Consider the following 66,429-nt stretch of genomic DNA (forward strand, 5'->3'; position numbering starts at 1 on the left):
ATTTTTTCAAACTTTTTCCCACTCTTAATATTCGAAATCACAATGAACCACAAGATAACTTGATATAATTTGGATTCGTTTTAGGTCTACATTTTTCTCTGAAAATATAATTATTAGGCAGCGCATCCTATTGATCCTTAATTGGGCTTCTTTCTAGCAGCTTGCTGGGCGTGCAGTTGTTCTCGTGCGCTGTATTGCCTACCTCATTATTTTTGCATTTTTTTCACTCTCTTTATTTTTACATAGCCTACCTTGCAAATCTGTCTGCTCCAAAGGAAGAGAGCAATCAAGCTAAACTGATTTTTTCATATTTGTATCTCAACTGTTCTTTTGCCGCCAATTCCTTTAGTTGTAAAAACGAGAGAACTGTCGAGTTTACAGAATAATTTGACCCCACTGAAACGAACAACCTGACTTTTCGTGATCGCTGCAAAACGTTTGAATCGTTCATAAAACGCTTTCTTAAAGTTACTTCACAAAGGTGGTTGTTGTTGTATCTATTACGCATTCGCTGCTGGAGACCAGGAATAATACATTGCTTTACGTTTCCTTTAAGTTGATTCAACATAAAATAGTTGACATCAGCGTTTTCAAACGTCCATAAAAGTCTGTCATTTGAACCAATGTAAAGAGCATAGCCCTTGTTAGTTAAAACTTTCATCTCATCTTTTTTCTTCTCATTTTTGGAATACTTCAATTCTGATTCTGTTATGGACTTTTCTTTTAATTGTTATAAAAGTAACAGCCGAAAGTAACAGATAAGTTTTAAAGTGATAGTTACCGTAATATATATTCAATCGCCATCTCCGCTTGCAGCAGATTGCGCATCAACACGGGTTATCTGTTGCTGTAATAGCAGATATTCAAAGTTGACAAATTGGTAAACAAACGTATTTCCATAGCGCCGGCCAATTTTTAGTTGTGTTTGTGGAGCTGCTTTGTATCTTGTAGTGCAATGAGTGGTTTTGAGCCAAAGATCAGACTTGGACAACTAGAATTTTTGTAGTCTTTCGAAATTAGATTAGAATTAGAGTAATTTAAGCTTTTACAAATTAGACTAGGATTAAAATGAGAGCCACCCAAGTTTTCACAAATTAGAGTAGAATTTTAACTAGATTAGAATTAGTTGGACGCAGTTGTCACATATCTTTTTTTAGTTCGATAAAAGCGCCAATGTGGCAACTCGGGATCAAAGTGTCATTCCACCATCACAGCGACAAAACCCCTTACATCTTAACGCAGGGGCGGATCTACCGGGTAGGCTTGATTGGTACAGGCCCACCCAGATTGACAGTAGGCCCATGCAAAATCAGATTCATGAAAAAAACATATTAATGCTTAACACTAGAACAACCAAATGGCACTGAATTGTCCGTGGCGTCACTATTTCACAGCATTTGTAAGAGATAATCGGTAACACTAAATTTTTGTATGCTGGCCGCCGTGGTATTATTGGTGAAGGCCCACCAAGATATTTCCTAGGCCCACCCATAAATTACGTTCTGAATCCGCCACTGTCTTAACGTCAGTGAATTGATAAACTAATTGAATTTTTTATGACTTTTGCTGCTCAAGGGATGGAATGACACTTTGATCTTGATCGTTTTATTGCATTTTCTTTGTATAACATTGATAAGAGCGCAGTATCCTTCCATTTGCCAAAAAATACTGTTGGACAAAGTAAAATTTTTAGCAAAACCGGAGATTGGATAAGAACCACAATTAAAGCAAACAAGTTTTTACCGAATTAGATTAGAATTAGAATTTCCGACATTTCGCTCTAATTTATCGAATTAAAGAACTAGAATTATCTAGTTGTCCAAGTCTGGCAGTAGCTTTAGTTCTTTAGTAGCTTTAGTTCAAGACTGGCAGTAATTCTTTAGTCATTCCGTTCAGTGTTCGGTGACTTTGGCTATCAAAGATGACGTCACAAAACATCATACTGTGATTTTTTAACAAAATATTAACGATAAATGATGCAATTCTTTCATATGAAATTTCTTTGCGATTGTTAATTCCAACCAGTTTGCATCAGCTCTTACGCTTACGTCATCGTGACGTGTATCGCTTTTTTTACGAAAATTTTTGCCGGATTTTGGGCTTTGCCATGAGCTTGTAAACTCATGTGAGACTAGGGGCGGCTCGCTAGTGTGTGCTGCGGTGCCACAGCACTAGTGTGTGCTGCGGTGCCACGGTGCCACAGAAAGTTTTCACAAGAAGTTTCTCAAATATCTTAGCATTTCTTCTGCCCAAAATGTATTTTATGTTCTCTGTTCACAGAATTGCTGACTGTTATAAGTATAAATTATATTTGGAAACTCTGCGTGCTGTGAAATATTTTGCGCAAGGTTACAGCTAAAGAGACACTCGACTGTGACGTCGTAGAGCCGCGTGTTTTCTTGAATTGCCTGTACAAGGGAATAGGAAAGTGATGTGCTGTGTTTAAAACAGCACATCGGCATAAAGGCGAACGTTGAGGAAAAAGGCAATCTGGCGTCGTGGTAACGTCAAAAGCAGGTTACGGCACAATAATAGCGACACCAGTTTGAATCCGCCTTCACGTTGTGAAATTACGCATTGTTAAAGTGTTACGCAATATACCAATCAGTAGTTTACATTTTCGCTGATTAGGGTTATGTTAGTTACAGACAGGGCCGGATTTAGCTGATGGGGGGCCCGGGGCACTTTTAGATTGGGGGGCCCCGGTGCAAAAACCATCTCTTCGTCTACAGTAGCATCAGTCCAGTACTGCACAGCATTTTGCAGAAACTTTAAAGGCCAAAAGGAAAAAAATCACATTTTTTCCACATAGGGGGGCCCTTTAAAAGTCGGGGGGCCCGGGGCAACTGCCCCCTCTGCCCCCCCTAAATCCGGGCCTGCGGTTGGTTCAGTGGTTTCATCCTCTGCCTAGTGTTCATGAGAACGAGGGTTCAACGCCGGTCGAAGTCAAACTTTTTTTTTCTTTAAATTAATTTTTGCAGTGCACAAGAGCTTTTCAAAAAAAGTAGGGTTTGGGAAATGGGAAAGCTTATATTTTATTATCATTGCAGAATTTCATTGGCAAATAGTTATTTCGCAATCTGAATCAACCAATTTCTCAAAACACTTTTAGAAAATCTTACTTTTAGAGTGACTAGAATCAATGAGACAGAAATCTCGTGGGAAAAAATTTTGCGCTCCGAGCGGCATGTCTGGGGGCGGCACTTTCAGACAGAACGTTGTTTTTTTGTTGATAATGCATAAGTAGCCTACAAGAAAAATAAAAGCAAACAGAATGGCAACGTTCAAAACATAGAATAATTCCACGTTAATGAAAATGAAATTGAAATTATATATCGGCCGTGCATTTTCGTTACAGCTGTAGTAGAGGGAAAACACTTGCAACAAAATATTAGAGCCGAAGGGATATGTAGACTTACAGAAGAACGCAAATAGAGAGGCACTAGAAAAACTGATACTTTTTAAGATAGGTCTACTTCCTATCTTTGGAAAAAAACTGCTTAAATTTAATATGTCATGCAATAAGCAACGTACTGTATTTACATCCAAAATGTAAAGTGACATAGGCCACGGGAGTCCGCAGCACCCCTATTTCTAGGACTCACCTGCCGCCACTGTGCGAGACCACTTCAAATAGCAGATCTTATACTTCAAACTCTTCTTTAATCAGCCTCGTAAATCAGCCTCTTCTTTATAAATTCAACGTATTTAGGCCTTGAATCAATGTGAAAAGGCTCATTAAATAGCCAGTTTGAACAGACTTTTCTCAAAACTGCATGTGAACAAACCTGCTTTTCCCTGAGAAAGCAGCACCATCCATAGCACCATGATTTATTGAAGCTACAATAAACCGTCGGTCTGGAAAACTTGCAGAACAAACCAGCAACATACTTTCCACTTCCCAAATACAAAGTCTCAAGCAGACTTGGACAACTAGATAATTCTAGTTGTCAACAAAAATGACTATTACAAGTGGTGTTTCAAAGATAAAATACTTCGCGAAAGAGATTTAGCTCATTTAAACGGACTTAAAGAATGCCGAAAGCAAAACAGCCTAAGTTGCTCTTGCCCGCAAAACAGCAGCTGAACGCATGGCTTTCTCTGGAACGTGAATTACTACTGAGAAGGGGTCCCACGAATTACCCATAAGGACCATAAGTACCCATAAAGACCCATAAGCACCATAAGTCGCGTCAAATTACCCATAAGTCACGGTTGAATTACCCATAAGCCCCATAAGTTGCATCGAATTACCCATAAGCCAAGTCGCGTCGAATTACCCATAAGTCACGTCGAATTACCCATAAACAACGTCGAATTATCCATAAGCCTGCACCTATAGCCAGTGGCGCGGGAACTATTTTTCTCTAGGGGGCGCCGAAGCTTCCGTAGTGTTGTCAGCTTCTGGGGGGCTTCGCCCCCCAGACCCCCCCTATGCAGGTGAACTTTAAGAGCGGGTTGTAAGAGTTCGGTCCCTTCCTGTGCAAAAAACAACGCCAAATCACACACTTTGTTATTGTAACAAATGAAGAACGGTAACAACAAAGCAGCTGTTCAGGAAATCAATATGAAATACGCTTCCGAAGAGTGTTTTTCGCTCAAGTGTTTTTTCTATAAACTGTGTCATGAGTTCTTTGACATCGACAGTGTTTTAGTGGACATAATCATGTTTTTATTTGCGCCCATTGCGATAACATACAGTACACTGCGATCACAGATGCGATACGACAGGAAGCAGCGAAGTGACATATAGTTTTCGAGTCAGCTGCTCTCCTTATTTTGGCTTGCCTTTAAGTGTCTTTCGCCGAGACACAGACGCGTGCTCTGGAGCGGTGTCGAACCCACGTCCTTTCGAACGGCTACGCAGCCGACGAATGCCGACGACTACGCAGCCGGACATGCATCAACGCAAGATGAGTAAGTCTTTTTTGTGTCATTGAGCTTCTCAAGCATGTTTTCAGGCGTTTAGAGCAGAAAAAGAACGTTCTGATGATGCAGCTGAAATCGGGAGGCAAAGACAGAGCTCCACGAATTTCCGCGTTTCTTTGAAAAGATCTAGTGCTTGGAGGTTTAGTTGCTATAGTATCTCAGCAACCTTTTTAACGGAGTTTGCGACTTTTCCACTTACAACATCGCAACATCGCATCACTTACCTACAGCAAGGTAAGTTGAGTTTTTAGGAGATTATTCTGATGGCATCGGGTAAGCTGATCTCAGTATCAGACCTTTCGTCACCGTTTGCACAGCTCAGAAGGGCCTTCTCTCTGTTGGCTGCTGTAAGCAGATCCGCCTGGTTGAATCTTCGATCAAGCTCAGCTTGAACCAAATTAAGGGCTTTAGTGTATTGCCGTTTCCACGCTCCTTCTCCCGCAGACGACAAAGCATCTGATTCCTCTGTGTTTCGAAATCTTACTGGAGTTTTGCTCACTCTGAGATCTTTTGGCGTCTTTAGGTTATTAGCAGACGTAAAGACGTTCGCTGCTTCCATAGGCTTGTAAACGGATTGATATTTTCTGAGATTTTTTATCCGTTTGTGGAGAATGGTGATGGATTCTAAAGCTGTAGAAGCAGAGATCTTCTTGTTTTGGAGCTACCTTGCAACGGCTTCTGCAGCTTGAAAAACTTTACCGCTGCAGGTAATCGCAAAATAAGGTCGCATCGTGCGTGCTTGTTTTACCAAGCCGAATATCTTTGTACGTGCGTCTCCTCTCATTGCACTATCTTCTGTCATGTCTATCAGACATTGCATCAGGGTAGGGTAGCACTTAACAACACGAGCGAGGGCAGAAGCACGAACGCACCAACGAGTAGGACACAAACCCAGCAAATTGCAGGCAACTTCATCGGAACCAAAAAGCGACATGAATAAATATTTACGTTTAGACGATTCACGAATTACAACTGCAACTGTTTAAACGAAGTGGGCATCGGCAACAAGCCTCACCTCCTTTACAACGTTATGTACCTTAAATTGTCAGAATTTTCTAGGGGGGCTGAAGCAATTATCGAAAATTCCAGGGGGGGCTAAATTAGCTCTAGGGGGGGCTGCAGCCCCTTGAGCACCCATACTTCCCGCGCCCTTGCCTATAGCCGTCTAGTAGCCTAGTAGTCGGCTGCATAGCCGAGTGGTGAGAGCACTGGCTTGGGGTTTGAAAAAATAGTTCGACACCGCTCAAGAGCCTGTGTATTTGGCAGGACACTTGAAGGCATGTCTGAAGGTGGACATGACACGAAGATTGGCTTCTTTGCCTTCCCGTCCACGTATATGTAATCTGCAGGTCGCTGCAGCAGATGGAGTGTTTTGGCAGATAAAACACTTTAACATAGGACAATTTTCCCTACAAACCAGGTGACTGCAGCATTGTAACTCTTCTAGCACTCAGCCAGAGAGTTAATTCTTGCTTTGAACTTGATAAATAAATAATGAAGAAGAAAAAGAATACAGGTAACGATGGGAATCGAACCCATGTCATGTACATAAATACCTCTTGTCCAAACCACTACGCTACGCAAGCGTTCACCAAACTTTCTCTAAATTTAGTTTATATTGGAAATGTTCTTTTTGTTTGTTTTTATTTCTAACCATCACAACGAAAAAACAACTTAGGCTATGACTAACATAGCAGAGGTCTAGAAAAAGGTTGAAGCGACAAAACACGGACGTTATAACGTGCATGATAGGCTACCAAAGCAAGACAATCAGTTTAAAATATAGCACGGTCGCAATACACCTCACAATATTACGTGACACTCCATCTGCTGCAGCGTCTTACAGATTACAAATATGAGAACAGGATGGCATAAGTAATTCCACGTTGCTTATGGGTAATTCGACGTGACTTATGGTGCTTATGGGTGATTCGACGCGACTTAAGGAACTTATGGGTAATTCGACGCGACTTATGGGGCTTATGGGTAATTTCACGCAACTTATGGATACTTATGGTGATTATGGGTAATTTGTGGGACCACTAAGAAGCGCACGCTTAGTCACACACTGCTGATCTTCCCGCGCGTGAAGAGCAACTTCAAAGTCAAAACGTGTGGTAGCGACAGTGTTGTACGTTGACGCTGAGGCTAGCGCCGTCAATTTATTTTTTAGTTGACGGAAGTGATAGCGCCGTCAACTATTTTGCCGATTTTAAGCGTCAAGCGCTAAGCGTCATTTTTTGTTTTCATGGAAAATCTCGTTTCACAATGAGAGTTTCACAATGTCTTCTGGCCAACGCGACTCATCCGAATTACCGGCTTTTGCGTTGGTTGGAATGGCTCCCTGGAATACATGCGAAAGAAGTTCGCCAAATGGTGATCACCCATGTATTGGGAACGAGGGATCAGAGACAGAAAGTGAAAAATCCATGAATGGCATCGCGGACGTTGAATATACTTTATTTCAAGAGCTCTATGCCCCTGAAAAGAGCGATGTTGGTGCAGTGGACCTCGTTAAAAGATTTATACATGCTAAACTATCACAGCACGCTTGGAACAGTGATACCTTTCCGACTCAACGTTTTCAACTTGTTTTTGAAATACAACACACCAATACCAACCAGCGCTGCTGTGGAACGCATGTTTTCACTTGGAAAGGACAATATGCGCAGGGGCGCCGGAAGCGGGGGGGGGGAGCAGGAGGAGCGGATGCGGGTGCAACCTAGTTCGTACCCTGAACAGTTCGTACCCTCAGTTCGTACCCTGAAAAGATTGAGAGAAAAAATTAAAAAAGCCGAAGTCGCTGATCGCAGTTTAATAGCACAAAGCCGAACTCGCTGATCGGAGTTCGGAGCTTCCGCAAACAAACTCGAGGGTCAGGGTTAGCGGAAACTGCGGAAAAATGAAACAGCGGAAAAATATTTGCGGAAACTGCGATCAGCGAGGGTTAGAGCATAGATTACTCTATGGTTAGGGTAAAGGCTACCGAGAACTGCAGTTAACGGAAACTGCAAAACTACGAAAAAATGTTTGCGGAAACTGCGATCAGCGAGGGTTAGGGTTAGAGCATAGATTACTCTATGGTTAAGGTAAAGGTTAGCGGAAACTGCAGTTAGCGGAAATTGCGAAACAATGTTTGCGGAAACTTAATTCGATCAGCGAGGATTAGAGTTAGAGCATAGATTACTGTATGGTTAGAGACTTAGAGTTAGGGTTAGGATTAGCGGAAACTACGGAAAAATGTTTGCGGAAACTGCAATCAGCAAAGGTTAGGGTTAGAACATAGATTAGTCTATGGTTAGGGTTAGCAGAAACTGCGGAAAAATGTTTGCGGAAACTGCGATGAGCGAGGGTTAGCGTTAGGATAGGGTTACGGTTAGGGTTAGCGGAAACTGCGATCAGCGACTTCGGCTTTGTGCTATCTTTCCCTCGATCTTTTCAGGTGGAAAATTTTAAAATGTTTCCGGAAACTGCGATCAGCGACTTCCGCTTTTTTAATGTTTTCTCTCGATCTTTTCAGGGTACGAACTGAGGGTACGAACAGTTCAGGGTACGAACTAGGTTGCATCCAGCGGATGCCCCCCTGCCCTTAAATTTCTGTGGATGGGGAGGGAAGAGGGGGCCATGGTGCCCTTTTAAGGTCATGTAAGCTACTGCACACTTTGCAATATAACAATTTATGCTATTCGCTTTTAGCCTAATTATAATGTTCTATTTTTGCCTCAAAATAATATTCACGACACAACATTCTCCATCACAGTAAGTTATATTACATCATTATAAAATAGCATGATGCCCTTCCGTGCCATTGTTCTTTGTATAGCGGACACTTGTATCATTACTCGATAATGAGCTGATAGATGAGCATTATCGCTATATCTTATCTTAAAACTTAAAAAAACATTGGCCTTTTAGCAACAAAAGTGCCCTTTTTTCATACTCCTGCCCCTCCAGTCAAAAATCGCTCCGGCGCCCCTGAATATGCGTCCCAAACGCAGCAGATTGTCAGACAAACGTTTTGAAATGCTTGTTTTTCTGCAAGGAAATAACTAATAGGCTGAGCACTGAGCAGCTACTGTAATTACAATACAGTCTCAAAACATAATACCTGCTCTTTATTTATAGCTATTGTTAGCCTGAACTTGGTTGCATTATTTCCGTTTTATGAGACGCTGGCAAAAAATAGTGCTAGAAATTAGCGCTGACGCTGACGCCGTCAAATTATTTCAATGACGCGTACAACACTGGGTAGCGACAAAGCGAATGCGAGGTTAAATAATTATTCTCATTTCACAAGTTATCCAAACGTCCTTTAGATTTTTTGTGACTTCAAACTAATATTCATATTCACATAGTTACGTAACTATTCACGGCAATAATAAGTAAACCAGCTAAATTAGACGCGCTATTTTCAATGAGGTCTTCCCCCAGTGAGATCAATTATGATTCAACAGAACGCTTTGTTTTGTTTGCAATGTGTGAAAAGAAATCGAAAACCGATAAAAGAAAAGATGTTTAATGGTCTTGGTCGCAGATATTGCTTGCATTAATGACGTCTCTTACCGCTATTATCACCAAGCCAACCTGACATCATTGTTTTATGAGGCCGCTAAGGTTGGACATCGACTTCAACGATCATGGAATGTTATTTAATAGGAACGATTATACCGTATCCTAGCTTAGACGCAAAAATAAAAAAATTGATCTCTTAAAACAGCTCTTTCTGCTGTTTTGTCTTGTAAGCTTTGCATATTGCTCAACAAGTGCATAAAGTTTAGAATTGACAAGAAATCATTAAGTTTGAATCACTGCAAATAAACGTATTTAAGATTTTTACTTTGGCCATTTCACACTCCGTAATCTACGTGGGCAATGATTTAGCCGCAGCAAAGGTGCGTTCATTTTGAAAACTGACGAGCTGGAGACAACAACTTGTCCCGTATACAGGTGGAACCTGTCTTCTTGAGGCGAATATTACTTGCGAACATCTCGACCTATACTCGAGTATATATGGTATTCGATAAAAGACTTCCGATAAAAAAACAGAAGAGAAAACACTTCACCGTTGTTAACGCTTTCAAGGAAAGTAATTAGCAAAACGAGGTTAATAAAACGGGTAGCGGGTTTTCACTCTACTTGAGAGCATGATTTTTTGCGTTTTATTTCGATAACTTCACTGTCTTGATGGTTGTTATTCACTCGTACGAAAAGGAAATGAATCGGCTTGTTTTTCAACTGTTTCGATTATGAGCTAACAATATCAAAATTTTTACGACAAAGGCGTACTGCATGCGTAAAACTAATCGTTTCAAGCAGCGGTTCTAATAAATTCGGTTTGCAACCTAGGTGCCAATATGAACAAGACAGTAGGCTAAGCTTAATCAAAGACTATTTTAATTGAGTAAAATAGCGTTATAGTTATGACGTCATCACCTTTCTCGCCCCCCAAAGTTTTTTGAAAAGTCGGCGCCTATGAGTGGGGCAGAGACTTGTACTTGCACACCAGCTTCCAGGATTATATGATATGGTATAGAGCTAGGCTATATTCTTTTACTTTTTTATATATGTTTTCTTTTGCACAGCTCAGATTGTCAGTTATTTTTAAATTTAGATATTTTTATATTCCTGTGAGAACACAGCGATGTGTTGGAAACGTTTGAAATTTTTTACTTGTTTATGTGCACATTTGTTGTGTACTGTAAGTAAAAATGTGTTAAAAATAAAAATCATGGACTTATAATAAGTTTGTATGTCTGTGGTGCTGCTACAACAAAGTGAACTTTCTAACTAAGCTCTAGGGTTAACATTTTGCTTTTGCAATTTGAAACAAAGGACCTGTATCTTTTTCCATCTTTTTGCTTAAAAGTAAACATTGTCAGATAACAAATGCATTTTAAATATTATTTAGCTAGCTTTCTGTTGTGTGAGAAAAAAATTGTTTAAAGTTTAGGTACTAAATTTGAAGTACCGGTACCAGAAATGGAAGCTGTGTTGGGCGAAAGAATAGACCCTGCTCTGTTGATGCAATTTGAACAAAAGTATAGACAAGAAGAAGCCATGGGGAAGGTGACGGATACCACTAAGTTTGAGTATGCCTGGTGCTTAGTGAGGTCTCCGTACTCTAATGACTGGAAGAGTGGCTTCCAATACTTGGAGCAATTGTATGGAAATGGCGATGATCTAGCAAAGCGAGACTACTTGTACTACATGGCAGTTGCCCAGTTTAAGTTAAACAATTATGACAAAGCTTTACATTTTTGTGACGTGATATTGCAAGTACAGCCTCAAAACCATCAAGTCAGCCAACTAAAGAAGCACATTGAACAAAAAGTTCGGAATAAAGGAATTGCTGGAATGGCAATTGTAGGGACAGCTGGTCTTGCCATCGGAGTTGGAGTTGCTGTGTTGGCTGCATTTGCCACATCAAGAAAATAATATAATATTATTTTAGTTTTCCTGGTAGTGTGGGAGACAGGGTTCAGTTGAAATTTAATTTTCTCTTAAAAATTGTTACTTTTTGCAATGAACGAAACAATGTTAGTTGAACATCAGTACGGTACCGGTAGTTTATTACTATCCTCAGGTTTTACAAACATTTCAATTCTTGGTTTTGAACCTTCATGCTCAGACTGAGAAAGCCTCGATTGTGTTCATCTTGGCAGTGCTGCGTACTTGTTGTCGAAATGGCCCGTTTCGGCGAGTCCGATTCGGCTAATCCGATTCGGCTAGTCCAATTCGGCGAATTCCCTATTCGGCGAGTGCCCTATTCGGCGAGTTTTTGAAATTTTTGAAAGGGAATTATCGGGTACCGTAGCCTAACTGTTATTACATCATTTTAACGTCGCTAAACGTTGAAAACGTGCAGAAAGGAATAAAAATAAAATGTTTGAACTATTAAATTAAAATTCGTCATGTCAGTTCAGTTGTTTTTATTTCTGACCATCACATCAAAAACAATACACGTCAACATAGCAAACGTAGAAGCGACAAAACGCAAACGCTAAAACGTGCTTGAATTCGTCATGTCCGTTCAGTTGTTTTTGAGGTAGAAGCAACAAAACGCGAACGTTAAAACGTGCTTGTGACCGAAGTAAGTATATAATTGAGTTGAAAGAAATTTGACACAGTCGCAACACCTTCAGAAAAATTAAATGTTACAAAAAAAAAATCATGTTTATGTAGACCTATAAGTTAGTACTTTTGAATAGTTAAAATGATTGGTTTGGATCAACAAATGTGTGGCCTACAGCTTAGATTGAAAGGAAATTATCGGGTACCGTAGCCTAGTTATCCGTTTCGCAAATATTTGTTCCAAGAACCCAGTTAGCCTAACAGTTGTTTTTACATTGTAGTAGCAGAATGAAAAGGCTAACCAAATGTGTGGCCTATCGTGTTAACGTCGCTAAACGTTGAAATCGTGTAGAAAAGAGAACTTTGCTGACTAGGATACGTTGAAACTGAGAAACATTCACAGAAGCCCTTCGATACGTTACATTTTTAAGATTATGCATTTTTAAGATAATGTATTCAGACGTTGAATCAATGTACAAATTAACTGTTAGGCTAAATGGGTTTTTGGAACAAATCGAAGGGCTTCTGTGAATGTTTCCCAGTTTCAACGTATCCTAGTCAGCAAAGTTCTCTTTTCTACACGATTTCAACGTTTAGCGACGTTAAAATGATGTAAAAACGGCAATTTCTGCTGGTCGGGATAACTAGGCTACGGTATCCGATAATTTCTTTTCAATCCAAGCTGTACAGGCCACACATTTGGTTAGCCTTTTCATTCTGTTACTACAATGTAAAAATGAACTGTTAGGCTAACTTGGTTTTTGGAACAAATCGAAAGGCTTAGTGTGAATGTTTCTCAGTTTCAACGTATCCTAGTCAGCAAAGTTCTCTTTTCTACACGATTTCAACGTTTAGCGACGTTAAAACGATGTAAAAACGGCAATTTCTGCTGGTCGGGATAACTAGGCTACGGTACCCGATAATTTCCTTTCAATCCAAGCTGTAGGCCACACATTTGTTGATCCAAACTAATCATTTTACCTATTCAGAAGTACTAACTTATAGACATAAACATGATATTTTTTTGTAACATTTTCTTTTTTTTATTTTCCCTTCATATCTTAAATTTTTCTGAAGGTGTTGCAACTGTGCCAAATTTCTTTCAACTCAATAACTTACTTTGGTCACAAGCATGTTTTAACGTTCGCGTTTTGTCGCTTCTACCTTTGCTATGTTGACGTGTATTGTTTTTGATATCATGATCAGAAATAAAAACAACTGAACTGACAAATTCAAGCACGTTTTAACGTTCGCGTTCTGTCGCTTCTACCTTTGCTATGTTGACGTGTATTGTTTTTCATATGATGGTCAGAAATAAAAACAACTGAACTGACATAACGAATTTTAATTTAATAGTTCAAACATTTTATTTTTATTCCTTTCTGCACGATTTCAACGTTTAGCGATGTTAAAACGATGTAAAAACGGCAATTATAATTAGGCTACGGTACCCGACAATTTCCTTATAAAAATTTCAAAAACTCGCCGAATAGGGCACTTGCCGAAAAAGGCTCTCGCCGAATCGGATTAGCCGAATTGGACTCGCCGAATAGTAACAGACCCACTTGTGGAATGCTTTGAACCACTGACGCATGCCTGGTTACCGAGATTAACAGAGTAGGATGTCTGATTGTTGAAGTGTTGTTGTCTGTAAATTATTCTCCATTAGGTGTCGCTGTAAGAAGAGCATTTGTTGAAATGTGTTGCTTATGCACACACCCTGACAGACGAATCAGTGCCACTTGATCTTAAAGTTTCTTTATCCACTACGCCAGACGCTTAACAAACTGAGTTACGGCGGCGGACTTCTTTATTGTTGGAAAACTGTTGTCTATATTTTGTTATTTTTTGTGTTTGAAAATGCTTAATATGTTACTTGCAATATTCCATGGTAATGCATCAAATAATTGTCAGAATGCCTTCAATTTTCAATGTTTTTTTTATTACCTTTGTGTCATATTATGAAAATATCAAAGTAGATTTATCGGCATGGAAATAGTTGCAAACTTTTGGGATTATCATGCGACTTCTTACAGGCCACTACCAACTTTGCAGGCTCGGAAGTCAAGAGTGGAAAAGCAGTAACTATTTCACCATTTGATAATCCCCAAGAAGGTTATCTATTTTGATAGGTATTAATGCCCAAAATGCATTGACGAGTAAAAATATTTCATATTGATATTTTAAAAACACACTGCCTAGTGCCTATGTCATATATATACTGGTATTTCCAACCCTGTAATTTGGTTGTAAAACTTAACTTCATTGGCATCATCATTCTGGAGGTGTCAAAACGATTCCAAAATGTATAGATTTGATTTAAACCAATGTCTGCAAAGAAATTCGAAATTTTTTGAATGAAGTTCTTAGTGCCGGTACTTTTGGTAATGGTACAGATTATTTGAGCATTTCATGATGTTGGTTTTCAACGCTGTTCCTTATTTATGTATTATATGAGTCAACTGTGATTTATATATTGATCAAGTGTCTGTTTTTCAAGTTGTTTTGTGATCCAACTTGCTTGCCCAAGACCTTACGTTACGAATGAACGGCCTCTTTGCCCAGTAGCTAAATCAGCAAAGTGTTTTGTGATAAATCACTATATTTTAAAATTTCCTCTTGATCATGGTATGATTGGGAGAACCCTATGATCACGGACAATCATTTACTCTGCAAATTAACTTTTTATGTGAAGTTTGATAGGCTATAAAACTGCCCCCAGTGACTGCCTTGTCTATGAGTGGTTGGCATCTTTCTAACATTGCTAAATATCCCCCACAACTAACCTCACTACCTCTCGGGAGCAGTGAAGCAAAGTTGGAGACTATTGAAACCCCTGAACTAAATTAGCTTTTTGTCTTACGATCTTCTTTGTGCTTTGAATTAAAAATTTATGATGTTAATATTTTGTCAACAAAATGGTTTGGTTTTAAATCTTTATTCTCGGACTGGCAAAGCCTGGATAGGTTATTCCTGGTAGTTTCGCGTACTTGTTGAGTGTTGAGGCTTTTGATGCGGGACCGGTTACAGAGATTTACAGAGTGAAGTTATTCGATTGTTGAAGTGTTGTTGCCGGTACTCCATCCACTAGGTGCCGCTGAATGGAGAGCAGTCCTTAGAATGCGTTGTTCAAGCACACCCCCTGAGAGTCGAACAAGCACCGCTTGATCTTGAAGTTTTGTTTACGAAGTCACGCGCAGTAGTGGCCTTTGGGGTGGGCAAACTGGGCGTCGGCCCAGGGCCCGCAAATTTATTGGGCCCGCGATTATCCAAAATATGCACAAATATAATTTACATTAAGCGCTACCAGAAAGCAGTAGGCTAATATACTTCTACAGTATCTGCATGTATCAAAACAAACTGAATGTTGTGTACCCTAACTTGTGTTTGTTGGGCCTACTAAGACCATTTCTTACTGTGCCAGTAACTGTAGCTTCAGGGGAAAGATCATTTTCTAAAGTTGATAAAAAATTACCTTTGCTCAATTTCTCTACCATGAGCCAAGAACACTTGATTGGACTAGCTGTTGTTTCAATTGAGCACAACGGGGGCAAAACATTAGACAATGCTTCTCTTATTAAAGAGTTTGCTGCAATAAAAGCTAGAAAGGTGCATTTTGTGTAAGTGCTGCAGACTGGTGATGTAGGACTCGCAGGTAACTGGGTGTGGTGGTGCAACATAGCATCAGAGTGACGTGAAGATATCACAGTATGAAATACACCTTTCTCATTTACCATCCCTGTTTGTTGTTGTATCCAGGCCTGGATTTAGGGGGAAGAAGGTGCAGGTGTCCTGGGCCCCCCCTTTTGAAGGGCCCCCGATGTGGAAAAAATGTGATTTTGTGTTTTTTTTGTTTCAGCCTTTGAAGTTTATGCAAAATGCAGTGCAGTGCTGGATTAGTGCTACTGTAAACATAGAAGTGGTTTTTCGCGCCGTCAACACAAAAAAAATTTTGCACCGGGCCCCCTGATCTAAAAGTACCCCGGGACCCCATCAGCTAAATCCGCCCCTGGTTGTATCATGTTAATTCCTTTTTGTGTTATTGTGATTTATGGTTATTTGAATTTGCGTACTTTAATTTGTCGATACTGGGTTGTAGGAGCCCTCATATTACTTCTTGCCCAGGCCCACAAAACCTTAAGGCCACCACTGGTTCACGCGCTAACCGACTGAGCTATCGGAGCGAACAAAACTCATCTAATCATGTATTTTTGTCAGTACATTTTACTCAGAAGAAGTCACCTGACCTTGTAATAGATGATCTTTTTAGGTTGTTTATTGCACTGGTGGTGCAACTTTTTGTTGATTAGACAGGCTGGTTGAGGCAATCAACGTTGTATACGAGACTTACACAAGGAATCGGTTGTTTGTGTTTCACGTCTTCATTTTTTCTTTCGCGCTTTTGCCCCTTTACTTTGATGTAATCTAACGCTTCACGGTATTGTGTTGTTTTATCAGTGAGACATGCCTAGGTTGTTGGCCATGAAGGTTTTAGTTCATTCTGGTTTAATCCTGTCACTGGTTGTCATGGCCACCAGGCCGGCCACTGGTGATCCAATGGTAAGATTTGTTTTGTGCTACGAGATATTTTTTAATATAAACAAAATTCTTGTATTTGTGTTGTTATATTGCACGAGTTGGTAAGGAGACATGCCTCCAAACATAGTCATCTTCTATATACGCAGACCTTGCCAACGTGCGCACTGATTATATTTATTGGATGCTGATGCAATTTTGATTTTAAACTCTTGCCTAAATTTGCTTCATATCTCTTTAAAAATAATAGTTTTGAAAACCCGAATTGCCAAAGTGTGATCACTGAAGGTCACTGCAAAACTCCTACTTTTCTTAATTCTGGTTTCAGGTAAAAAAAAAAAAAAAACATTGTTGCATTGTTACCATTGTTGCCAAACGCTCTTTGGATTTCCAGCACGAATGACAATTTTGTCATTTACTAGATTTTAATCTAGTCCATTATTTGTATGGTCAACACAGCACAGAAGTAGCTTAAAATATACACAGAGAAGATGTTCATCAACTTTTATTAGTGACTTGACTGCTATCAAGGGTTGCAGATCGGCCTCTAGTCAAACTTGCACATTGGTATGATGACCTGTGCAATGTGCATATAAATCACCATGTCTCCAACCATTCATAAGTGGTTTGGTTGCCATGCCTCCAAGGCTCCAACCATTCATAGGTGGTTTGGTTGCCATGGCTCCAACCATTCATAAGTGGTTTGGTTGCCATGGTTTCATTGCATCCACTTCACGCTTGGTGGTTGGAGGTTTGGTTCAAATGAACAGAACTCAAGGAAATCTTTGTGTTCGCCTTTAAGCAAAAAGCCCCATTTGACGTCATGGGCGAATGGCTGTTGTCGCTTATTTCATCAGAACATCATCAGTCTGTGATCATCTGAAGATTTGCTGCTGACTCTGGAAATCTTTTGAGTCATGATGAACTATTAGAAATTAACAAAACATTATTGCCAGCTTGTTCGTTCCCAACATTGTCGGTCACTTTGCAGGTAACTGACGTTAATGTCTGTGCGCTGGATTCGTGCTCCAGTCTGCAGCCGAGGAACAGTTCGTTAGAGCGGTCGTGTGTTGTGTCGAAAGGGCTGTCCATGAGAGGGCGCTGTTGTGTCCAATTGACCGATAATGACAAGATTGTGGGGTGCGAAGTTTTTACATCATTCAGTTGCATCATGTTTGTTTGTTCATAAACCGTAACAGTAGCAATCCATCTTGCATGATGGCACAAAGTGATCGTATTGCGTTTATCTCAATCCTGTCAAAATGACAGCGAATAACTGTATTTTGCTGCTCTGTGTTGTACTGCAACCCACTGCATGTCGTCATAGACACTTTTCATTCAAGTGAAACTTACATCTCCAGAGTCGACCTTTCCTTCTGCAACGTCACATCTCTTGGAAAGCTGCTTCCATTGCAAGCCCCCTACGTGGAGAGACTGTGAGTGTCTTAGGAGATCATCGGAGGTTTTTAAACTTTTATCAAAACCATTGTTGCAGATTGACAAGCAGAACATACCTGCTCGTCATAGTAGCCGCCTGCTTTGACGCAACAATGCGCATTGTTCCATGACGTTGTTACTGTGTGAGGTGTTTGTTAATCAACGCAAGATGACAGCTAGTGTTGCCATATCAGCGACTAGCTGGTTTATAATGAAGTTGTTTTACAGGAACTTGACCAACAACCCACTGCTGGAAGTTAACGATGAAACATTCAGAGGACTCAGGAACCTCAAGACCTTGTGAGTACTTGGCAACACTGCGTATTACTTCAAACGATTTTTAGGCTTCTCATCCTATGGTGGGCTCTTTTGGAAGTAGACTTTTGCCAAGTTCGGTAAATGAGAGAACAAGGAGTTCTAATTCCTATCGAGTATCTTTGAGCGCAAACAAAGTACAATTACCTGACCTCGTCGAAACGCCGCAAACGTGTCAGCTTGTGGCCCACGTGACAGGAATAATAGATTGTGATTTCGGAACATGGCCCTTTGTGGCAACCCCTGCCTTCTACCACGTTGTGGCAATGTTCAATACGCGTCAGTTGTTGACGTCATATCGAACAACTACAGTGTAATCATCGGCCAGAGCATGGCATTGTGACGTCATCTGACTGTTTCGTTTCAACGTCACAGTTACGACTCATGACGTAATGAAGCGTCACAGCAGATTAACCGATTCCTTCTCTCCAGGAGCTTGCCCGCGTCCGTCGGTTGTCCTGGTAACCGCACGTGGTTCAACAGAACCTTACCGGCGTGGAACAGAACTGAGGCCCACAAACGGATGGTCGTCTGTCTCAACCAGACCGACACCTGTGCGACGCTCAAGACCTTCAACTGTAAGTCACATCACATCCTTTGTTTCGTAATAAACCTGCTGTGTTTGCGAGCATGAAACTGAATGCACTGGGTTGAGTTTCGCTTTTAGCATCGCTGTTCACTTCAGGTCGTTTCTATATTTGTGCAAGATCCGAGCCTTGAACAAGAACTAACCATCTTGCAGCAGAAGCTTCAGTGCAGACAGGCCTCATCAGTCATCACACCTACCAATCAAATACCAAAGCTTGGCTCAGTCTCGTTGCCCATCTTCGAAAACAAAGAGCGAACAGCATCTTATTTGCGAACATGAAACTAAACGCCAACATTTGTACTCGAGTGGCTTCACAATCTTCCATTCTGACCGATGTAGAGCTTTATGTTTACGAATAACCCGTGACAACGACCAAGTTCGATGAATCGGACCCCTCTGCTGTGATGTTCATGGTAGATGCAAATTTTCAATTGCTTCTTGTCGACTTGATCTGTAATCGAACCCGCTTCTTTCAGACACGTGTCCGGAACATGCCCAATGCGAGAACGACGGACCGGGAACGTTCAAGTGTTCCTGTCAGGAAGGTTGGACCGGGTACAAGTGCATCCGTCTGGACCATGGCCGCCCCAACGTGGCCATCCTCTGCGGCAGTTTCGGTTCCGCTTTGTTATTTTCCGTCATCTTCTGGTTTTCCGAACGAAGATTTGTGATTGCGTGACAATTCCATTAACGTTCACTTATTTTTGTTGTTGCAATTTTAGATTTAAATAATTTGGATTATTGCGTAACCTTTGTGTCACGTACTCCCGGAAGCAACTTTCCAAAAGGTACCATTAAAAAATCCCCTATGAACTTTGTTTGGCAATTACAGAAGAAAAAAGAGCAACAGCAGTGGTGGGAATCAAACCCACGTCAATGCAATGACTACCATCGCCCTAACCCTCTGCGCCAAGTCAGCCGATGGCAAAGCGATGATTTAATCTAGCTAGGATTTACGTTTTCCTTTGTTGCTCAAAGGGGATTTTTTAATGGTGCCTTTTGGAAAGTTGCCTCCCGGGAATGTTTCACGAGATGAAGCGTTGGAGCCTTCATTGACATGCTGCATCACCTTCCTCGGGAAGACTGGTTCAATTTGTTCCGTCGCTCAATAAGGAACGAACAGCATTGGGAGGTGCTTCGTAATTTTGTCCTCGACATCACCTGCCTCCTATTTTATATATGCACAACGCGATGTCGCGATAGAAGTGCAATACATTGTGTGTTTTGATGTTAGTGACGTAAACTGTTTTTACAATTTTATGGGGACATCCCCAAACTGTGTCCAAGTTCGCATCTGGGAAGCGATAGTAGCCCAGTCGCTTTCTGGCAATGATCATAAATGATGTGCAGCTTCAATCCCACGAAGCTTATTCGTCGCGCGACAGAGAGCTTCTGCCGCGAACTTGGAACAAATGCTTCGAATTTTATGCAAGTTCTTTTTAAATCTATTGAACTGCACGTTCAGTAATATAAAATATCCGCGCGGAATTGTGTTGTGATCTCAACTGACTTTTCCATCTACAGAACCACACGAACGAAGCATTCAGGCGTGACGGGTCTATTCAAAGATTGTTACAAACAGCGATAACATTCAAATAGCTGGAAAAGTTTTTGAGCCCAACAATTTCGAGCATCAACCAAGCAAACATACAAATGTTGTTGGGCAGACAACACCTAAATCAACATTTGATTCGTTCGGAACATAAACAAACGCGGCAGTAGGTACGTCACAGTCAAATAAACACACAATATGACGTAACTATTGCATTAGACAGTGAAGACAAACATACACCAGTTATGACGTCACGCAAGGACAGGTACAAAAAGAGTGCACAAAAACATTTTGAATAAAACAAAACCCCTGTAGACAAATGCAACAATGATTAGGGGGGGGGGGGGGGGCGTGAAAGGGTTTACAAGGTCAGTCAGAGCAACAAGCCTCAGTTTGATCATGTGGCTGCAGCGACACCATTCCCTCCTTGCAACCTGACGTCACCATGCTTTGTGACACGTCACAATGACGAATTGAAAGTTCACTTCCTTTCGGTCAATCAATCAATGTGATGAAAATTCTAATGTCCACTAAGTGGTCTTGCTGAGAGGGACGACGTAGACCCGGAAAAACTTGGTACCGACCGGAACTCCGAACCTGTTATTAGCCTTCCTGACCTGGCAGTAGTCCCGGTGGATGTACCGTGCCAACGTCCAGTTCTTGTGCTCTGGAGAGAAAATTGTTGAGATACCGTAACTGAAGCTACTTTTCAACAGATTTTTTTATTTCTTGTTTACGCGAAACGTATATTTGACAATGCACTTAAATTGAACTTCTAATTGTCCCTTTCTTGTTTTATATTTGAATTGGTGGTACCCTGACCTTTGTGGTACAGAACTTGAAAATAGCGAACAGAAGAGCTGCTCATAGCTTGAAGAAAAACTGCAACTATGGAGGTGGATCCGGCCACTCTCGGTAACGGGGCATCACCGGATCAAAACGACCACTACACCTACTATGGGCGAATTTCTATTCGCTATTTTTTGATACTGCACATTCTGATGAGGCCACAACGATGTGTTGAAAATGTTGGAAAGTTTTTTTCCTTGCTTATTTATGTTATCTCTACATACTTTTCGCGTAAACAAAAAAGTGGGGAGATTGGTTAAACCTCATGACATGAGGAAGGTTCATGCGTCTGTGGTTCAAAGGATGCCACTCGAGCAGTCGATGTTAAAACCAGACGTTTGACACCACTCTACAATGATCAGAGTCATGTCGGATGTACCAAAACGCTTTATATAATATATCAATCTTTGAAGGAATAAAGGACATCTCACTGAGGAACAAAGCTCCCACTAGGAGAAGAACAACGCAATAAGCATCCAAAGATAACTTGGCATTGAGGCCAAGTTATTGAAAGAACAAAAAAGTAAGAAACAAAGCCCCACTACATGAAGAATTGAAGATATGAGCTCAGCATCCAAGCACTGATGCCACCCACCTGATGATCCGGTCTTCAACTTGTGCTGGTGGCTCGCATCCACGTGGACGAAGTGGAGAGTGTGACTCACAGTGAAGACGATGTGGTGATTGTACTTCTCTTCGTACACCACCAGGACTATGTCATCGCGCTGGAAGCTGCAACGTCATAACATGTGGAAATTACGTAACAGTATTCATCAACACAATCAGTCTGTCTACATTGTAATTGATCTAATATCTGCAAACGTTGAATCAATACAAAGAGCATTGGCGAGAATACGATGTGCAATCCCACAATGCATCAGCGCACGAGGAGATGTGGAAGTAAGTCAGCAACGCTACCCAGTGGTCCATTCAGAGATCGCTTATAAACGCGCATCATTGAAGAGGAGACTTGATAATTGGGGATATCCTGCTTGGAGGTTTAATGGAGCTCATTACTTGTTGACGTCACTCACTTTGTAATCGCCACTTTGTCTCGGAGTCGTGTCGGCGATGACGTCATCGACTGGGTGACGTCGGAAGCAGACAAGATGGACGACGATGACATCATGGTCTCAGCGTTGGAAAGTTGTTCTTTGAGTCGTTGGATCTCCACATCCTTGGCAATGGTGAGATGTTGGATGGCGGAGTTAAACATCACCTGGAGGAGGATGCAAAGTAAATGACGAATCTTGTCTGGAAGCATCGTCTCGCATCAGGTCAAACGTCGCTTCAATCCAAAGTAGAACCAATCCTCCTCATCCTAGCAATCAGCTCACCTGTCTCCGCTTAGTGGCAGACTCTTCCTTCCGCTTAAACGAGGTTTTAAGAGCTTCCTTTTCTTTCTCCAACTCTTCTTTAAATGACGTCGTCATCACGTCGTCGCCTTGCGGCTTCCCGTCTAGTTCTTCGTCGTTTGATGACGTCACCATGGGCTCCTCACACGAGGATGTTGTTAAGTTCAATTGAGGAGGAGATTGCGAGGCTTCTTCCAATTCCTTCTTCAACCTGAAAACCAACAACATTCATCACATTAACGTTAGGCAACATCAAAGTGACGTTAATCAGGCGATTACGTTCGTTTAACGTCTCATTACCATCATGCAACCCACCTGTCCACCTCGCCACTGTGCATCGCCATCAGATCGTCTAGAATCTTCCTGTGGTCATCTGCAACGAAGAATAACGATCAACCAACGTCGATTCACAACAAACAACAACAAGCGCGCCACTGACCATTCAGACGATCGATGCTCGCTTCCATTTCACCGCGTTCCTTCTGTGACGTCACCAGGGCGTGGATGTGGTCGGCCTGCATCTCATCCATAGCGCATCTGATGAGGAGGAAGAAGATATTACAGACACGCACGGAAGACGTGGAATCATTGGAGGGAAATTTGATCCTCCTACTCGATGTAACAGATCCCATTGAGATTAACTTTGATGGAGGAATTGTTCATCAATATAATCCGCCAAATCCTTCCTCATCAACCACATTGCCCAGCCAGCAAATCAGTCATTTTCAAACTGATGAAGTGGTAACACAGTGAAGTTATATTTAACCTTAAACGCATTGACATCTAATTCCCCGGCTTTAAACACACTCCCTCCCAGCAGGATAGCACATGCAGACTGTGTGCGGAGAAGTACATAAATAATTTTTAAAGTAAGATTTTACAAATTTAAATGACCGCCCAGGCCAAAAAAGCCATTAATCCCGGATCACCTGTGCAATCTTTTGAGTTCCTCCACTTCGGTTTCGTGCGCATCGTTTAGTCTTCCCAACTCCAGTTTGTGTTCCTCAGCGATCTCGTTCATTCTCCTCTTGTTGGCATCAAACATTTTATTCAATCTCTCATCTGATTCGTTCTTCGCTTCTAGCATCGCTTGCTCGTGTGCGGAGGTCAGTTGGGAGATGGTGTCATTGAGAAGCTGGTCCTTGTTGGTGAGAGTGGCTCTAAACTCCGTTTCTGCCTCCTTCAACTCGGACAGCTCAGCTTCCTGCTGCGTCTTGCAGCTCTCGGCAAGCTGTAAGCTCTTCTTCAGTTCCTCAATGTTGTTCTTTTGACTCTCCAGTTCATTCTGCTGATGTTTGCACAACTTCTCCCTTTCCTCTGCGTTCTCAAGCTGCATCTCGTAGCCGGCCAGCATTGCTTTCAAGCTCTCCGCACGCTCTTCGCATTTCCTCAACTGGAGGTCAGAATCATTGGCGCGATCAACCGCATCTTCCACTTCCATCTTAGCGGATCGGAGCTGCAAACCCAATCCCTCCACTTCCTCCTAGAAGACAAATTATTTTGATCAATTCGTTGACATCTACCTCAACCGCGACGGCAATTCTTGAGATATAAACCAATCGCAAGTATCGACTACTTTAGAATATTAACCACCGGAAAAACTAGGTTGAAATCAACCAACAGAAATAATTTAAGTTTCGTCATTTCCTTTCAGGAACGGAATTACTTGTTTGCTACCTGGAGGACGGATATCCGGCCCTTGCAATCCTCCGCCTCCTGTTTTTCCGTGATAACCTCTCTCTCCGCTTGCGACAATTCACTCTCCAGCTCCTGGATGCGCTCTTCTGCCGACATGACGTCATCGTGACGTTCCTCCAATTGTTTCGTCATCCGTTCGCTCTCTGTCGCCATCTCCTGGCGCTCGATGTCAAACTGCCGCTTCACTTCCCACAGTTCCCGCTCGGACTTCTCGGAAGCGCTCGCCATCTCAATCTCGAAGCCGCTCCGTTGTTTCTCAGCATCCGACTTCATCTCCGAGATGATCTCATTCTTGGCGAGGATCTCTGACCTCAAAGATGAATTCTCCTCCAGAAGAAAACTGGATTTCTGCTCCAGTTCCTGCAAGCGAGGTGATATTACTAGGTCAGCATCGGAAGGTCAGAGGTTCGACACCGGTCGAGAGAGCGAGGGGAGGATTAAAAAAATGAAAACTTTGCCAGATGTTCATGCGAAACTTTACTTAGTCAGAAGGTGGGAACTTGGAAAAAACTTAAATTCATCTCCAAAAAAAATTTAAGCTCGTTTCTACTCACCACACAACTCAGTGCGTTGAGATATTTACTCGTCTGCAGGAAGAAGATGGTTTCACCCCAACACCTCCTACCTTGCGTTGTTGCGCAATAGAAGTCTCCTTCTCCCAGGCTTGTTTTTTCTCCTGTCGCTCACTTTCCAACTGACCAATCACAGCGCTTAATTCCGATTTAGACTCCGCCCATCGACGATCGAAATCCGCGACAATTTCGTCGCGACTTTGTTGGAGACTGGAAACATCTTCCTCGTATTTTCTGAAATGTCAAAGGTCACTGTGATTGACAAACACGGTCACGACGAAACGCGATGGAAGAAATGATCCAACGCGGTTCCCGGTTGTTTCAACGTCACAGGAAAGCTTGGAAATCAATTTCCAGATTTACAAAAACCGATCTGAGAACTATCAACCTAAGAAGCTTCCTCAGTCGTTGCAAGCGCTCACTGGTCTGCACGCGATGATTGCAATATGACGGTGGCCTATGACCTATGACCAATGACCATCTTATTCCACAAGTTGATGAGATTGTTCTCATGCGATGACAGTCACACAATAAAATAAGACTAAAATTATGCGGAAAAATGTAACAAACCAACTTTTTCATTCTTTCCAATTCCTCATCCTTTTGCTTCCTCTCTAGCTCCACTTCACGAACGCGGATGGCGAGCTGAAAACAAATAAACGTTAAGTGGCGCTAATGATCTATGTGTGAAATGTGGTGCTTGCTTGCTTGTGGTCTATGCTTGAAATGTGGTGTTTCCGTAGAATGCAACGCATTTCATGGCTGGCAAAGAAAACAAATAAAGAAATTCTACACCAAGTGAACCAAACCAGAACTCTGTTAAAAAGTATGAAAACCAGACAATATAAATTTCTCGGCCATGTAATAAGAAAGCAAAAACTGGAGCATCTCTCTTTAACTGGTAAAATTTTTGGAAAGCGGGCACCTGGCAGACAAAGACAAACACATCTGGAACAATTTAACGACAAAACAGAAACAATTATCCATGCAACATATAATAGGAACATTTGGTCTAATTATTCATCTGAGGCCGTCGATGCCTGGTTCAGGCAAGGCAATTGAAGAAGAAGAAGAATGATCTATCACTTATGTTTCAAATTCGAATATTTTCAGCAACAAATGCAACTGGTTTTAAAATGAGGCCAATGAAAAGTTTCAATTTTTAAAGTGATTTCGTGTTCTATTTGAATAAGCTGAAGATGCTGTTACAGAAAAATTGATTCTTAATAAATTGTGATAAGAGATTAGATTCTTGTGCAAATGTCTGTATTCGATGAATGCGAATTAGCAGCGCTGAGACCAACAAAGATACGCTTTCCAGGTTACTAATGGTCACTTTTCGCGTGACTGAACATCAGGTCACGGTTTGCCGAGCAAGAAAGGTTACTATCGGTCACCTGAATGTTGTCAGTTTTGTCCTTGTTCAGGTCGCTGTGGAATGAATGGAACATCTCGTCATCGCTGGTGCTGCTCATCGCTGTGAAGAATAGTTACATCAGAAGACGTTGTTTCATCGTTGAAGACTTCATTAAAACATATTTAGTTGATCACAACCAACCAACACAACCAACTGATGCTTACTCTGTGATTGTGACGTACTACGATGGCACGCGATGTCCTTGCACAAGGTTACAACCGGGCTGTCCTCCTCTGTCGTCGCCATGTCGGCGTCCGGATCACTCTGGGGGGGAGGGATGGTTATGAATGATTGCAGTTTGGGGGAAGAGTCACTAAAGGGCGCCATACTGAAGAATTCTCCCGAGTCCGGACTCCCAAACTGCAAGTCACCGCCAGAGGGCAGTGCAGGAGGAGATGTCGCCGTGACGTCACCGGATTGATGGATGGATGACGTCACAAACCCGCCGAGCAAGCGATCGTTGGATTCCGTAGTCACGTTGCCAAGGAAACCGTCACTCGGGCTGCCAACGCTCGCCTCGATGTGGGTCGTCACAGAGTTGATTGATGACGTCACCGAGCGATTGTTGATCGCGTCGGGGCCGGTCTGCAGGGTGAGCATCGTCTTGGTTGAGGTAGAGTAGGTCAGTTGCCACGGGAAGTGGCCGGGGAGAGCGCTGGCTTCCACCTGTGTGAGGAAACAATGACCACATTCAATAGATTTTCCCGCCAACGCAACCTACCTGACAGTCATTGCGGGTTCGATTCCACGACGAGCAGTGGCCTACCAGCACGACTGTGCCAATGGAACAAACATAGTACAATTGGCAACGTGTGGTTAGAAAAAATATGGGGCTCAGATTTCCCGCGGGGTCCGTCTCATGTTATTGTTGTTTCAGTATTTCAGGTAAAACATTCAAATTAGCATCGAGTCAAGAAACATGAAAGCACGTGAACGGGTTGGGTTGGGCAATACTGAATAAAAAATGAAGCGCGGAATTAACAAATCCTCTCAAACCTCGTCAGGTGAAAACTGGGGAAAGTCCCCGGCGATAGCTTTTACGTCATCGTCGGAGATGGCGGGAAGTTCTGTATCGAATCTACGCAACGGTCGCTTAGCAACGGACGGTGGTTTGTCAGAAAAGCCAGGAAAGAGTTTCTGCAAAAAGTTAAATAAAATCATCAGAAACCGCTTACAAGACACGCACCTGCTGCGCACAATGATAGTGCGCAAGTCGAGATAACATGCGATACAAGGTCGAGGGCGACTTAGGAGAAAGTTATTGCAGCATTCAATTTTATTATTTGATGTCTGTCTAGGTTCTATGCGTGTTATGTTGACCCTAGCAGTAAGGGCTGCCATGGTCAACATAACACACATTGAAAGTACACAAACATCAAATAATAAATAAGAAAATTAAACGAAAACATTGATGCCAACATGCTCATTGCTCAGTGGCAAAGTCAGGTGTGGGTAGACTTCCCTCTAAGAGAAACAAAGAAATAAAACACTGGAGCTAACTCCACATCTCATGGCAGCACCAACCCACCAGGATGAAGTGGCTCCCGATCTTCGCCTTGAAGTTCTTCCTCTTCACAATCTCGCGATCCCTTGCGACTCTTGACGTGGCCAGCATCCCGTCCGTCCACTGTTACGTCACAACAAATAATTAACTCAGGTTCGATTACGGGTCGGGTCAAGAACACAAAGTTGAAACAATCGACACCAGGATGGAGGGATGGTAGTTCCCTGAATCTTACAACAAAATGACCGCGATGAGCCACTGCAGAAACATGATACCGACTTTGCTGTCGCTACCAGCACACGACGTTTGAGGAGATTTCTTAGACGACCTTTCCATGCCACGCGATGACGTCACTGACCTGAGTGAACCCCTGAGCGAAGGTTCTCCTGCGCGCGCACTCCCGAAGCAGCGAGAAGTACAACTCTGGTGCACTCTTGACCCGTGTCAGGAAGTCGACTTTGTGCCGGAACTCAATCAGCCGGTCCTGGAACAGAGTAATCTCCTTGTCCCGGTCCGCTATATTCCGTTCCACCATGTAGAGCCACCTGTACCGGACACAATCGAGAATTAGATCGAACAGAACATGATACAGAAATTGAATTTAACATCAGCACAAAGGAAGAAGTTGAAGCTCTTCACTCAAATTTGTTATTTTGGAGAATAGCTACAAAGATGTAATCAAATCTGCCACAAAGCAACCAGCAGATCCCAAAGCGGAAAATACCGTATGTCTATATTTAAAAAAGTTTGTGTGCAGAAAATTGGAGAAAAATTAAATTGTTGTTAAGACTACTGGTTGCCTAGCAACCGCCGCATCACCTAATCCTCGTGTGGAAGCTCTTCTCCATCGCATTCTTCCTCGCGCGGCACTCCCGACACCCAACATCTATCTTGGCGGCGATATCGCTCATCTTGTGGAGTTGTGCGACATGGCTCTCACACAACGTGTACATCGCATCGTGGCTTAATGATCCCTTATGCAAGCCACGAGCCGTTTCCTGGTTCTTCACGAAGCTCTACAAGAAGATAGGTTACAGGTCAACACGTCCCTTATACTTTGTAACTGAATATGAGGAAACGAAGGAATCGCTGCAGACATTCCGGGGACTCTGATGTTTTGGGATGAAAACCCAGAAAGCAAAATCAGTCAAATCACATCCGCAGACGTTGGGTCAATGTAAAAATGAAGCAAAACGGAGAAAGATTGAACAAAACTTTTATGAAAGTTTGAAAATTTTAACGAAAGCAGACGTCACAAAGTTGAAAGCTCTATTGATGACATTTCGAGCTGTAGACACTGGATCAAGAATCTCACACGTGGCCCGCGATGCATTTTTGAACTTAGAAGTAATTAACAATAATAATAATAATAATGTTAGTTTTTATATAGCGCTGTATCCATCGCAGAATGCGTTGCTCCTCACCGCTTTACAAAGCAGACAGTGTCAATGTAGCTGTATAGAGATGCAACTTAGTACATTATTACCCGCATCCATTCCGTTGCTCAGTGCCAAGCAGGAATTAGATTCAGTACCATTTTTAAAAAGTTTTTGGTATGACCCGACAAGGTATCGAACCCATGCCTACCGATTAAGAGGCGAGCGCACTAACCACTAAGCTACCGAGGCCGGTGGCTTAGTGGTTACAGGAAATATTTTTTCTATGGATTTAGAAAGATACGATGCCCATAAAACTTCACACGACTATTTAGCACTACAGTCGAGCCAATTTATTGCGTGAAAGAACCTCGTATTGTTACATCACAATCACATTGCCTATTCACTTGTTGTATCGTTATCATTAGCAACCTTGGTATTTGCTGAAGTCACTTCTTCAAAGGTTTAGTTTTTCTGCGCTTTTTGAAAGATTTAGGCTTGCAGGTTTTGATTTTAATTTTATGTAACCATCTATTTAGAATAGAATTTTATTTTATGCATGTTGATAACATCGGAGTTTGCTTTATTTGTTCGTTTTACGTATTTTCTTTTTTACATGTGCTAGCTGAAGATGCTGTTACTATAGCGAAATCGATTCTTAACTTAATAAATTACACTAAGAGGTTAGATTGTTGTGCAAATGCCAGCATTTGATGAATGCAAAATAGCAGTACCATCTTTTTGAAAGTTGATTGCAAGGTTTTTACTCTCCAGGTCCGTCTTTGCGTTCGTGCAGTGTTTTTCCATCTCTTTGTTCTTATTACTTTTTCTTGTGATCTAACATTTTTATTGCGTTTTAACTGTGATGCTTTGTTTGTTGACTTCTTATTATGTATTGCGGCCTACGGGTTAATTTACAAGTTTTCATTTGGCCCTCAGAGCAACTTAAGTTTGAGACCCTTGCATTAGATAGCATCCGAAATCATGGCCCGATACTTGTTCGCGCTGAATAAACAATCGAAGACACGTCACAAACGAGGTCGCACCCACGTCACATTAGTGAGGCGTGGGTGGGATTCGAACTCGGGAAGAGTCGATCCAAGATTCCAATAAATGTTAACAGATTGTGCCAAGTTATTCTTGATTATAAACTTCTTTTGGAAGCTGATCTTCCAGAAACAACTGATCATTGCACAAACGCTCTCGGTGAGGCGTTTCAGGATTTTCATTTCGAAGATTTCAAACTGTCTGGGAAAATATGAGCTCTATTCTAACACTCAACCGGTGCCAGACCAAACTACCCACCTGGGCCAGACCCTTCTGGTCGTTGACGTGTTGGTTGGCGGCTTCAATGAATTTCTCCTGGGCGTTGAGTCGATCATTGACCCTGGTGCAGTCTCTCATCTGGGTATTCTTGGCTTGCTCCGACACCACGTGACAATCCTCCATCAAGGAATTGAATTTCTCTGCGGAACAAACCATGGCCATGTGACGTGACGTGACTAAGACCTACTATACGTCATAACTAGAAGAAGCTTTCCAAGTGGAACTTTGTTCATAGTTGAACGTATGATACGAGAATAGAACGTCAACAGATGTTTAAAAATTAGATAAATTTATCAAAGACGTGGAGTAGATGCATTGGATCGATATTAGCAGAAAAGAAAATAATTGTGAGGGAGACCGCTCATATCCCAACGAGGGACACAAGTCAAAGCAAACAGAATGGCGTGTTGGTGACGTAATGCATGACGTAACAAACCGAATTTCACGGCGAGGGATTGTTGCTGGGATTCTGCGAGGAGGGTTTCCAGCTTGGTGCCTTTACACTTCGACTCAATCCAGTCCCGCAAGGTCAAGCCAGTGGACGAGGGGGAGATGGCCTCTAACAGGGCGGTGGGGAGGGGGATGCGCCCTAGTATGTCGATAATTTCTTCAAACCTGAAACACAAGGTTGAAATTCACTTTATTACGATGATACATTTCAATGATACAAGTCAATGCTCTTACGATGTTACTATGACATATGATTGTAATGAGAGTTGGTTGCTATGACACATAGTTGAAATGAGATTTGGTTGTGAGCCAGCAAGATTCAATGTCGATTGTTACGGCATGACATGAGAAAACTTGCAGCCATTTGTAACAAAGTTCGAAACTTAAAACAGTGTTCAACTGAAAGCAGCTTTTAGCATATGATCAGTTGAATTCGGCAGATCTACAATGACACTCTGGAATGGCCAATGACATTTCCTTTATACAAATTGCGCAACGATCGTACGTGTTCGTGTGACTCACTGTCACGTCATAATGGTAAACATTGCAAAGCGTTTCATTGAAGGTTCATCCAATCACAAGCTCACCCATTCAATGTCTGGTCACTACCGCGCGCTTCATCGAGCAAACCTCTGCACCGATTGTTGATGGCTGCCACTCGCCTATCGAACCCCTTCAACACTTCGTTCAGGTTCCAAACAGCCGCTTTCCACCCCTGAAACGTCACCAGAAATTAAACACCTGAACATCGGCTGCGATGATTCTGGAGGCAGCAATAATGAACAACATCCGGACCTGACGCAGATACTCCAATGGGTTTTGGAGCTGGAAATTCCACAGAAAATAAAATCAGATGAAAGTTGCATGTTATGACGTTCAAAAGCAACCGAAACGTTGGGAATCAAAAAGTAACTGAGCTGTTAATAACTTTGCTTTGGACTGAAGAACGTCACCTCAAACATGAGTCGTTGTGAGTGTACCATGGACCTGAGGGTGGCCACTTGGTGGCGCGTCGACTCATTGATGCGGATAGCAAGTTTGGTGCGGGCCACCACCGTGTCGTACGATGGCTCCATGTGGACAGCATCTCTGATCTCCTCCGACCAATCTGAAACAGGGAAGAGGACATAGATGATGCAGTGATGTCGCTAAACATATTTTAAACGTAGAATCGTAGATCAATGAAATAAAGACATCCGCGATGATCTAGCACGTCAATGGATAGGAAAGACTTGACCAAACACGCTGAGTTTGGGGGTTCCTTGTGGGATACGTCACAACTTCTGGTCGGCTCGGTGCTGCCAACTCACCTCACCACAATTTTCATCCCTTGAAACTGTTTGATACATTGATATTACTTTACTAAAAAGCTCAAACTGACTTAACACAAAATGTTTAGAAAACAAAAAGCAGGGACTAAGCCTCGAAATAACAATGAAAAAGAAATATCACCAACAGAAAGGGAAACCTGGCGATAGGTTGGCTATCAAACCACTGGTAGGCACATACTTTGCCTAGACTGCCTACCAGTGGTTTGGTACACGTACACGTTGCAACAGTCGGCCAGCAGCTGCAACGAACGTTGCATGCAGCGTAATTACTTCAGGAATACTGCATCCTCGGTGGACAGTACCATCACGAAACATTTTCTCAAAGGCAATAAACAATGTTTCTCGGCGCAGCAAAAATAGCCCGTCTATGACGTCACAAAGTTTGGCATACAAACTGGCTTCAAACCTTCTGTGAGACAGAAGTGTTTGCAGCGGACAATCAGATACCCATGTCCCACAATAGCTTCCGAAGCCACAGCTTAATAGACTCACCGTCGTCGTTGTGGGGGAAAGGAGATGAATGGAATGTTTCCGTTTCTATCTTGGACATATCGAATACGTAGATGGGATTGCTCTCGGTACCAGCGCTGTAGGAACAAACCTTGTTCCCATCCGCCAGTGCCTGACCTTCCCTCATCAGCATAACCTGAAGAAATGAACAGAAGATTACTTACTCTGACGACTGCGGCCGCAATTTACCCACATGTCAATGCAGTGGAAGACAATAACCAAATTGCCATCGGTCCTTCTTGTGTTTCCAGCACATTACGTTGCTGTTTCAAGGTTGCAACATTTATGGGTCTCAGTGGAAGATATATTATGGAACTCAATGAAGAATTAACAGCTTTGCTTTAAAACCTCCTCACAAAGTCAGTGATTGCGCCACGGCAGCAAGTTCATACGGAATGGATCTCTTGCACCAGACCATGAATAAATACTGGACTTTGTTGACAGAACAAACACATTCGAAACAAACAGAAGTAGAACAGTCAACAAAAACATGAGATCGTCTCATTCGAGGAAGCAACCAGGTGGGATTTCTCCTCGATCACGTCATGGCCCAGAGGACACCTGACAGTCAAGGAAATGCTGCTTAAACCAGCAATGTAGTTGATTTGTGCCTTGAAGCAAAACAAGGACTTCAGGATCATGAAATGAATAATTCGTAGGTCAATCCCTGATCATGGTCATTCGGACCATGAGGTGCCTACTTACACCTGCATAGTCTGCCACAACGCCAAACTACCAAGACAATCCTTAGCCATCCTCTACTCACCTGTTTCCTTGGCTCTATCCCGGATGACACCTTCACTGCAACTTTGAGGTCAATGACCCTAAAGCAAGAAAATATAATGTGCCCGTCAAAGTCATAACAAGTTTTTTTTTGAAAATAATATTCTCCAAAACAAAACGACTCCTGGTGGTTACTTTGACCGCGTGATTATCCGATCAGCTATATATATATATATATTAAATAATTAGCGGCAGTGGGCTTCTTTAATTGCTGCCGTCATAAAGATCGTCAATTACAAATATTACTGTACCAGATTATTTTTTACTATAGAAATGTAAATTTCATACAATTTGTAACATAAAAATAAAGAATTAATATAAGTGGTTTCAGAGCACCAATTAAATCCACAAACTAGTTCTTTTAAACTTTACAAAACAGTTAGCAACAATTTTATCAACTTACTTCTTCATAGCCAAGGCTACGTCAAAGGTCATCATTTGACCCCGGTTGACCCCAAACACATGCAGCATTTCGACAATTATCTTCCACGAGTGTGGAGGCAGCTTAGTTGAAAGTTAAACCATCGTCATTAAGCGATTGCCTGCTTAGGTAAGTTAAGATAAACACTGAAACACAAAGCAAAGAAAGATGAATCGATTGCAACCAAGATGTTCAATATAAGACTCAGAAGATTTCTTCAGAAATATCAAAATCGTTTGAATTGCTACTAAAACGCAGGCAGTTTTATAATATTTTATTGACCTTTTTCCGATATCTTGGCAATAAAAACCTGTTGTCTTTACTTACAGCTGACATACAAATTAGGATGACAGCAAGTTACAACAACAATCAATGGCCTGTTGCCCTGTTCGTTCACAATTGTGTTGCAAAACAAACTGGAATCTACACACACAATGCTTTTGTTTGCACAGCAACATGGCCTTAAACAATAAAGTATTTAATCTTCAATAAAACGCAACGACAACTTCCTTCATTAAACTTTGCCTGCGCTGCTTTGTTCACCTTCAGGGTTGCGATGTTGACAGTGGCAGAGGTCCAACCGAGTTTAATGCGCAAACTAAAATATCATTTGAAAGCAAACATGTTGAAATGCATTCACACATGTATGACCTCTCAATCTCATGTATTACACAGCCTGAGTATTGGTAATACATTTATATTAAGAATAATGGAGACAAGGTGAGTAAGAATGAAAGAAGCATTTACATCATTGCCATCAACATTTCACATGAAATGACCACAATGCTAAACAGGAAACCTTTTAAAAAATGATTTTTTCCATTAAATCAGCCTACTAGCTATCTGTATTATAGTAAGATTTATCTTTGTGGCATTATCATAATACCACCTCGCAGTAAATTCCACATTGTTTACCATACGCGTTGCTAACAAAGATTGCTATAGCCAGGAAATGTGACAAACTATGATGTCATAGTTCGATTCACTTTATCATTAGTTATGTAACAATAACAAGTGATTGCTTTCATGCTTTACCAAGAAAATACCTAATAACCACAACAACTCTAAATTATATAATCAATCACAGTTCTATCGCCTTATGATGCTGAATGCCTGATTCTCAACAACAATACCAATGAATGGAAACAGCCATCCTGTTGAGCGGTTGCAATATTGAGTGAATGTGCATTCAAATACCAAAAATGCACAATGCCTTCTAATCACAATGAGTGGCAGGTGAAAGATACAACCAGCTGCAGTGCAGCCTGGCCTCTCCCAATAGAGAAAAAATAATAGAGCAGATGGCCATCAGGCTTGCAATAAAAAAATAAAAAAAACATCGAGCACAATCAATCAGCTTTGCTTCTGAAAATTTTCTGTGGTTTTTATTCTTTACCAACAATAATTTTAGTGTCAGCACAATACTGTAACAGCTATTGAAATTATGCAAAATTTCCTCATGATTTTCTGAAGTAAATTTCTTCTATTGATCAGATTGAAAGACTTGAGAACTACTTGTTTCTCATCACAACTGACTCAGCTGCATAACCTAACTATGCTGCCAAACAAAGTGCATTTGTTTGAATCACATCATGTTTACATAAACTGTCCAAACGTGTCATCATGATTTGGATACATCAGTGGTCACAACTACAGTGTATATGACCCGTTACAAGGCAGCAATTGTTAAATACAGTAGTAGCCTAGTATCTTCAAATGTATCAATTGTTTTGTAAATGTATCTCTAACAAAAGCGATGGCTTGAAAGTTAAATTAACAAAATTCCACATGGAAAAACTTTCCCAAAAGTAGTCAAATGCATAACTTCACAACATGCTCATCATAAGTTTATATATATATTGCAGAAAATTTCTGCTTATTATCCAGTTAACTGGTTTGCTAAAGCGAAAACATTCAAACACAAGCAGAATTGATGTTAGCAATAAACTTAATTTCAGCTTATAAAAACAAAAAAATATAAATATGACTCCAACAATCCAAAGTTAATCAACACTCAATAGTTTATCACTTCCACGTCATCTGGTGCATGAAGTTTAAGCAATGGTTTATTGTAGTGGTTTCTAACTTATATGTTGCGACCCAAAGATGAGTCTCCAGAAAATTTTTCTGGGTCACTTGTTTTTTTATTCAAACAAGAAACCTGTTTAGAATAAAGTAGCTATTTGTATAATATATATATTGCAATAAAGAATAGACACTATGTAGTGTAATAATAGCCTCAATAGTGTTGCCAAATAAGGAATTCTGCCTTAATTGGAGAAAAGTTTAAAGCTGTTGAAAACAAAAACTTGTATTTTGAAATTTTTTTTTAGTCCTGGGAAAATGAAAACCCTAATCTTATTCTAAACTCTAACCCTTCCTAACTTTAATCCTAACTCTGGCAACACCTGATTGTGGAAAAATAGCCACTGCTTTCAAGGGACGACATCGGCATGAGACGACTTTGAGGGGATGACATCGGTGGCATCCGTCTCCATCCCCTTCATATAATACCTGGCTCGTCATTAGTGTTGGGTGATACATCGGATTTTCGATACGATATATATATTTGCAATATCGATAGTTATTTCAGTATCGTTCGATATTTTAACTATTACAGCCCTAACTCGTAACTGCAAACCCCTACAAAAACGTTGCCGAGGCCAAACGGCAAAAGTAGAAATTGCCTCGGCATCGGCAATTGCCATGAACGTTTATTATGAAAAAAATTGTACCAAAACATGTAAAACGAGAAGCGAAAAATATACTAGAGTAGTCCATCAAGACCGCTCTGTTTGATTTGTTGTGATGTAATAATACCACAAGTAGCGATAAAGCGAACAACGCGATACGCACGCTGTTACGGTAATTCACGTTGAATAACTCACGGGGAGGAAAAGTAAGTCAATTTTGGGTTCATTCAACGTTCGAGTCAGCACAAATCGATTTAATTTTCCCGGCGGGTTATATTGCATAACAACAATGCCCAATAAGAAATTTATGTTTGTTTTGCATTAATTCGACATCTAGCGACGTTGAATTATCATAAAATAACGTTAATTGCTCAACCAGGTACCAGTAACAAATTAATAGCTCCCTCCAAGAAGATTGCCTCGATTTACGTATGCACTAACATAATTTCGATACAATTCAGATACTGCGAGCAACACAAAGTCGGACACATCACGAGGCTCATCGCTTGGCTGTAAATCTACACTGTCTTTGCCGTTTGCAATGAAGCGTCCACGTTTTGCCGCTTTCGTGCTTTGATACCCATCCACACGCCTCTTTCTCAGAGCTCCATCAGGGTGTTGACTAAGGAGCACATCTATGGCTGTGGCATAACGACTGGGAGGAATGTCTAACCCTAACCTTACGCTCGTGTGGCCTCGGCATTTTTATTGCAGACGCTAATGCGCCATTCATGCATCTGTGTCGGTAATCACCTCGGAAATTGCTGACACTAATTTTGAAGACTGAGAAACTCTTTTCTTAATTATAACAAAAATATCGAAAAGTATCAAAATATTGAGTATTTTTTCAAATACCGGTATCGTATCGTTTTGTTTTTTTCAACATTACCCAACAGTCCAACACTACTCATCATTTCAAAAGCATGTTGCAGCTTAAGTTTTATATTTACAGACTAAGCTCAACGAATATATTCAAATGCTTTTATGTTGTAACAATAGTAAATTACTGTACAGGTACAGTATATTACTATTGTATGCATATACCTATAAGCAGGGTTGCCATACCATCCTTATTTCTGAGATTTGTCCTTATTTTAAAGGGCAACATCTAAGAAAAATTATTTGTCCTTATTTCTAAGAAATGTCCTTGTTTTTGCCTTGAGTCCTTATTTTTTCTTATTTTTAACAATTACAAATCTATCTTTTTTTGGGAATATATCAATGAGTGCGGTATCAATTTGAGAAGCATCCAACATTCCCACACACATCAACTGGACCCTGTTGAGATCAAACAATTGAGTATGAGAAAGTTAAGGGATTAGCGAAACAAATTGATCCGCCAATGGCAATGAAGCATGAGTTTTTCGATGAGGTCTCAGCTGTCATTGCTCTGCTTAAGAAGATTCCAGATGTTGTGTTCCGTAAGGATGAACCTAAGGACAAGTGGATGAAGATCTTTAATAGAGTTTCCATTGCTCTACAAGCAGGTTAACGTCATCGTTTCCCTTCTGGTCAGCAGTGCGTTTGTGGAGCAGGTGTTCTCTCTTGTTTTGGCTCAGTGAACCAAAAAAAGAAACAGACTTATTAAAATCTCTGCTACAAGTAAAGGATAACCTAGACTAGAGCTGTCATGAGATGCAGGAAGTATTTTCTACGAACAAGGAATTGCTGGAACAGATTGTTTCTGGCAAAAACTATGGCATGTTTGTTTGTTTGTTTTTCATATCTCTATCCTGCATTACGGGAAAGCGGACTTGAGCGCAATGCATCGGTGTACGCTAGGGTGATTCATAAATTGATTTTTTATTTAATTCAATGGGGCACCCTCTTGTATCGTGCAATACCTGAAAAAATAATCCTGTCAAATTTTTAGAGCAATCGAAAGCATTTTTAAGGTTGCTACCAACTTTGAAAGCTGTACATAATACACACATGGGTCATTCCCTGTCAACTCAACAGGGTGTGCAAGCTCGACCTTCTTAGATTTTCTTGAAATTTACACTAAATTTTCATATTGGTGTATAATGAGCACAAAACAAATTTCAGCTCATTATCTCAAGACGTTTAGAAATTACAGCCCTTCAAAGTCACCAAGGTCCCTCAAAATGCGTTTGCATGTAAATTTTCCTCCATGTTTGGGTCTTCATAACATTTAATCTAAAGCATTTACAAAGCTGAAATTTGGTATTCTGATCAAGAAGCAGCCCTAGTTTTCATATCTACCACCAAGATTGCTAATTTAAAATTAGTTTTAGATATAGAACCTTTCAAAAATTAAAATTTTTTGCATTTAAATTTTTTTCATCAATTTTTGATGTCCGCTATCTCTCAAACCAATAGTCACAGAACTACCATTTTGCATATCGTTAATCTATACTAGTTGATAATTAACCCCCATGAGACTGACATCAAACAAATGTGAAATTATTGAAGTTTGGAGAGTGTAAAGATGGTTCGGGCTTCATCTTTGCACCCTCCAAACTTCAATAATTTCACATTTGTTTGGTGTCAGTCTCATGGGGTTAATTATCAACTAGTATAGATTAATGATATGCAAAACGGTAGTTTTGTGACGATTGGTTTGGGAGATAGCGGACATCAAAAATTGATAATTTTTTTTCAAATATAAAAAATTTCAATTTTTGATAATTTTGATAAATTGATAAATAATTTTGATAAATAATTTTGATATTTTTGATAAATTGATAATTTTTTTTCAAATATAAAAAATTTCAATTTTTGAAAGGTTCTATATCATCATCTTCCTGTTTTACGTCTCATTTCCTAGAATCAGGGTAGGACGGGGTCTGGCAAGGCACATCCTCAGTCTCCATTCATCACGATCTAGGGGGCTAGTGTTGGTCATCTGCCACTGCTTCCTGTCATCGTTTACGGTGTCACTCCATGTCTTCCTGGGACGTCCAGGCTTCTTTGTACTAGCTACTGGCACATCTCGGCATTGATTTATCCATCCGCTGCTCCTTTCAACATGTCCAAACCAGCGGAGACGGTTGAATCGGAGGTCATCTTCAATCTTTCGCAAGCCCAGCCTGGCGAGTAGAGTGTCTGAGCTGGTGTACTAGTTCTCTTGCGGTCTGATGTTGCAGATCCACCGTATCATTGCGTTGTCATTTCGTTTAATTCTTCCCAGTACCTCTTTTGTCACTGCCCAGCATTCACTTGAAAACAACATCACGCTCCTGACACAGCTGTTGTAGACCCTGCCGTTACTGGAAAGGGGGATATCTTTGTTGGTGAGTATGGGCAGTAGCTGTTTGAATTTAGCCCAGGCTGTCTTCACTCTGGTAGTGGAGCTGAGGACGGTACCTCCACCGGCACTGAGCATGTCACCTAAGTAACAGAAAGCGTCTACCACTTCTAACTTTCCATCATCTATTTGGATGTCAGTGATAGTTCTACCTTCTATGGGACGAGCTTCTCCTGCACATCTTTTACACTTGAAGGATGGGTCGGGTTTCAGACCTCCTCTTAGGCCACTGCACTTTTTGTGAACCCAGAGGAGGCAAGTGTTGCATTGGATGGAGTTTGTGCCCACACCGCCCTACACCTGCCCTACACACAGCACAAGGGTAGCGTCCTGAGTCTTTAAGTCGATGCAGCTCCTTTCCAGTGATCATGATCTTGGCCATGTTGACCTTTAGACCTTTGGTCGTCAGCATAGAGGAGTTCCCAAGGACAACCCGTGCGGAAGTCACATGACAGTGCCTCGAGTACTATAATGAATAGTATAGTTCTATATCTAAAACTAATTTGAAATTAGCAATCTTGGTGGTAGATATGAAAACTAGGGCTGCTTCTTAATCAGAATACCAAATTTCAGCTTTGTAAATGCTTTAGATTAAAAGTTATGAAGACCCAAACATGGAGGAAAATGTACATGCGAACGCATTTTGAGGCACCTTGGTGACTTTGAAGGGCTGTAATTTCTAAACGTCTTGAGATAATGAGCTGAATTTTTTTTTGTGTTTATTATACATCAATATGAAACTTTAGTGTGAATTTCAAGAAAATCTAAGAGGATCGAGCTTGCACACCCTGTTGAGTTGACAGGGAATGACCCATGTGTGTATTATGTGCAACTTTCAAAGTTGGTAACAACCTTAAAATGCTTTCGATTGCTCTAAAAATTTGACAGGATTATTTTTTCAGGTATTGACACGATACAAGAGGGTGCCCCATTAAATTTAAAAAATTTCAATTTATGAATCACCCTAGACTGTACGCCTTCTGACGTACACCTGACCCACGCTGCAGCCGACGGCAATGTCTGTTTCCGGTTGTCTACTCTACTTACGACTTAAATTTGGTACTACCCATTACTCGAAATCGATCACTGGGTAGAGGCAATTATCGTAAAGTTTCTTGCCCAGAGAAACAACAGCAAGTGTGGGTGGCTGTCGAGCTAATATGCAGGCGGGTGCAACCTAATTCGTACCGTCAGTTTGTACCTTGAAAAGATCGAGAAAAAAACTTAAAAAAAGCCAAAGTTGCTGACTGAAGTTTCCGCAAGGTTAGGGTATTAGCGGTAGTTAGGGTTAGGGTATCGGAGTATCGGTATCCGCAAACAAACAAATTGAAAAGATCGAGAGAAAAAATAGAATATTGCTGATCTAGGGACCGCAGTTTCCGTTTTTCCGCAAACATTTTAAAATTTCTGGTACCGTAATGATTGTAAGAGTTTGCGGAAGTCGCTGATCGCAGTTTCCGCATACATTTTAAAAGGGTTAGAGTGTTTCTGCAAACAGACAAACTGAAAAGATCGAGAGAAAAAAATAGAACAAAGCCTAAGTCGCTGATCGCAGTTTCGGTTTTTCCGCAGTTTCCGCAAACATTTTATCTATTTTAAAATTTCCGGTAATGATCCTAAGAGTTTGCCGAAGTCGCTGTCTCGTTGATCGCAGATTCAGCAAACATTTTAAAAGGATTAGGGTAGGGATGGGCAATTCAGAATAATTCACTATTCCAGAATTATTCTGGAATACTAAACCGAATCCAGAATCGAATCCAGAATACCAAATCCTATTAACTTCTAGTTCTAGGCTCCAGCAATGCAAAAAGTAAAAAATTTCATGCAATGTTTATTTGCAAATTTAGACACAAAAGCAACAACCACGTGCGCGCACAACCACGTGCAAAACGTTTTTGAAAGTGCGAATGGTGTCAGTGCAAAGAAAAAAGAGAGTAAACCACACTTTTTTCAGTTCACTGTCTCAAGCTGACAGCTTGAACAAGACTTATGCATATCTTTAAAACCGAATCTTATTACCCGGTTTTATTGCCATTTTGGATTCGGATAGTTTAGGATCCGAATCCTTCTGGATTCAGTATTCTGAATTGCCCATCCCTAGATTAGGGTTGATCGGAGTTTCCGCAAACATTTTAATAAGGTTAGGGTTGATCGGAGTTTCCGCAAACATATTAAAATTTCTGGTAATGATCCTAAGAGTTTTTGTTTGTTTGCGGAAACTGCATTCAGCGACTATGGCTTTTTTTAATTTTTTCTCTCGATCTTTGCAAGCTACGAACTGACGGTACGAATAGTACATGATACGAATTAGGTTGCATCCCATGCAGGCTCTCTTCTGGCATGTGATATATCATAGCTCGTATTAGTGCAAAGATTTGCTCAAAAACTTTTGTTTCGTTTTGTATGAAAATTTTAATTTTTAGGCTGTCCTTATTTTGGGGTTCATGTCGATGGCAACCCTGCCTATAAGGCATCAAAATTGTTTTTCCTTCATCAGACTACACAAAGACTCAGCCAAATTTCATCTTAAACGAGGTGTTAGGCAGGGAAACACCATCTCTCCTAAGCTTTTCACAGCATGCTTCGAAGAAATTTTCAAAAATTTAAATTGGGAAGAAAAAGGTATCAAAGTAGATGGCGAATACCTATCCAATCTCAGGTTTGCTGATGACATCATTTCGATATCTTCAACACCCAATGAACTCCAAACAATGTTGACTGAACTAGACGAGACAAACAAAAAGGTCAATTTCAAAATGAATGACTAAAACACAAGGTATGTTCAATCACCATGTCAAAGGAAACCAAAACATTACATTAGATGGAGCCAATCTCCAAAACGTAAACAAATACACATATACCTTGGCCATATAGTAACCACACCACCTGATAAAGAAGAAATTAAAAGAAAAATTACACTTGGTTGGCAGGCATTTGAAAGAGCGAGTTCAATATTTAAAACTTTTAAAACTAATTAAAAGTAATTTACCGATCTCAATGAAAAGAAAAGAATAATATAACCAATACATTAGACTCCCAACAATGACATTATACAGAGCAGAAACATGGAACTTAACGAAAGCACTAACACTTAAACTACGCACTGCGCAAAGATCACATGAAAAAGTACTCTTAAGGTGCGTCTACACGACGACTGTTTTCTTGCTTAAGCTAGCCAAACTTCTTGTTTCTTTAAGTTAATCGCAGTTTGTGCCGCTTACTTTGAAGAAAATGGGCGAGTAAGAGAGCCGTCGAGAAAAAATACGCTCCAGAGCGAAAAACTGGGCGCTTAAGTGAGTTCTCTTGCTTAGAAATGTTTTTTCCCGCCAAAATCTCAGGTCTCCTCTCAGCTCAGTATCCAGACAGGGCAGCGCGGTATCGTTAAAGGATTTCATTAAGTTTTGATCCCAACCCGTTCTTATTAATGTTGTGGGCTGAACTGGCGGTGACCGTACTCGAAATAGCCCATAGAAAGCACAATATTTTCCAATTTCAAATCCAAAACAGGATCTCAGCAGAAAACCATTGCCATTGTACACTGGGTAATAAAAATAGCGGAGGAATGATCTTGCTGGTTGTTACCAGTCACCCACGCTGACATGAAATTCTGTTTCCAACATTTCAACCTCACTGAGGTGTCTGAATGCTTCAATAAGCAGTAAATTGCGGGTTTGCATCCTTCGCTTTTTGCAGCATTTTTTACACAACTTCTGGGAAGCCATGACTGAAAGACTGCAACAACTTGAACAACTTCAAATGGTTAAAGAACAGTCAGTTGCTTGGTCTACTCTGCTGTACTTTAGCGCGAACTGCTATGCTTTGGCGGGAACTTTTTAAAACGTGACGTCATTGGGGATTAGATACTCACGTGACCGCGATTCAAGCGAGCAAAATCTTCGTCAAGGTTGCCAGTGTAGACGAAACGACCTTAATCACTAGCTTAAGCAAGAATTTCTAAGCAAGAACACTTTCTCGTGTAGACGCACCTTTAGGCGTTACATGGAAAGACAGGAAACCAGCCAAATGGATAAGACAACAAACAAAAATCAAATACATCATTCAAACAATAAAAACTTTAAAGTGGAATTGGGCAGGACATATCATGCGAACAACTGACAACAGATGGACAAGAAGAGCTACTGACTGGATACCGCTTGACAATAAACGCAAAAGAGGGAAACAGAAAACAAGATGGCGAGACGAACTCTACCAATTCGACAAACACTGGACACAAACGTGCAAAGACAGACAAAATTATAAAGATATGGGGAAGGCCTTCATCGTGCAGTGGCACAACAATGGCTGATAATGATGATAAGGCATTAGTGTTTTAGTCGATGATCAAAATCATCTTGTTTTAATTTTTGTTGTTGTGCTAAATTACAAGCTTATGCCCGAAAGTTGTACTGGAATAAGAGATTTTTCGTCCCTTGTCAACTTTAAGCAAAATAAGACACGAACAGCGGTAATCCGCTCATAAGTACCGGTACAACCGGAAAATGTGGCCATAATTCCCGAAGTACCTAGAGCCAAAGGATCCGGGCCCAAAAATCTCTTGTTTTACTGGATACAATACGGTACATAATTGGATTAATAGTACGGAAAAAAAGAAAACAAACACAAGAAAAACAACAACAACAAAAAAGGAAAAAAAGAGGAAAAAAATAGTTATCAACAGCAGTAAAGCAACAATATAATCAAAGGATGGCAATTAAATGGGTCAGTTAGTAGTAGCCTATATCAGTTCAGAATGTAAACAATGCCAAAAATCAGCTTTAGTAATTTGAAATGAGTTGTTTTTTTATATTCCTTTTTTAAAGAAGAAAACGGCAACATTGTAATTTGCTTTGGGATCTTATTCCACAAGGTTGTTTCAGCATATTTGATGCATGTTTTCCCAGAATTAGAATTTATTTGCTGAATGGCATTCGGTCAACAACTACCTTAAAAATTTGAAACACATCTTAACTAGGCTACATCATTTGCGTCTACTACCAGGCTACATTCTAACCACATCAAAATACAATACTTTTTCTTTTAGTTTGTTGGTCAACAATCAATCATTCAATCAACTAAACAAACTTTACCAGACACTTGGTGTTTGCCAAATCCGATTTAAACCTATAAGTTTACTTCACAATGTACTGTAGATGTTAATGACCTGTTTCAGCCTGATGCTACAAGTTCACTGTGATTACCACAGGAAACTCTCGCAGCATCAGTCTAAAACAGGTCATTAACATCTACAGTCATTGTGAAGTAAGCTAAGCAACGATCAGGCTGCTAAAAGCGAAACTCAATCTATTGCAAAACCTATAAGCTCCTACATTACTTCAAGTTCTAATAAAACAAAGAAAGAACCTGCAGTAATTCTAACCGACCCCAACATGTGTAAGGCTGTCTGTATGTACCAACTCTGCCGTTTGACACCTGCCACTAACAAAAGCCCTTGACTGAAACAAGGCAGTGCAAGGTTAGTGATTATAGATGGGCGCTGTCAAGCGGAACGGATTTGTGATTGGTGCACTCAATATCGCGTCACTAACGTTATTGTATTCATGACGCAATACGATGGATTTGTTGGTAAATTTTGGTCAGTCAAAACACGAATTCAGAATTACGTTATCTCTTTGTTCGTGTTACAGTTGCTGTTTTAATCATGCCCTGCAATTTTCTTAATGGCAATAAGATATTTCAAGAAAAAAGTTTAAACGATAGCCTCCAGCATTAGTTTTGGCTTGTGAAGAGATAAAATCCAAGGCACAAGCAGAGACTCCGAGAGAATTCAATTCAATTTATTTTTCTTTGTCGGAAAACAACAGCAATGATAAAGTTACAAATAGTGAACGGGAACAAAACCAACAAAAGGAAAAGGTGGCAAAACTACAAAAGTTTAAAACGTGCATGCGATGCAAATTTAAAGGTTATGTACACGAAAGTAAATTAAGCAGGGCCACCAAACCTAACAGTTTAAAGTAGGCTAGATGAATTAGTTGGAAGAACCAGTTGGCTCCACATACCTAAAGCAACTGGAGGTGTGCCAGTTGATGAAACCATGTGGGGACGACTGAACCTTACAACCAATGTAAAAAAGAAAAATCAACAACACGAGCATTTAAGAATAGGCTAAACAATGAACATACGCATATTATTACATATTATTTACATATTAAACATATTACATATACAAAATACTTTGTACAGTGCATCGTTTTAAGTAAAATCGAGTGTTCGCAGCAACGACAGTGGTGTGATGTTAAATAGGAATTGATAACTGATGGGTACAGGAATTTAGATTAATTAACTTAGGCTATTATTTGAGCATGATATTAAACTGATGATCATGAATGATGAAAAATGTAGTGAAGATGATATGAAAATGGTCTACATGGCATGCGGGTGACTTCGGTATCGGAATGGGATGGAGTTTCTTTGGAGTTTTTTGAAATGACTTTCCAACCAAAGTTAGGAGGAACAAGTCTTTTAGGCGCAGACAGTTAGGCGTCAGTCAAATAGGCGCGCACACTGTGGCGTCTGGATATTTAGGTGCGGAGCACTGTGGCGCCCGTTCATTTAGGAGCTATTCCTCGGAAACTCTGCAGATTGTATCAGCTTGGCAAGTAGGGCAATGCTTTTCACACAAAATGTTATATTGAACAGAAAAATATGTCATGGTTTCCGTGAGTGAAGCTGCTTAAACCGGCAATGCTTTTCACACAAAATGTTATATTGAACAGAAAAATATATTGTATTTTAATGAACGTGTTCGGCATTTATTTGTTGTTAGGTTTAATAACGAGCAAAGTCGCACCAATATGCTTACAACTTGTAGCTAGGGTTCATAACTTCATATGGGTTCATAGGGTTCATACGTTGTCTCATACGAACTCGCCACACTACCAATCAATCCCGAGTAGAAGTAATTGCGAAAGATAACAGATTAAGTAAAGTTCCATCTGGCTGCAACCTGTGTTCAGGATGCATTGCAAATGTCCTGTGGAGATGTGCTAATATCAAGAGTAGTAGAGCGTTGTCTCGCACCTCATCTCCACACGCGTATTAATAAAACAACATATTTTTCTGTTCAATATAACATTTTGTAGCATTGCCCTACTTGCCAAGCTTATACAATCTGCAGACTTTAGTACGAATAGCACCTAACTGAACGGGCGCCACAGTGCTCCGCACCTAAACATCCAGACGCCACAGTGTGCGCGCCTATTTGACCGGCGCCTAACTGTCTGCACCTAAAAGACGTGGACCCACTTCTGGAGAGTGATACAGCTTCATTGTTGAAGTACTCTTGTCAAACAAATCTACACAACAAAGTAACAGAGAGAGAAAGTATGTCAGGAAGAATTTGAAAATTACTAAATTGTATCGTCATTTGAAATTTAACCATAGGCTACTTGTTTGAGAGAAAGAATTCTGCCAAAAACATTGCAGTTTCCACCACCCATTCGCAGTCCACGAGGATTCCGTCTTGCAGAAAAACATGGTTTTGAGTTTTTAAAACTACGGATTACTGAACAGTCTCTCTCTGTTTTTACTACAATTAGAAAAAAAGTAACAGAGAGTTATAAGGTTCTGTAAACAAGTATATTATACGTAATTCAGCTAATTAAAGGCGTATTGCATTGGTAACATATTAGCATCTAATAACAGCCTATTGAAATTGAACATTTTTAGGTTGTGATGGCAGATGTACGACAGTGACAGCTGTAATAGGCTAAGCTAAGCAGATACTAGGTATCAAACAGTAGTAGCCTACTTGAAAGATTAAATGTACAGAAGTGGTATCTATTACACAATGGACGTAGCCTATGCTAATCGGTTTGATTTTTTGTTTGCAGATGGGTTTTCAGCTTGCTGCTGAATAATGAAAACGTTTCGATTTCAGTATGATGTGTTTAGGGAGATCGTCAGCACTGGTTGGGAAACAATACGAAAAATTGGTCCCAAAATAATTTTTTAGCAAAAATACAACTAATTTGTATCTTGTGTTACATTTTCATGTTAACCTGAAGTTAGCCTACTTTCGTCAGCATGAAAAGAACTTCGTTCAATGAGAAAATTAACAAAAATCACTCGATTCCACTTGCTGCAAAATGTCATTGTGGCTAACTATTTTGTCTAGATTCTAAAAAGCTTTGTAAACACACATTACAGTAGGCTATTTAGTTCTGCATTGGAATGGTCAGCAACGGAAATCAATGGTACAACTGTAATTAATCTGTACAAACCACCTCTCGCTAAACTTCAGCTAACCTCTCTTCCCATGTTTCTGGCGCCATGCATATATGCTGGAGTATTTAATTGTCACAGTACCACTTGGGGCTATCAACACTCAAACCAAGACGGATTAGCTTTAGAATCCTGGGCATCAACCTGCGGTGTCCAGCTACTGTTTGACCCCAAACAGCCTAACAGCTTCCGCTCCGGAAGGTGGTGCTCTACAACTAACCCTGATCTGGCCTTTGTCAATCTAGCTGGCCCAATACCACAGCGAATGATCCTCGACCCATTTCCAAAATCACAACACTGGCCATCACTGATTACCCCAGCAAACCCCATCGCACCCGTCCCTACAAATCCAACAGTTAAAAGGTGGAACTTTCAAAAGGCAAATTGGGAAAAGTTTACACAACAGGTTGATAAAGAGATAAACAAACTTCCTCAACCCGCCTCTGCCGACATCAACGCATCCTACCGAGCCCTTTGCAATATCTTCTCTCGGGTAGCTAAGAAGACAGTCCCTCGTGGGGTTCGTCACAAATTCATTCCCACTTGGGACAAGGAATGTGACTTACACTACAATGCCTTTTTGAGCGCTGACTCAAATGAAGATGCTGCAGTCAGTGCCTCAGACCTGATGAACTGTCTTGACAAAAAGCGATTAAAGCGTTGGCAGGATACAGTTCAATCAATCGATTTTACTCACTCCAGCAGGAAGGCATGAAAGACGTTCAACCGTCTCACTGGCCGCAGTTCAAAACCATTTAAACCTTGCCCTGTATCAGCCAACAGCATTGCCCACCAACTTCTAGCTAATGGAAAATTCCCTGGTGCTGACAAGAAACACGAACTTAAAGTAAAACAGGAGTGTAGCAGACTTTGGAGTGCCCCGAGTGTTGATGGCGTTTTGTCAGCTCCTTTCTCTACCCAAGAGCTGCAAACGGCGATCCAACAACTGAAATGTGGCAAAGCTCAAGGACCCGATCACATACCACCAGAGTTTTTAAAACACTGCGGCCCTACATAATCTGTCTCAACCGCAACATAATTCCTAAGATATGGCGGAAGGCCAGCGTGATTGCCCTACCAAAACCGAAAAAACCGTTGGACGACCCCAAGAGCTATCGTCCTATTTCTCTCCTCTGTGTCCCCTACAAGATTCTTGAGCGGCTCATTATGACACGCCTTGAACCAGTCATTGATCTGCAACTTCCCGCAGAACAAGCTGGGTTCCGCCATGGGCGTTGTACAACCGATCAAACAACTAAATTGACCAATGACATAGAGGATAGTTTCGAGAGGGGAAATAAAGCCGGTGTCATATTAGTAGACTTAACGGCTGCTTACGACACAGTGTGGCACCAAGGCCTAGTGCTTAAACTCCTACAAAAAATTCCTGACAAACAACTTGTTCGCTTTCTCGCTAACATTATAGCAAACCGCTCATTTGTGTTGAAAACTAGCGACGGACAATCCAGCCGCCCCCGTCGTCTAAGGAATGGAGTTCCTCAAGGATCTTGCTTAGCACCCATGTTATTCAATATTTATATTAGCGACATTCCCCAGACAAAGTCCACACAGTAGCCTACAGCTATGCAGACGATTTGGCCCTACTATATACAAACAAAAATTGGACTAAGGTAGAGGATGTCCTCACCGAGGATATGGAGCTGATCTCACAATACCTAAAGGACTGGAGACTAAAACTCAGCACAGCTAAAACCACCATCACACCTTTCCACCTCAACAACAAGGAAGCTGGCCGCCAGTTACGAGTCCCCCTAGATGGAACCCTTATCCGACATGACCCCTGCCCTACATATCTGGGAGTGACCTTGGATCGGCAGCTCACGTATAAAAAACACTGTGACTCAGTTCGTGCCAAAGCATCAGCAAGAAACAACCTTCTCAGATGTCTAGTTGGGTCGACTTGGGGATCCAAAACCCCAACACTGCGCACTAGTGCCCTAGCGCTTGTGTACAGTGCTGCCAAATATGCTTCTCCAGTCTGGTGCCGCAGCACACACGCAGGAAAAGTAGACATCGCCCTTAACGACACCATGCGCATAATCACTGGATGCCTGCGTCCAACTCCTACAGACTTACTACCAGCGCTTTCAGGCATCGCCCCACCAAAACTACGCAGAGAGAATTCTACCATACGGCTCGCATTAAAGGCAGAGGTCAATGATCGCCATCTCCTCCACAATGTAGTCCTTGACGCACAACAGCTCACACGTCAACGCCTGCCTTCCAGGCACCCATTTTCTCGACACATTGTGGCGCTTCATGAAGGTCACTTCGACCTGATGAAGTCATGGAGAGACCGCTGGGAAACCATCTCACGGCCCAACCAGTTCCAAGTCACACCAGACACTACGGTACCACCTGGCTCAGACCTTCCAAGAAAAGAATGGGTAACTCTGAATCGCCTCCGTACTGGTGTTGGTCGCTTCAAGCACAATATGTTTACCTGGGGATTGTGTGACTCACCAGCCTGTATTTGTGGTGACTGTCAAACAGCACAGCACATCATAAATCACTGTCCAGTATTTCGACCTGAAGAACATGTGAATCTCATAGACCCTGATATGAAGACACTGCTCTGGTTGCAACAATTGGGAGATGTTACCTGAATTGCTGCCTCATAAGCAAGAAGAAGAACAGTAGGCTACAGGCAACGAAAATAGGTCAACCAAGCATTTAATTCAGGGGTGTCCAAAATTTCCCAGGTGAGCCAGATTTGGTAATAGCCTACTGAAGTGTTCGCTGGCCAGCAGCCTCTGACACTCTTGCTTTGAGTAAAGGAAGTTGCATACATAGGAATATTGTATAATGTAATTTTTGTAAGAAACGATTTTTATGATCCCTTTTTAATTTTAATGTTTTGGTTTAATTGTCACGCTTCATTGACCTCCAGCCGCACGAGTTTTAATCTCTTTTGGTCATTTATCGAAATCGTCCTTTTGCGTTTTGACTCGAGCGGTGGACGGTCACATTTTCTAAAATTTCATACTGATGACGGTTGACTATTTGTTCGTGGATTGCAAGTAAGTGTCTTCATGTGTAGGCTACTTGAATAAACTTTTAGTCAGCTTGAATCAGTTTGTGATAGTTAGAGGCCTAACCTTGGAGCCGTTCTTGTCAGGCGAGAAGCACAGTTGTTGGATGCAGGGTCAGTTTATGATCTTGCAGAATTCGACTGTTACAATTTTCACATAACAAAGCAATTGCCTATGCAGATTTAACTATATTGTTGTAGCCTATACCTATCACCGGATATGATAATTGATAATAGGATCTACCGTACTGCTTTATTTATGAGAACTTAAAGCATCCAGAAACTTTGTAACATAGGCTACATAGTAGGCCTATAGGCTGTGCCAAAAATAGCGAGGTTCATGGATTTTTCCTTATTTTTCTGAAAAAGTTGTAGCCTTGTGGACTTTTACAAACATAAACGTGAAAAAAAATTGAAAATAATGACGTCACACGGTCGCGCTGGGCGTTTTTATGGTTAGGCCTACCAGTAGGCTACTCCTTTTCATAAAAATTGTCATATCTCGAAAACCACTGGAGATAAAAAGATGAACGTTACATCAAAAGCTGCAGAAGTGGCATGTTTATATCTGCTCTAAGAACATTTTTTATTCTAGGATTATTTGAAAAATATTTATAAGCAATCAACTGAATTTTACTATTATTTTTGTAGTAGCCTACCGGTAGGGGAGATGCAGGACCTATTACACATCGTTTTCTTTTTTCCTCTCATTTCTTCAACTCATATCAAAATAAGACAAAAATTTTAGAGAATACGGCCAAGGTCAATGTTTATTGACTGCGTGAATATATTGACAATCGAAATTATTTTTGTGAGGTTAAAGCTTATACAAACTTTTTTGAAGAGTGTATAATCGGTCCTGCTCCTGAAGGACCTATCATACACAAGCAAACATTGAAAAACAAAACATGTTTTTTTCACTTTCATTGCTAAAACAAGCACATAAAAATGTGACATTATAATACTTAGTGTCTATAAGCATTTTAATTGCAAAAATAAGATTAATTAGCATTACACCAATAGCTCTCAGTTGGAAAAGAGGCGTCTTCATAAGGGGGGTGTTAAACTCTTTTTCGCCACGGACAAAATTCACTATTTTTGTTGAAATAACTTTAGGAGCTTACATGTAATGTTGCTAGAAAAGTAAGCTTTATTTTTAAAACGTACAAAAGCTAATTCTTCGAGTGCCTTAACTCATTGTATAATAGGTCTTGGACGTTACTGTTAGGTCCTTCAAGGATTCATTTCAAAAGTGTGAGAGAAAAGCTTGGAAGTTTGGCGACATCATCAGAGCAGATTACTAAAAAAGCCATTGCCGATTTGCCGTTGTTGATTATAACTACAGTTGAGGTGACAAATACCAAAGACACATTTTCGAAGTATTGCTTCATGTAGACTCTTTATCGTAAACAAACATAAAACGAAAAATATTGTTGTCAGTGCTAAAATCTTGCAATTGCAAGCTATAAGTTATATTTACTTTGTATGCAGTTGAATAATCACTTGATTAGCTAAGCAATTTCAATAGAGAGTGAATGTAAGAACGTATTCTTTAGATCAGTGGTTCTTAAACTGGGGGCGCCCCCCCCCTTGGGGGCGTGTGAGGCTCACAAGGGGGGCGCAAGAAATTGAAATACTCTGCATGAATTATGACTAAACAAGTCTTCACAACTAGGCTGGACAGTCGATTGTTGAAAATGAAACTTTGTGTTACAATGGCACAATGTTTGTAGAGCGTGTTGTTGTCACATCTCGCATTCTTTGTGATGTTTTAGAATAGACGTTACTAAATGTTTCTGCGACACCTTAACTCTCGTAACACAACGGCTTTCTGACGCAGCAGCCTCGAGCTTTAGTTGTAATAATAATGGCAACGACTGACCAACAAGTGACAGAGGCTAGAAGTACAACAGTATCCCCAACTCTACAATAGTACCATGCGTAAACTATTTTTTTAATTTTCTTATTGATTTAATTAGGTTTATTTTTAATTAATCAGTTCTATTGACATAAAATGAGTGGGGAAAAAGAGAAAGTATGACAAAATTATCTGAAATTAGGCTTTATAGATGTCATAGTAAATGACCAAGTTGTACCACAAGTTCACAATGCGTCATATGTTTTTAAAATCTGAGCGACGGTTTGAGACCAACTCGTTGGCAGCGTCAGCTTGAAAAAAAACACCTTGACCACCAAAGTAAACTTTTAGCTTTTTTCAATGCAAGAAAGACTCTTTTAAAAAAATAAAGATTGCAAGTAGCGAGTGCTTTCGCCAATCATCGTCGGCGAAAGTTGTAGGCCTACTGTAGAATAAGGTGGCTCGTTTTTGAACTTTTTTTTTAATTTTCTCGGGGTAGTGGGAAAATGGTGCCAATGAGTGAGAAAACGATCATGACAAAATTTGAGATTCGTAACAAATTGTCTTCAGCCTCCTCATGGGGCCCAAAAATCGAAAAATGGGGTCAAAAACGAAATTTTTTCAAAAATATTTTTAGTTTAGGTAGATACAATATTGTTTAGATATATCTAATTAACCTAAGAAAAAAATTTGGAGTGATTTGAAATATTTCTTCAGCTTCCTCACAGCTTCTGAAAATTTCCATTTTGCTGAAAATTTTGCATTTTTGTGGGTGGTTACATGATACATAAGTGCGTTAGACATTTTGCCAACTATAAAACGTCATTGTATTTCTCTTTATAGACCTGCCCTGAGCTGTTGCGTCGTTTTTAATGAAATTGGGTTAATTTGGTAGGAAACAGTGACGTCTTTTATTTGAATTTACGTCACTGACAAAGTTTGCAGTTATGTAACCACAAACAAAAATGCGAAATTTTCAGCAAAATAAAAATTTTCGGAAGCTGTGAGTTGTTATCCATCAACACAATGACTTGTGGTGGAGGAGACAGTGGGAATCCAAACCTGACCAAGGCAAGACGGTCAGTGCCCACTGCCTGTCCGGATTTTCAAATTCCTGGACCCGGCGCCCGGAGCTCCTGGATCACGCGGACCGAGTATTTGCGTACAAAGCTAGATTAAATCTAATGCCACTTGAATCAAAACCAAGCCATGGCCGCCGTTACCTACCTTCCATGTGTCGTGCGTGTGGGAAAGCGGAAGAGACTCTCCCCCACATATTGAATCACTGCCCTACCGTGATGACTGTCATCACGGAACGACACAATTCGGTATTAAGGGAGATCGTGGGGCACGTGCCTGCCGAATGGCAACCCGGGCTTTCCATAGATAGTACGGTTCCACAGCACGTGGAAGCGGGCGGTGCCGATCTGCGTCCTGACATCGTCCTGCAACGCCCTGACGGTGTCACGGTCGTATGTGACGTCACATGTCCGTTCGACAACGGCGCGGATTCTCTTCGAAAAGCCGCCGACAGGAAACACGACAAGTACGGCGAGTTATGTGTCAACATAAAGGAAGACAGGAAGCGCCCTTGCAGGGACGTCCTGTCACTTCCGTTCGTCGTAGGCTCCCTCGGGAGCTATGCCCCGATGAGCTCTCGAGCTCTGACGGCCTTGGGCGTTCCTACTCGTGGGGTAGCAGAGGTGGCTAGAAAAGTGGCTTCCCTCTCAATCAAAGGATCCTTCCGCGTCTGGAAAGCTTGGAACGCCGGGCTCACTTGTGGAGGGGCTACGTCATAGAAAAGACGACATCAGCGATCAGAAACTTATTCCCTAATAACGTTACAGTAAGTATCCGGGCGCGCAAGACAGCAAACCGTTTAGACGTTATAACCTTATAACAATATTGGCTTAAAATTGATCACCTTATGTCATCACCTTATTTCTATAAACCTGCGCCATTTCTTTTATATGATACTCCAGTCTCTTCAAAAACAACCATTCTAAAGTAAAAAGGAAGGAAATAAAATACCTCATGTACATTGTGACTTGAGACTGGTTTAATAGCAATTAAGCAATTTCAATCATCACTAGATTCTCTATGTACTAATCAATCAATTGTTTCGAACTGTCATACGCTGCTTTCGCCTTGTAACGCTGTTCTTGCCCGCTCGGATCAACATCGCTCCGCTTTCAATGCATTGATCAACACGATCCCCTGATCAACTCGATGCAGCCTCAAAACTTCTACCCCAATTTTCTATTTTTACCGGTAATGCAGTCTATCAGTGCTTCTGGTTTCGATCGCTAGCCTCCCCGACCCAGCTGGGCGAACCTGCCTCAACGTCTGGCCAGTGCACATCCGTGCTCGCCGAATGAAAGCTTACTCTTCTCCAGTGAGTATTAATTACACTCCCACCTATATATATATATATTTTTTTTTTGATTACAGTATATTGATTCATCGAGCCTCTGCTCCACATTTTTATTGATTATTCGTCTGCCACGAGAGCCAAATTATCCTTAAATGGTTCGACTCTCTTCCTCGTGGGAGACCCCAATTTTATCCGCTCTGCCTACTGGCAGACCGGGTATAAGAGTCAAAGTACCTGCGCGAGGACGCGTGAAGGAGACGTGGGCGCTGCCCGGCGGTCAATTACTGCCGGTTCCAGCGTCCACACACGACGGGTCGCCCGGTTCGTCGCAGGGCTTCTTTCTGGGCTATGCAGAAAGAGCCTGTCTCCCTGGCCCGCTCCGCCATTCTAAATTTGCGGACGGGCCATATAGTTTTTCGATCCACACTCTCCCTCCACAGGTACCTCGACTCCCCAGCCTGGCCCTCGCGACCTAAGCTGGTGGACTTAACCCTCCGGGTGCATCGTCACCCCATAAATCACGCCGCTCCCCGCCGCCGCGGGGTGTGGCAGGCCGGTTTCTGAAAGTCTTTGACCTGGCTATGTTTGTTTGTGCTCTCTCGCCGTGTCAATTATTTGTACCCGTGCGCTGTTGATGCAAATAAAACAGTTTAACACAGTTTTGTTAAGTTGTTATCCGTAACCCAGCAACGAGTCACCTAAGGTGGATAACTCAAAGATGTTGCAACCAAAAAATGCCTAGCTAACAGGACGTGATAAATACTGAGAAGTTTGGGTGTTCATCAGGACAATTATCGATGCGTGGAACGCTGCAGGAGTTTCAACTGTACAACGCAAATTACACGACATGTATCAAACTACCGAATGCTAGAGAACGCGCAATTACTGCTAGCGTTTCAAATTCCTAATAAACGACACAAATTCTTATAGCAAAACCGCAGGGACCCAAAAGGCCTCCAGGCTTCACAATGGCAAATAAGCATGGATCACTGAATTAGAAGGATTGAAGTGGCAGCTTATCCTGCTCATCGCCAAACTCAAGCAACAGCGCAAAACAGTCTTCACACATGAAGCGGTTGAAAACAAATCGAATTAGGGCTCCGGTGACATAATACAACACATTGGCATCAGCAACAGAAACTGTGGATGACGATTCTATGTGCTGCGACACGGATGAAGTTATTTCACTAACATCAGCAATCTCAGTAGCAACTACTTTTCATTTCTGAAAGAGAACATTTCGAAAATTTTAACAAAAAAATTGCTGTCACTTTTCTTTCATTTTCGAAAAGTTCTCGACAAGAAAGAAAATAATTTCCCCGTTCATCTGCCGATAACGGCCAAGCAACCCTCTAAACCAGAGGTCACCAAACTACGGCCCGCGTGCCGGAACCGGCCGGCGAATTGATTTCATCCGGCCCGCCATGTGCTGCGAAAATAACATCTGCACTTACTGTTAAAGGAAAAAAAGTGAAAAAGTTTTTGTCAAAATTGTTCGTTCTTATAGTTCGTTGTTGTATGTTGAATTTGTACATTTTTCCACCAGGCAGCCTAGCCTACATGTTGGTGTTCTGTTTTTATCATTAGGCTACCACAAATGGGGATAGCCTAGGCCAAATTTGGAAAGATGTAATGTTTTTTCAAGAGCACGATGCCCTGCCCTTTCGATTTTCATCACAACTTTGTTGCTATTCCACCGCTGACTTTGTTGTTTATTGTGCTCAATTCAAGTCAATGGAGATTCTAAATAGCCTAGTTGTATATCTTTTCGCAATTTGCATCCGGCCCGCAGCTGTTAATCTCGCAGCAATCCGGCCCTCAGAGAAAAAAGTTTGGTGACCCCTGCTCTAAACTGAACAATCTGACAAAAACTTTGAAAGCAAGTCATTGGAATCCTAGCTCACATAAGCAATATCGTGAAAGTTTGATAAGACTTTTGGATGTCTGTGTCAATGCAGCGAATGTAGGAGAAGTTAGTCCAAACTGGTCAGATTGTGCCATACTTTTCCAAGCTGTAAGGAAATGTACAAACTTTTCCAAAAATTGCAGTTGTTCACCATCAGTTGACCGAAGTGGCTCTTTAGTTTTATCTCACTTCCGTATTCCTAAACCAAACTATTTTTTACAAAGTTAAAAATGTCGTAACAATGGCCATAGTATAGGCTAAACCAGGGCTTCCCAAACTGGGGGTCGCGACCTCGCAAGGGGTCGCGTAAAGTAATTCAGGGGTCGCACTGTGCGCGAACGGGCTACTTGTTCACTTTTCTTTCTTCGGTCTCAGTTTTTAACGCCTTGCAAATGAAGAGAAACAATTGTGCACTTTTGTTTTATTTCTTCATTTTCTTCTCTCTAGTGATAAGCAAAAATAAATGACCGTCCTGTAACTCAACCAACTAAAAACTGATGAATTTTGCTCAACGTAGTCAAAAAATGAAACGTGTAACTTACAAAAAATGTGAGATCATCTGAATAAGGCAAGCGCGAGACTAATTTAGTTTCTCGCGCGGGCTTGCGGTGATCGAAGCCAAACGTCACAGCACAAAGTGCACCAATTTTACTTAAAGTACACTTCTGTGCAAGTTATTAGCCTAACTGTATTCAGAGTCGAACATTCAGTAGCCTACGCGTACTTTCGCCAATTGATGTGGTAAAACGGAATCGGAATTTAAAACCCTTTTATTGCAATGTGAAGTAAGATGGCTTTTAAAAGTTGGAGCAAAAAAGATTATTAGTGTTGAAACTGAAGTCGTGATTTTTCTAACGAAAAAAAAATGCGACTTTGCCCACCATTTTAGCAATGATATCTGGTTCTTAAAATTGTGCTATTTATCAGATTTGCTTAAAAAACTGAACGAGCTTAAGTTGTCCCTCCATAGAGAAAACATCTATGTTTTTACTTTGAAATCTAAAATTAAAGCGTTCATCTACAAATTAAACGTCTTGAAACATAAAGTTGAAAATAATCCATTTGAAAATTTTTTGGTTAGCAATGATGTTGAATCTATCAATCAATCATTTTATAATCAAATGTTAAGCCTTAGGTTATTAAACGTTTGTCAAATCTGTTGTAACAGTTTCAAAAGTATTTTCTTCAAGAATTGGGCAATACCAAATTATATTGAATTCAAAACCCTATTTACAACGCAAAAACAAAGTAGCTATCCTACCGAGCACTTCTCTCAGGAAGATATTGTTAGAAACGATTCCCCGCCCATTTAATATTATTGCTGTATCTCTGCTCCATTATATTTTTCATGCTTGAGTGACCCGGCCATGCATTTACAATTTTTGCTAGTTTATCCTCCTTTTTACGTTTTGGCATGGACTGGAGTGGTCATTGTTTTATAAATTTGGAGAACTGGAGATTTGGAGTGACTAGGGAATATGTAAGAACTCGGTAAGCAACTGTTTGTTTCGTTTCATTATTATCGTTTTCCATACACATTTCTTATAATAAGTAAGGCCTGCACTTTATCCAGTCTAGGCAGAAAACGTTTAAGACAGATATTACTAATCTATCTTCTGACTTAACAGTTTAAATTTTGTGAAATTTTATAAATTTTATGCAGAACACCTTCACACTCTTTGGTTTAACGTTAAAGAGTTTAACGTTAACGTTTAACGTTAACGTAAATCTACCATTACCTGATTCAGCAGTAGGCCTAACCGCACTCCTGTCGTTTGTTTTGACGTGTTTGTCTTAAAAATTTCCAGCAGAGGAAACTGAGGGAAATACACTTACTCGGTAGGCCTACTTGTTGAGAGGATCGCCTCACCAACGACGCAATTATAAAGATCAGTTAAAGTCTCCCTCAACCCATCAAACATTGATCTAAAATCGTGGGAACCTCTTACCAGTCATAGTTCAATTTGGAGGAAGAGAACGAGGGAAGGCACGAAATTTTTTCGAAAAAAAAAAGGATACAAAAGGCTCAGAAAAAATAAAACATTAAAAAAAAGCTAATACAACCACGTTCCAACTCTCCATGCAATGTGACTTTTTCCCACGTCTTTTCCACTTAGACTAGGCCTCCAAAGTCACATCTGACTGGAAAATAAAACCAATGCTCGGACACGAACTGGAGCCTACGACAATTTGTGCGAGTCAGCTTTTTCAACGTTGATGAACAATCACCATCAAAACTAAGCAACTTAGAAACCGCCTTTGGAACCAACATTAAGCCACGGCTGGACTTGCTCCGTAGCAGACAGCGGTCGCATTCATCACAATCACCTGAATAAATGTGTTTGGTTCTTTGTTGTGTTTCCAGTAGGCTGCGTGTAAACTGTAAAGTAACAGTCATTGAGTGCCGCTTGCTTGTTTTAAGTTTTCATTTGAATTAAACCTTTCGATCAATATCACAAATGTTGGCTATATTTCGCACTATTTATCATTTTAACCGTGAAGGGTCGCGAAAAATTTTAGGAGATTAAAACGGGTCGCGAGCAAAAAAGTTTGGGAAGCCCTGGGCTAAACGATACTTTTTGCACAATTTGTGACACTTGGAACATGCAGTAATATTTGTACCATGGCATAATACCACGTTATTGCAATACTGCTTTAGCGATTACAGTTTTACAAAGTAGTCATAAATCCAGAGATGTACATATACGCCGCAAATTCTACGCCGCATACATGCGGCGTAGACTTTTTGTTTACGCTAACGCTTGCGGCCACATTTTTTTGGATAGTTTGCGCTTGAGGCTACGCCGTAAAGTTTTCGCGGTTTTTTAGCGCAAAGCGTCAACGCATACTTTTTAAAGAATTTTTTTCGCTACAACACGCCAATACCTTCCAGCGCTGCAGTTGAAAGAATGTTTTCAATGGGCAAAGACATATTGGAACTAAAACACAGCAAAATGTCTGATGAACACTTTCAGATGCTTGTGTTTCTTCGTGGAAATTCAAAATAAAACTTGTTTGTTTCGAGTGGTTTATACCGTGTGAATGTTTGGCACCTAGCAAACGAAATGAGTTTACGCTAGTGTATGCGCTGACGCTGACGCCGCCAACTTTTTTTTACAAGTTACGTTGACGCATACGGCGTATGGTTTTTCGAACGTTTGCGTTAACGCTGACTGGAGACGGCGTCAATATTTTTTGTATGCGCGTACATCCCTGCATAAATCACATACCTGCAGACTGCAGTGGTAGTTTTCACATTTACAACATTCCAATATTGTAAAATAAGAGTTATGAAGTGTGCTGTTCCATGCCATTCTTTGTTATGTTGATGTAACTAGAATAGATGATTATACATTTCAGTTTACAAATATCTTATTTTTAATCAGATATTTATCTATCATGCAGAGTTATAGTAAAGTGCCAATGATGTGTTAAATAATTTTTAAACTAATCGATATGTGACCAATGAGGCTTATATGCACGGCACCATAAGTACTGCCACCTCCTTTTACCAACTGCATTAAAAATCAATTTTTAGTTTGAATAAAATATCAGAATTAATATGCCATTGCCCTGACAAGTGACAAATGTCCATTTTGATAAACCTGCTTCAATCTCACGGTGTAGAGTCCAGTGGTTCTTAACCTGGGCGCTACCGCCCCCTAGTGGGCGCTGTTAACTTTTAGAGGGGCGGAAATATTCAGGGGGCGTTATAGGGGGCGCTACATTCAGAAGGTGTAACGATATTTTCCTCACTGCAAATTTGCTTTAGTAGTTCTGCTGGGGGTACGAGAATCCACCGAGGATGAGGAGCTATATACAGTATAGAGATTGTGTTTAACAAGGGAAGTAGTGATTCTCTCTCAGAGCATTCTATGTTGGCCTATACAGCACAATGCACAACACCATCCGACAAGCGTGGACGTCGGATGGTGTTGTGCATGGCCTTTGTTGTTGATAATGGGCATTGTTTCCCTTTCCTTGTAGTAAGTAAATGGCATTTTGTGGTCAGCTTTTGGCAGGGACAGCGGGCAGGCAGTGCAAGCAAACCATAAGGACTGGTCATAATAATAGTCAGTCAATAATGGTTATTAGTGTAACTCTTACTAACTACTAAAAAATCAGCAGAGATGTGCCTTAAGACTTTTAAGTTAAGAGCCTTAAGGCACATCTGTGCTGATTTTTTAGTATTAAAACTAACATCGGCTTAAACTAGTTTTTTCTTACTAACTAATAACTAATTACTACTGGCTGTAGGCTAGCCTTATAGTCTTGGAAGAAAATGTCATTAGTAGGCTACAGCCCTTATATTATGGTGGGCGCCAGACTATGGAAATCTCTGAAAAGGGGCGCTGGGGAAAAAAAGGTTAAGAACCACTGGTGTAGACAGACACGATCCTTCTCAAACATTTCAGCAATAGATTGTATGAAACGTTGTGCCATTGTATTAAGTCTAGATGTAGAGAGTAGAGGTAGCATTGCTGATCTTGAAGTTGACGAAGAAGACACAATATATTTAGGAAGATTTTCAAACACAGTCGGAATGGCGCAAGGTTTCAATATTTTGCGAACCAAGTTCTTCTTAAGTTTTTTTTGTCTTGAAACATTTCTATCTACACTGGTTGACATGAAATGACTTGGTAGAAAGTGCAATGAACATCTGCGACTACTTTTAGTAGGAGTAAAATTCTCACGACTGATATTCTTCAACCACAACTTCAACAAACTTGGATTGTTTATCGGATACTTATGAATTGAAACCACAGAAGGAATTTTTGAAGTTCCATAACCAATTTTACAATTTAGTGCTGAGCAGCAATATGGCATTTTTGAATCCCAATGCAGGCCTAAGTTACACTAGTTCTGAAAGAAATAATTTTATTGCCTAGCCTATATCATTGGTTAGCAGGACAAAAAGACTTCAACTGAAACTAGCAGTCCTGAAATGCGTTGCTCAAGCGCAAACCCTGAGAGTCGAACTTGCGCCGCGTGGCCTTGAGCGGGCACGTAACCACTGAGCTAACAGGGCGGACAATGGAACTGGCAATCACTGCAAAAAAATTAAAAGAAAAATGGAGACATTGATGCCAACGAACTAATAATGGAATTAAATCGTTTTATTTATGTCATCGAGAAAGAGAGAGGACTTGTCACGGCAAGCATTTTTTTTAACGTACAAGAACAGCCTTCAGGAGATATATCCGAACCTTTGCATTTGCATCAGAATTCTTCTGACCGACCACACCAGTTACTGTTGCCAGTGCTGAAACGACCTTCAGCAGAATGAAACTGATCAAGAATATCCTGCGCTCAACCATGACAGATTACAGGCTTTCTGCTCTTGCAACTACCATCGAAAACAAGATTGCCAGATCCCTGGACTATGACCCATTACAATTTGCGCAGAACAAGGCTCGAAAGAAGCGCTTTGCGTAATTATGGAATATATGTCCACACTGTCACTGTAGACCAGTGGTTCTCAAACTTTTTTTAGCTTGTGGCACATTAGAAAAAATATAAAACGCTCGCGGCACACTTACAAAAGAAGAAAAGTTGCTTTAAAACAATTATTTTCACGTGTAAATGCGATGGGTGTGCTTGTTTATACCAATATAAGCTTCGACTGAAACGAGGTTGCATTGTTGACAAACATATAACCGAATTTCATCGTCAATTACAAGCAGTCTCTCTCGTTTACAGCGTTTAATTTCAGTCAAAACAGAAAAGCAATGTTCACATAGCCATGAAGATGCAAATGGTAATATAGTTTTGATTGCTTTTGCACGGATCATGAAATAGAATTTGGAAGCAGACAGCCAAAACTCAACCAAGTTTTTTTGTGGCAACAGCGTTTGAAAAAATGGGTCGTTTCGTAAATGAATGAGCTGTTCTTCTTCTACAGAAAGATTCCTTGCTTCCAAATGGTGGGAAGTAATGTTAGCAATAGCAATGGCTTAGTTTAAATATTTATACAATTCTTTTCCAAAATTTCAAGAAGATTCGCGGCACACTTGAGAATCTGTGGCGGCACACTAGTGTGCCGCGGCACACAGTTTGAGAATCACTGCTGTAGACCTATGTATACTCAGTGGGGGGAGCAGCTAATGCAAAAGTTACCTTTCAACAAAGGAATCAGCGGATTACCAATAAATTTACTTTCGCTAACGAGTCCGCTAAAATTTCTAAATATTAGCGGAAATGCTAATCCGCTATAACTATAGCGTTAGCTTCCCTAATAAGCGGAACTGTGCCCTCTACTGTGTATACATAATATGAACCCTGCATGTTGTGTAAAATAAATACCACAGTCCAATTTCTGCGTTGGAAGGGGCCCCGGACTTACGTTCGGAGGGACGCCTGGTTATGGTGAATGTAATGTATTTATAAAACGTAGGTGTACTTTTAAACCTTGGATTTAGCACTGATAATTCCGGCATGCACAAAGTGTTCGTGGGCCGCACAAAAACTTCACGCGGGCCGCATGCGGCCCGCGTGCGTGCCAGAGTTTGGACCACCCTGAAGTTGGTTTGCTTAAGAAAAATTGTGTGGATTGTATAACATTAACACTACATTGTATCATCCATCAGGAAGCACTCTGTGGAAAAATGTTACAAACGAGTGATGTCATGAAAACAGTTGTCGACATAGTAAATTTAGTTAGAGGCGGCAACTAGGCGCACAGACACAGGTGTTTCATTACGTTTCTAGAAGAGTTAAATGCAGAATTTAGTGATTCACCACTTTATACAAATGTCAGGTGGCTTAACGCTGGAAAAGTACTGCAACATTTCTTTGGTCTTCGGAAGGAAATACTATCATTTCTTCAAACAGAACAATTGGGTGAAACACAAATGTACCAAACTCAGTTATGCGACAAAAACTTCCTGTGCAATCTTGCTTTCCTTACAGACATGATAATGCACTTGAATGTGTTAAACCTAAATTTGCAGGGGCGAAAGCAAACTATTTCACATTTAGTGGGACACATTGAAGCTTTCCAGAGGCACTGACGGTTACTAAAACCAAGGCTCGCAATCGTCTCGATCCCCTGGTGACGATCTGCGCATTGCGCTCACTGAAATAGAGCCGTGCATTGAAGATATTATGAAGGACAAACTTCAGTTTCATCAATCACACCAATATAAATCAATCATTTGTTTGTGATAAATCACTGTTTCATAGTAAGCCTACTGTGTACTACAACTGGTTGTCTGTGTCTTTTTCTATTTCATGCACATTAGAAAAAATACATTTTTGATGTTTGAGGTTTGGTCCGTGAGATGTTCATAAAACTCAGATTTGGGTCGCGCGCAAAAAAGTTTGAGAACCATTGCCTTAACCCCTCAGTGTTCAGCTAAACTTGGTTAAAATAAAAACATAGCTTCATTGCACAATGCACATCTACTAAAATATATTTCTTGAGATAATGTAAAAAGCTACCCCACTGCCTGGCTGTGCATTGCATGCAAGCACTTGAATAGCCTAAACCACTGTATCTGGTTGTGTATGGATCACAAGCACAAGCAATGGTACTGGTGGAACAATCTATGGTAGAACTACTGGTGAAAAATCCTTAAAGCGGACACTCCATTCCTACTCAATAAGACAAAGAAAACACAAGAAAACCTGCAGGAGCTACACTGATTAACGTAAAGTAATGTAACTACAACACAAACTTTACTTTTATTAATGTTCCTACTTTCTGTTCGTTAATTAACGTAAAGTAATGTAACTACAACACAAACTTTACTTTTATTAATATTCCTACTCTTCCAAACTGAAGACCATGAAAAATGGGCGTTGATTTACAACACTAGATGTTGTTGAAAAAACTAGTAGAAGGGATCTTATAGCAGAGGCGACCCCAATTCTTAATAATGATAATGTTATGGATTTGTTTAGGCTATTGTCGCTTTACAACAGCTAAAGTTTTTGTAGCGACCGAGCTCATTTTTAATCAGGTTTACGATGTTATCACATTATTACCCAACTTATTTTCACTGCAATATGCTGGTAAAGAATTGGTAGGCTGCTGTTTATAAAGTCTTCCGTTTGACCCGACCTGGAATCGATCTAATATCTACCAGCACTAAAGCCAATGGCGATGAACACTCGGCCTCTAAGTTGGTCGTATAATACGCTTGAGCAACGCGTTTCAAAACTGCTTTCCATTCAGCGGCACCTTGTGGATGGAATAATTTCCCAGCAACAAGACTTCAACAAGCAGACACTTTACTTTGTCAATCTCGGTGACCGGCCCTGCGTGAAAAGCCTCTACAACTACAGGTATGCGAAACTACCAGATATCACCTATGAAGGCTTTGTCAGTCCGAGAATAAAGATTCTTCATCAAACCAGTAACATCTTTCAAACGTGGATCCTTGTTCTTGAGTTAAATGCGATTGCAATCATCATCAAAGTCAACCCAGATCGTACCCATCTTCAACCAGTGGCTCACTCACAGAGTCCTTCATCTGGTGTAATATTCGAGCTCTCGTAAGTGTAGTTTTGCCTTACAAACTAGGAGATGCACAAATGCCTTTACCAGGCAAAGCTGCTTTATGTTGCTTGTGCCGCTTCACTTTACATCCAGGCTAGCCAGCCGCAAGTTGCTTGAATCTGGTGGCGAGTTAAATCTTGCGATGTGTATTTTGTTACAGAAATAGTGATGCAATCACTTTGTTGATTGTTAAAATCAACTTGCAAGGGGGGGGGGGGGTACCACTTCTAAATACCCATTGTCAGTGTTGCAGGATGTGTTCAACTAAAAATAGTATTTATCTATTAAAAGTCTGTTCCAAATGAAAAAACAAAGAAATCAACAATACCACAACTCGTAGCTGGTATAATTTTTCCGCGACTACGAAGCAAAAGTAATCCACCTTTGAGGCAAAAATTGCATAACTGGCAACCCTTAAAACTTCCAGGCATTGTTGGCACTTTTAGGGTTTGGCAAACATTTTAAACCCTCACTTTAATTGGCAAAACAAATCCGAATAAAACTGGCAACCCT

At 40.9% G+C, this 66,429-nt stretch overlaps 3 protein-coding genes across 3 annotated transcripts; 2 read left to right on the forward strand and 1 right to left on the reverse strand.

The window, feature by feature from the left end:
• Positions 1-10,905: 10,905 nt before the first annotated feature.
• On the forward strand, positions 10,906-11,761 carry LOC145785942 (mitochondrial fission 1 protein-like). Its single transcript, XM_082597636.1, has one exon. The coding sequence runs from the start codon at positions 10,909-10,911 to the stop codon at positions 11,362-11,364; it is 456 nt and encodes a 151-aa protein (XP_082453762.1). The 5' UTR covers positions 10,906-10,908; the 3' UTR covers positions 11,365-11,761.
• A 1,704-nt stretch (positions 11,762-13,465) lies between these two features.
• LOC145785788 (all-trans retinoic acid-induced differentiation factor-like) lies at positions 13,466-20,357 on the forward strand. The gene is made up of 6 exons (XM_082597499.1): positions 13,466-16,560; positions 17,528-17,676; positions 17,898-17,972; positions 18,202-18,273; positions 18,721-18,866; positions 19,354-20,357. The coding sequence occupies exons 1-6, from the start codon at positions 16,465-16,467 to the stop codon at positions 19,554-19,556; spliced, it is 741 nt and encodes a 246-aa protein (XP_082453625.1). The 5' UTR covers positions 13,466-16,464; the 3' UTR covers positions 19,557-20,357.
• Positions 20,358-20,414: 57 nt separating this feature from the next.
• LOC145785411 (uncharacterized) lies at positions 20,415-34,163 on the reverse strand. Its single transcript, XM_082597068.1, has 23 exons — positions 34,004-34,163; positions 33,584-33,641; positions 32,800-32,953; positions 31,930-32,084; positions 31,564-31,691; positions 30,963-31,141; positions 30,506-30,666; positions 28,644-28,840; positions 28,183-28,369; positions 27,849-27,947; positions 27,317-27,457; positions 26,485-26,986; positions 26,301-26,380; positions 25,478-25,548; positions 24,957-25,137; positions 24,311-24,691; positions 23,563-24,116; positions 23,073-23,170; positions 22,949-23,006; positions 22,616-22,844; positions 22,313-22,497; positions 21,874-22,010; positions 20,415-21,096 (listed from the first exon to the last, which is right to left on the reverse strand). The coding sequence occupies exons 1-23, from the start codon at positions 34,069-34,071 to the stop codon at positions 20,960-20,962; spliced, it is 4,140 nt and encodes a 1,379-aa protein (XP_082453194.1). The 5' UTR covers positions 34,072-34,163; the 3' UTR covers positions 20,415-20,959.
• Between the last annotated feature and the right edge of the window lie 32,266 nt (positions 34,164-66,429).

This window comes from Aplidium turbinatum, chromosome 16 (genome assembly GCF_918807975.1).
Source record: "Aplidium turbinatum chromosome 16, kaAplTurb1.1, whole genome shotgun sequence".
Taxonomy (NCBI): Eukaryota; Metazoa; Chordata; class Ascidiacea; order Aplousobranchia; family Polyclinidae; genus Aplidium; species Aplidium turbinatum.

Coding starts and splice junctions, on each gene's coding strand:
- LOC145785942 (XM_082597636.1), top strand. CDS start 10,909: ATGGAAGCTGTGTTGGGCGAAAGAATAGACCCTGCTCTGTTGATGCAA.
- LOC145785788 (XM_082597499.1), top strand. CDS start 16,465: ATGCCTAGGTTGTTGGCCATGAAGGTTTTAGTTCATTCTGGTTTAATC. Junction 16,561..17,527: donor CGGCCACTGGTGATCCAATG/GTAAGATTTGTT, acceptor GTCACTTTGCAG/GTAACTGACGTTAATGTCTG. Junction 18,274..18,720: donor CTCAGGAACCTCAAGACCTT/GTGAGTACTTGG, acceptor CCTTCTCTCCAG/GAGCTTGCCCGCGTCCGTCG.
- LOC145785411 (XM_082597068.1), bottom strand. CDS start 34,071: ATGCTGCATGTGTTTGGGGTCAACCGGGGTCAAATGATGACCTTTGAC. Junction 32,085..32,799: donor TTTCCCCCACAACGACGACG/GTGAGTCTATTA, acceptor TCCCTGTTTCAG/ATTGGTCGGAGGAGATCAGA. Junction 23,007..23,072: donor GAGCATCGATCGTCTGAATG/GTCAGTGGCGCG, acceptor TCTTCGTTGCAG/ATGACCACAGGAAGATTCTA.